Source organism: Pyrus communis, chromosome 14 (genome assembly GCF_041283825.1).
Source record: "Pyrus communis isolate YQ-2024b chromosome 14, ASM4128382v1, whole genome shotgun sequence".
Lineage (NCBI taxonomy): Eukaryota > Viridiplantae > Streptophyta > Magnoliopsida > Rosales > Rosaceae > Pyrus > Pyrus communis.
The window spans coordinates 4,884,485-4,942,500 of NC_142578.1; the positions used below are offsets into that span (position 1 = coordinate 4,884,485).

The following is a 58,016-nucleotide window of genomic DNA, read 5'->3' on the forward strand; positions in this document are numbered from 1 at the left end:
GTCCGTCTGTGGATGATATGCCGTACTGTAAAGTAGTCTCGTACCTAAAGCTTCCTGAAAAGCTACCCAAAACTTCGATGTGAATCGTGGATCACGATCTGAGACAATACTTACAGGGACACCATGGTACTTCACAACCTTTGAGATAAACAATTCCGCTAACCGGCTCAAAGAGTACTTCTCTCTCACTGGAACGAAATGTGCCGATTTAGTGAGCCGATCAACGATCACCCAAATGCCATCAAAGCCATTATGTGTACGCGGGAGCTTGTACACAAAATCCATAGTAATATTTTCCCATTTCCACTCTGGAACGGGAAGCGGCTGCAACAATCCAAACGACTTCTTTCTTTCTGCTTTAACCTGCTGACAAACAGCACAACTGCTCACATACTCAGCTATCTCCCTTTTCATACCCGGCCAATAGTAAAATGGTCGAATGGTATGATACATTTTAGTTGCCCCTGGGTGCATGGCATAAGCCGAGATATGTGCTTCATCAAGAATTTCCTTCTTCAACTCCACATTACTAGGCACGAACATTCTACCCTCTAACATCAACATGCCATCAGAATCACGAATTCTGAGATCTCGCCTCCTTCCTTGATCTCGAGCTCGAATTAGTTCTTGAATCTGTTCATCAGCTACCTGAGCTTCAAGCACCCGATCCACCAAGATTGGCCTAACTTGAAAATTAGCAAGCAATGCCACTTCTCGATCTTCTGCTTCTAACCTTACTCCCGTAGCACGCAAGTCCACCAAAAGAGGAATACGACTAGCGTACAACGCATTGATACGGCCATGTGACTTCCTGCTAAGTGCATCGGCTACTACGTTCGGACGACCAGGATGATAATCAATCGTGCAATCGTAATCGCTGAGCAACTCCAACCACCTCCGTTGACGAAGATTAAGTTCCTTCTGGGTGAAAAGATACTGAAGACTCTTGTGATCTGTGAAGATCCTACACTTCTCTCCGTAAAGATAGCGTCTCCACAACTTCAACGCAAAGATGATAGCAGCCAACTCCAAATCATGTGTAGGGTAATTCATCTCATGGGGTTTCAACTGCCGCGAAGCATAAGCAATCACCCTACCATGCTGCATCAATACACATCCCAGACCATTCAAGGAAGCATCGCTATAAACCTCGAAATCACCACTATCGTCCGGGAGTGCCAAAACAGGTGCATGAGTGAGACAATGCTTCAATTGCTGGAAACTTTGCTCACACTTATCATTCCACTCAAACTTAACGTCTTTCCTTGTTAACCTCGTCAGTGGCAAGGCAATCACCGAAAAATCCTTAACGAATCTCCGATAATATCCTGCCAAACCAATGAAACTTCTCACCTCAGTGACGGTTCGTGGTTGCTCCCAACTCTCCACAGCTGCAACCTTTTGAGGATCAACAAGAATACCTTGAGCAGAAATGATGTGCCCCAAAAATGCAACTTGATCTAACCAGAATTGGCACTTGCTAAACTTAGCATACAATTGGTGTTCCCTTAATCTTTTCAACACCAAAGTAAGATGTCGGACATGTTCCGCTTTGGACTTAGAATACACCAGAATATCGTCAATGAAGACAATGACAAATCTATCCAGGTAAGGCTGGAATACCCGGTTCATTAAATCCATAAAAGCTGCTGGTGCATTCGTCAACCCAAACGGCATAACTAGAAACTCGTAATGACCGTAACGAGTCCTGAACGCCGTCTTAGGAACATCATCCCTACTAATTTTCAGCTGATAGTACCCAGACCTCAAGTCTATCTTGGAAAATACACAAGCACCTCTCAGCTGATCAAACAAATCGTCGATACGAGGCAATGGATAACGGTTTTTAATCGTCACCCGATTCAATTGTCTGTAGTCGATACACAGCCTCAAAGTTCCATCTTTCTTTTTCACAAATAACACTGGAGCGCCCCAAGGTGAAATACTAGGCTGAATAAATCCCTTATCCACTAATTCCCGTAACTGCACTTTCAATTCCCTTAACTCAGCAGGAGCCATACGATAAAGAGTTAAAGAAATAGGATTGGTACCTGGAAGCAACTCAATAGTGAAATCCACATCTCGATCTGGGGGTAAACCAGGTAAATCTTCAGGAAAAACATCAGGGAAGTGTCTAACCACTCTCACATCCTCAATTCTGCTAGGAACGGTCTCCTCTAGCACCACATGAGCTAGATACCCCTGACAACCTTTAGACAACAACTTCTTTGCTCGCAAAGCCGAAATAACACCATGCCTTACTCCACTCTGCTCACCCACAAAAGTAACCTCAGGTAATCCAGGACGGTGAAATGTAACTACTTTCCCGTAACAATCAATGTTGGCACGATAGAAGTGCAACCAATCGTTGCCCAAAATCACATCAAAATCGACAATATCTAACGGGATAAGATCCGCGGGCATAACAACACCCTCTACTATCACTGGACATCCTGGGTACATACGATCTACAACATATCTCTCTCCTCTAGGCATAGCGAACTCTAAATCGTACCCTAGATGTGTGGGGCGAGGTTGCGTTACTTGAGCAAATGTATGAGAAATAACGGAATGTGTAGCTCCACAATCAATTAAGACTCTAGCAAAATAACCAATAATGTTTAACGTACCCATAATCAAGTCCGGGTTGTTCTGAGCATCCTGCAGGGAAATATTGTGAATACGCCCCTGGCCCTGCTGTCGTCCGCCGCGACCTCTGCTCATTTGAACACCGCGACCTTAAGCTCCACGCCCCTGACTGGGCTGACCCATCTGTCTCGAAGACCCTGCACTACTAGTGGCAATCTCACCCTGCTGATACTGTCCTCCTTGGTACCATTGAGAACCACCCGTTGGAGCTGGAGGATACGGCATGTAGTTGTTGGAATACGGGGGATAACCACCTTGTGAATACGGGTCCTGGGGGTACTGATACGGTCCCGGGGCATAGGGAACAACATCACCCTGATAGTGATAGGCACCACCTCTACCTGTTTGACCATAATTACTCGGACCTTGGATTTGTCGAATTGGTGCAGGTGGCGGCATAAAGGTCTGCTGCGGCTTCTGCTGCTGACCCTGGGGACAATTCACCGCTCTATGTCCCACCTGTCCACACGTGAAACAACTACCGCTAATCTGCCTGCATTCGCCGAAGTGTCGATTATTACACCTACGGCAAAATGGGACTCGGTTTCGACCACCATCACCTTGTCTCTGGCCTCGAGCACCTCCATAAAACCTACCTCCACGTCCTTGTCCAGAGGTACTGAAACCACCACTAGACGAACTTGAACTAGCACCACCCCTTTTAAAGTTCTGAGTTTGGCGAGGCCCAAGCGACACTTGACTTTTCCCTTTGTCATCTTTCTTTTCATCACTGTCACTCGACATATTCTCTGAGTCCTCTACCCTCAACAGTATCTCATAGAACTCCTGGTAGGACTCACAGTGAGTAGTAGTGGCCATATAACGCCATCTCTTCCTAGTGCCCAAGCGAAAACGACGAAGCATCTCCGCCTGAGTACCAGCGACATCAGGATAGTAACGAGACAAATCAGTGAACTTACGATAATACTCGTTAGCCGTCATCTTTCGCTGTTTCAATTCAGTGAATTCCTGTTTCTTACGATCGATATACTCAGGGGGTACAAATCTCCTTTGAAATACATCCTTGAAAACATTCCAATCGGTTCTCTGAGCTGGAGTCAACCTACGAAGTTCTTGCTCCTACCAAGCTGCAGACTCCATCTCCAGAAACCAAGAGGTTGTCTCAACCCATCGCTCCATAGGAAGGTTCCCCTGGTTATGTAACACACGGAAAGTCTTCTCTATGTGTTCCAACCAACGTTCTGCGCCTTCGTGACCCTCATTACCTTTAAACTTTTCCAACTTCAGATTATACATCGTCTCCAGAGGAGTCATCTGGGGAGGGCGCATCACTGTTTGAAGGGCTGTGGCAATCACTTCCCCCAACTGAGTAAGATCAGGGAAACTAGACTCATCTGAGCGACGTGGTTCCCGACGAGGCGGCATGATTCTGACAGAAGACACCAACTATTAGAATACTCACAGAGACACAGGACTGCCAAACCTAGGCTCTGATACCAAGCTGACACACCCCGACCGAGATCAGGGCGTGTTGGCCGTCACTCGAAGGCGACGTAGCCATGTGCGCGTGCGGAAGCTAATTAAGAAGGTAATATAAAAGTACTAATAATTAAAACCTATAGCGTACAAAGTACTAGTGTATGTGAGACACAATTCAGAGCAAGTCTACAGCAGTCGAAAAGGAAAGATACGACATATGTACACCCGAAGGTGACCCTACAATGGTGAATGTCTGTCAGAAATGCCGGGACGCCCTCTGGGATAAACCACCGAACCTTCTAGACCACTAGAACCTGGAGGGGCGCAAAAACAAAAGCGTGAGTGGGCAAAAACAAAGTTCTTTGAAAACTCTTTAGCAAAACACATTCTAACCCCTCGCCGTAAAACCTGTATACTTCCCAGAAAAATGAACATATATACGTATGTATAGATATGTCAATCATGCTCTATGATATGCCATTCATGCTCCACAATATGCCATTTATGCTCGAGAATATGCCACAACAGAATATCATAAACAAATATAAATGCTCAAGCGTAATTCACATCAATAACATATAATTTGGCAGCCGGGAGTCACCTACGTGACCTGTACGGCTGAATCTAGAGCTCCACTCTCAATTCAATAACTGAATCTGCACACGAGTCGGAACCACCTAACGTGGTCTGTACGACAAGCTGGGTGTATTATATATGTATGCTCTAGTGCTACGATCACGTGAAGCTGTGCGATAATCGCGGGTCACCTACAAGTCGGAACCACCTAATGTGGTCTGTACGACAGGCTTGCACCTAACTTGGATCCAAGGTGAGCATGCGGTGCTGGTGAACATACACGTGAAGGCTGTGCCCTGGCCCTGGACGGGAGCACTAACACCGGGGGTGCAGATTATGAGCTCTCTAAGCATCTCAAACTACTATTGCATAATAAACAGGAATGCATAACCACATGAATACCGCTTACCTGACACTTACCTGTGCGTCCACAGCACCAAATACACATTTATATATATGTATGCCAATTACCAATGCACGTGATGATGCGTAAACAATATTCAAATGATGCATGGCATAACACATATAACCTTTTCTATTCTATTTCTGGGAATTTAGAGGTATATAGGTATATACGGAAAACAAAAGCCCACTCACGGATAATTAGAAGGGTCGTAGTCCCCCTGCCTCGAGTGTGTACGCTCGTCCTCGGAAAACGAATCACCTAAACGCGACAAAGTTACGAAAACATTAATTTAAAAGCACCTAAGCAACTTCTCGTAATAACTTCTCATACATTGCTCAAATTGGACAAATGAATATACCAACGTGATCTACACAACCTCAGGATCACACCCATATTTTTAGAAAAAATTTTGGACCACGCACGCGCCCCCACGCGCCTGAACAGGCACGGACCTACGCGCCTCCCACGCGCGGCCACGTGACCTGCACACTGACGGTGTCAACAGACGCCGTCAGGAATATTCCGTTAACTGACGGAATATTCCGTCAAATCTAACCGGATTCCGTCACTGCCGTTAGGAATATTCCGTTAGACTTAACGGAATATTCCCCTTTCTTCTCCGGCGAACCTCCGGCGCCGGCGACGGCGCCGGAAAACTGGGTAATTTTCAAACTAAGTTTTCTCCTTCGTTTTTCAACCATTTTTCACGATCTTTATACCAAAATGAAGCTTAGGACTAGTAGAATCACGTTAGACTACTTTTAAGGCCTAAAAATCACACGATCATACCTGCAACAACGATCAAAGTTCGGCCAACTTTGAACCTAGCCTTCCCAACGTCCAAATTCACCCAACGAACCACTCCGAGACTCCTTGGGACCTCACAAACACATCTACAAGCTTAGAAATTCCAAAAACACACTAGTTTAGGTTTGCATGAACAGTGTTTCAAATCGGCCATTGTTGAAACGACGTGAAAACGTTAGATTTCTTACCTGGAATTGGTATGGTTGTGCTCCTCACAACCTCACGAGTTCAATGGTATAATTGGTTTCTTGTTTGGTGAAGAATTGATTGGGTTTGTGTGTAGTCCGTGCGTTTGTATGAAGAAGAAGAAGAAGATGGCTCGGGGAGGAAGAGAGAGAGAGAGACAGAGAAGAGACAGGAATGAGGGAAAAGAGGGAGGGAATCCCGGGAGAGTGAAACGAGGTGTATGAGTGTGTGTGTGGTCCTACTACACCACACAACACAAAACTACACGTAGAAACAACTAGGGGGATAAAATTGTAAATTCACACGTACGTTTTAATAATCCCGGGACGGGATGTTACAAAATGAGTTGGACAATCACATCATCTAAATTAATTAGCATTTAATCAATAATTAATAAAAATATTGTTAATTAAATGATGATTGTGGTATACGAGGAGTCTTATTCTTACACCTAGATCATTTAAGTATTTTAATTAATAAAAAGATTGAAATTAAATGACTTAACTTGTTCAACTCATCTTCCATCTAAGATGGTAAAGAAATGTGGTATAAAATTGTGGTAAGAATAACATTACTCTTTAAAATGACTTAAATCACTTTTGTGAGAGTGCTTTTGGAACTAATCTTCAATAAAAATTCTGTGAATTCCAAAAAACCACTTAAATGCTTTATGCAAGAATGCAAGTGCTTATGGAACTAAAAAAAATTCATCAAAAACGCTTTCAATCATTTCAAAATCACTTTTGAACGAGTCATAGATTAGATTTAAAGCATAATTTTTTGTTGTGGGATCATTCTCTTCGAGATCAAGGCCTAAATTTGAGTCATGTTGTCTACAATCACTCTTGACGAATGATCTGTTAAAAAAAAAAAAAAAAAAAAAAAGAAAAGAAAAGGCTAAAACCCACCAAAAATCCTCAAAAAGGCTTATGGCCTCACCTAAGATAGGGTAGGCTCCCCTCCTTTAAACTTTTGAGAAATTATGATTTCAAAAAAAAAAAAGTGAGTATATCAAATAAATTGGTAAAATGTAATTGTTTAGGAAATTTTAGAAATTTAAAACGAAATTAGGAGCTATTTATTATTGGGCATATTTTAGCATCACTTGTGATATTTTTAGCTTCATCCTTTGGAACTCGATTTTAATCTCACTTTGTTCTCTGTAACTCAAAAGTCGCAATTTTACTCTCTGAAACTCAAAATTCACTTTACTTTGCCTCCTGAAACTCGATTTTGAACCTAATTTGCCCCTTAAAACTTGAAAGTCGTCTCTATAAAACTTAAAATCGCTCCACATTGTCTTAGATCTGTTAATTTCTTATATGAGTTGGATTTGGGTGAGCCAGGCTAATCAATTTTTTTTTTATTTTTTTTTTCATCTCTTCAATTTCTTTTAAACTTAATATTCTCTGATTGTTGAATGTTTACACATAATGGAGATTTATAACAAAATTTATTGCACGTGTAACATAATCTTATTGGGAGTTGGATCCCACATATGTTTTAGGAGGCGATCTATAAGTTTATGGGAGAAGAGAGAACCCACAAGTCAAGTAGAACAAATTTTGAGCTTAGAGAAGTAAAGTAATGAATTTTGAGTTAACAGAGAGCAAAGTGAGATTAAAATGAAGTTCTAGGGGGCGTAGCTATAAATAAGGGTTAGTTTGGGGTTACTGTGCTGTAAAAAAAAACGTTGTTTTTAGAAGTAAAGGTACAACTACTTCTGCTTTCTACTGTTTTAGACCCACGATTTTGACAAAAAACAATTTTTTTTTTTCCATTTGCCAAATACAATTTTAACCTCAACTTTTTAAAAAATTACTTTTAAAATAATTTCAGCAACTTAAAAACTATTCTCCCACTAGTGTTTTATTATAAACGTGTCAAACTTTTATTAAATTTTTAAATGCTTGTTAGAAAAATATTTGGAGGAAACATTTTCTCGTTTCTTGTAAAGCACATATGAAACACTTTTTTATAGTCTGAAAAATGCTTTTATCCATTTCAGAAACAATATCAAACAAGACTTTTTGATACTGGATCACATGGCTCATATTGTTGCATATCTTCATCACAATAATTGGGAAAATAGTAGGCCTAGAGTCCTTGACGATTTGAGAATGGAACCCATAAGCCCGCCTCAAATGTTTATTAGAACTCAGAGGATTTTGCTAGAAACAGTCGCTCAAGCGCATATAGCAACCGAAAGTCATGAGCGCGTGAGCTACCATATGAAGTACGTTTCTTACTTGAAATACAAAGAATCATGGTCTACAACTTCACACTCTAATGTTGACATACCTGGAAAATGGTCATTGTTCTGACGGCTATACAGTTTCAAAGTAAAAATCCAATATTTTCAGTAAACCTCAGCATCAATTAATAAAGAATGTCATTGTTCTGACGGCTATACAGTTTCAACGTAAAAATCGATGTTAATATAACTTTCATTTCTATAGATCTCTAAACACTAAACTATGCGTGTAATTAAACGAGTTAAACTGCATGATCGTCGTGTGTGATAAAAGAAATTGAAGAAATGCCACTACAAAGTTCTGGAAATTCATGATTCGGAATCTGCTTGCAATGAAGGTTGATCTTATGTAGGCTTAAGCTTTCACTTTATTTAACAACACCGAGTTTCCGTCACCAGAAGGATGAGTGATCTAGGAAATAAGCTTCTCCGGCAGCTTTTTAGAGGCCTGCAAAAGATATCAACATAGAGGTGAATCGAAAAACTCATTAAGCTCCTTATATGTAGTGTAATATATTTACTGACCTGAGAAACTAACCTGGAAGTGCCTCATGTGCAGTGTTGGTTCGCACCCAACATCCGCTACTGACTTCCCATTGGGAGTTTGAAGTTTGAATTGGCTGGCCTCATATGCGGAAAGGGTATTATTCGTCCCGGCAGGCAGGTGGTGGCAAACTTTCAGGAGGGAGGTGAGAGAATTCATCTGACAGTTTACACGAAAGGCTATGTGAGAAACCTTAGCTCAAGCATGTCCTAATCATCAAATTTAATTTATTTCTTTATCTATACTGATTTAATTTGTAATAAGAATTGCCATGACAAACTGTTACAGAAGAGAACCCAGTATTAACTATTCTTGCAACCATACTTTCTGAGAATGTCCTTGACTCCTACCAATACTTGTAAAAAAAATTTTCAGTTGTCTTCCAGGATTTCATCATCCAATTACACGGTTATGTAACAATACAACAAGCATGCATCATAAAAAGAAGACCCTGCGTTGAACATTGCCGCTGTTATGAGGGACCTGAATACTACGCCAGGGCTAGTGTTTGTTTTGAGATACATTGCAGCCTGCAGATGCTACAACCACTGTAACACACATTGCATGTACCATATTTAGACATGCGTTAGACTGGATAATTTTGTAGGAGTTTGGTTACCTCAGACATATAGCATGCTAGAATATTTAAGAACATATTAACCTTTGTAAACTTATCGAAGTCAAACTCAAAATAGGAATGCTAACCTTCATGTATGGGCAGGATGCACAGCTGCCGTTAATGGAACATCTCTCCCCACTGGAAACTCCAGGTATAACAGGTAGTATGACATCGCCTAGTTTTACAGAGTTAAGGCCTGGGGAAGAACTTGATGCTGTTACTGAGTCTGATGAAACTGGAAATACAATTTCTACATTAATTTCTGCTCCTCCAGATCTTGCAGCACCTAACAAACTACGAACTGCTGCAACAATTGAAGTCACCATTCCGGATTCTGTTCCCAACACAAACTGAAGCTGCTCATTGGCATTTCTATCCAAAGCCTCTTGAATCCTCTGTTTTATAAAATCTAGTATGTTCTTGGTAGAACCCACAACCCCCATTCCTCTTCTCTTTGCTTCCATTGCCAATGAGAACATCTCTCCTGGGACCTCAAAATGGGGAGTTAGATATGCATCACGGTACATTTCTTTTATCCTGTCGACAACTTCATTTCCAAATAAATGATGCACTATGCATCTCCCGTCCTGATACAGTAGAGATAAATAAGTAGTGAGAGGACCATCATCAGAAAATGCAAGGAAAACTGATTTCCGACGCTATGAAATGAATTTATGAATAGCACTAAAACAAGCCATGAAAGTACACGTACCTGAAAATAATGTAGGCGAGGTAGCAAAGATCTGATTGAGTCTCTATTATGTTCTGGATGTATCTCAGCAATTGCTTCATCAGTCATCTTAGTCATCTGCTGGAGTAATTCTCTAATATTTGCACCCATGTAGGAAGCAGGCCCGTACCATATGTTTGCATCTGGCACTTGAACAAAAGCCTGCAGAAGACAAGGAACTCCACGTTAGCGAAAGTACAATAGCCATGAGAAAAAAAAATGAGTGCCAGTTGCATTTGGAAAGAGACATTGGGGAATTCCAAAACAATTAAGATAAATGGTTCTGATCCCACCAACCTGCAAAATGGTTTGGACAAGATTTGAAGAGGCACTTCCGCATCGGCATCTTCGAGTCCTCTCGGTGTAGGACCCATTCTTTTAATCATTCAATTTATATTATTCCCTTTAGTGTTCTAGTTAGTTGTATACTCTGAACACGTTCCTCGTTTGCATAATTAATTATATTTAAATTTATAAGTCTTATTTATTTCTTGTTCTCATGCATTATAATATGGCTTCATCACTTTCAGGTGTCAGCTAGCACTTTCCTACCCTGGTGTTCGGGGAATATCAGGGTTGGGCATGTCACCTGCCCTTGTTTTTCTTGACGTTGGTAGTGAGTTTTAAGTGTCTTGTTTTGCATCCTTGTCATGTTTTGGGTTGTTTTCTGATGTAGCATAGAAATGTCATCGCCTATGCTCCCGAACATCTCAAAACTCATAGAAAGACTTATCCTATTGTTGATCTAGAGCTGGTAACCATTTCCCCTTGCTGTAAAATTTGGTGACTTTTTCTCCACAGCAAAAAGTGTGCATCATTTCTGACCAAAGAAGTTGTAGTGTGTTTTCACACGGAAATAGTTGAGTTTAAGACAGAAAAGGTGGATGGAACTCATTGGTGATTTTGATTGCAATTTTTAGTATAATCTTGGTCAGGCAAATGTCATGGCTGATGCTCTTAGTCAGAAATCCCATGGACAACTTACCTCAATTCGAGCTATCCATGTCCCACTATCGTTTCCTTGTCAAGGAATTGGCTTTACTTTGGCATTCGTTCCACAATGAGTATTGTCGGCTCACTTCTAAGACAAACTTGTATAAATAGATTTCGGGTAAGAAGCCCAAGAGTTTGATCAATAATGCATGAGTTTGATGGAGCAAGTGTCAGATGACACGAGATGGGATTTGAAAGTCCAAGGAGTGGGAACTCTGTTGATAAGAAACAAGTTGTTTTTGCCTAAGGTAATGAAGCTGTGAAAAAGAAAGATTCTTGATGAGGCTCACATTTTAGCATATGCCATGCATGCTGGTAGTACTAAATTGTACCACTGTTTTCGTCCATTTTATTACCGGTGTTGTATGAATGAGATATCACTGAATATGTGAGGAAATGTCTAATTTACTGGTAAGTGGAAGCAGTGAGGTGGAAGTCGTCGGGCTTATCTTAATTTCTTTTTATTCCTGTTTGGAAGTGGGATGAATTTCCATGGTTATCCTTTGTAGGTTATTGAGGACCCACTAGGGGATGCGAATGGAAATGGGCTAATGTCACTATAGATTTCCTGTACAAACCACTTTGTACATGTGGAGACTATGATGATGTCTCGGTAATTGTTATCAACTCACTCAACATATTATCTACCAGTCCGTGAGGATTATACTTTTGACCACTTGGCATAATTCTTCATTCAAAATTTCGTTGGACTGACATCTCAATTAACATTGATTCTGATTGTAATCCCAGATTCACCTTATGGTACCGGAAGACATTCTTATCAACCTTAGGTTCGTGTTTACCCTACAACAAATACACCCCGATCCTAGTGTCCGAAAGACAATGGGATGGCCACGTGTTGACCGATACCTAAGGGTGATGCAAGCCATTTCATGAGTCCATATGCTGAGAACATGTAAAACATGAATATAAATTTTGCGTGTAACTACGGGCGAAAGATATTTATATATGGCTTCGGTCGAGTAATGTAGTGCTTTTGGTCGGAAGATATTTATATATGGCTTCGATCGAATGATGTAGTGGCTTCAGTTGGGTGATGTAGTGGCTTCGGTCGGGTGATGTAGTGGCTTTGATCGGAAAATATTTATATTTGGCTTCGGTCGGGTGATGTAGTGGCTTCGGTTGGAAGATATTTATATATTTGGCTTCGATCGGGTGATGTAGTGGCTTCGGTCAGAAGATATTTATATATTTGGCTTCGATCGGGTGATGTAGTGGCTTCGGTCGATTATGATAACACTAATAAGCACAATATATAAGATATATGTTTTATGAAGGTTTTATGGCATGCTAGGATTTTTGGAATACCTATTACTTATTATGCTATATGAGTTTTCTAAATTGGGGGTTAGTACGTTTAATGAATAAATGTTTTAGTACTACTTATATATAAACTTGGTCCACTCATGTTTTGTTTTGTGCTCCCTCAGGACTTAGAATTAAGGCGTTCAATCCCGGCATCAAGGCACTCCCACATCAGTATCTTGGAGTCTTCTCGATGTAGGAACTTTTCCTTTGTTTGTACATTTTTATAATATTCCTTCTAAAATGTTCTGGATTAGTTGTATGCTTTAAACACGTTCTATAATTGCATATTCATTATAGTTAAATTTACAAGTTTTATTTATATTCATTCTTTCTTTATGGTTATCATGCATGTTAGTATGGCTTCATCATCTTCGAGTGTCGGCTATCATTTGCCTACCCTGGTGTTTGGAGGATATCAGAGTCGAGCATGTCACAACCCTCCATTACAAAGATTATTCACGACCCACCTAAATTTCTTCAAATGATTTAAGGGGATATTTGTGGACCTATCGAACCAACGTGTTGACCATTTAGATATTTTATTGCGTTGGTTGATGCATTAACACAACGGTCACATGTATGCTTATTGTCCACACACAATGCTGCATTTGTGAAACTCCTAGCACAAATGATTAAGCTTAGGGTTTACCACCTTAATTATCTGATCAAGTCGATTTAACTGGATAATGTTGGAAAGTTTAAGTCACAGCCTTTTGACTATTATTGCATGTCTGTTGGGATTGAAGTTGAACATTATGTACCCTATGTTCATACCCAAAATGGCCTCGTAGAAGCTTTCATAAAGCGCATTCAATGATAGCTCGGACTTTAGTTATGAGAACCAATTTGCCGGTATCTGCCTAGGGTCACGCAATATTGCACGCGACTATGTTGGTCCGTTTGTTGCCCACCGCTACCTAACCTTATTCACCATTACAGTTGGTTGATTTATACGAGCCTGACGTCTTACATTTACATGTGTTTGAGTGTGCAGTCTATGTGCCAATAACACCGCCACTACGTACCAAAATGGGTCATTAAAGAAAAATGGGAATCTATGTCGGTTATGATTCACCATAAATTATACGCTACTTAGAGCCATTGACAGTAGATCTCTTTACCACACGTTTTACGGATTGTCACTTTGATGAGACAGTCTTCTCGTTGTTAGGAGGAGATAAGATCACTAACGTTCCTGTAGAACGCTGCAAATTATTGTGAATTACTCCCACTATGTCTCATTTAGATCCCCGTACACCTTAGTCTAAAACTAAAATGCGACGCATTCTAGATCTTTAGAGCTCAAAGCATACCAGATGATTTTACTGATCTAGCAAAGGTGACGAGATCACATATACCCGCTGCAAACGCACTTGCAAGGATGGACGTACCGACCGTACGCAGTAACACCGCCATGGAAGGACGAACTGTTCCCTAGGGTGGGGCAGCCGCACCTCCCACATGGTATGGCACACTGGTGGCTAGCTAATCACTGGCGGTTATCCAATCACCTACTCATACCCTGAAGCATGGCAGACCTCCTGGTTCAAAGGATTCACAAGCCCGGAATAGGAAAACGGCAAAAATTAGTGAACCTAGTATGAATTCGACCATTCCTTACTTATTTATTCCAACACATGAGGTTATTCTAGATTACAGTGATGTTTTAGATGAAACATACTGGCCTCCTGAGAATCGCGAGATTTCAATCCATTACTTCGTATTGGATGAGGTTTAGAATCAGAATGAGATGATAGGCGATGATGCATTCGTGTATACCCTTGCTTTTGACATCATGCTTAGCGATGACATTGAACCATGCTTCGTTGATGAATGTCGACGTAGAACGGATTGGTCAAATTGGAAACAAGCAATCCAGGTCGAACTCGATTCGCTTGCGAAATGAAAGGTGTTTGGGCTTGTAGCTCTTACCCTACCACATGTGAAGCCTGTGGATTACAAGTGGGTTTTCGTGAGGAAGCGTAATGAGAATAATGAAATAATGCGGTACAAAGAACACCTCGTAGTGCAAGGCTTCTCTCAAAGCCTTGGGATTGATTACGAAGAGACGTATTCCCCTGTAATGGACATCATAACATTTTGCTACCTTATCAGTTTGGTAGTTTCTGAAAAACTAAATATACAGCTTATGAATGTGGTAACTGTGTATCTTTATAGGGATCTAGATACGGAAATGTATATGAAAGTTCTAGAAGGACTTCCATAGACTGGTTCAAATAGTTCTAGACCATGGAACACTCTCTTGATTAGGTTGAAGAGGTCACTCTATGGATTGAAACAATCCGGGCAGATGTGGTATAACCATCTGAGTGAATATTTGACAAGTTAGGGTTATGTGAACAACGAACTATGCCCATGCGTGTTCATTAAGAAGTCACATTCCGGATTTGCAATCGTTGCAGTTTATGTCGATGACATGAACCTTATCTGAACTCCCGCAAAGCTTAAGGAAATTGTCACGCACTTGAAATTGGAATTTGAGATGAAAGATCTTGGGAAAACTTGATATTGTCTCGGCCTGGAGATCGAGCATTGTTTGGATGAAATCCTAGTACATCAATCGAACTACACCCAGAAGGTGTTGCGACATTTTAATAAGGATAAAACGAAGCCTTTGAGTACTCTTATGGTCGTTCAGACTCTAGATGCTAAACGAGATCCTTTCCGTCCGAAGAAAGATGAGGATGATATTTGGAGCCTGAAGTTCCATACCTAAGTGCAATTGGTGCTTTATTGTACTTGTCTCAATGCACTAGACCTGACATCTCCTTCACCGTTAATCTTTTGGCTAGATACAACAAAACGCTTACACGCAGACACTGGAATGGTGTTAAAGAAATTTTCTTCTACCTCAAAGGTATGACGGATTTGGGCTTGTTCTGCACCCATGAATCCTCGAGATGAGTCGCCACCTCCTCTATCCTCGAGTTAATTCATGCCTCGTTGGTTATGCAGATGTTGGTTATCTGTCTGACCCATATAGGGCACGTTTTAAAACGGGTTATGTCTTTACCGTTGGAGACACAGTTATATCTTGGAGGTCTATAAAGTAAACGCTAGTTGCGTCTTCTTCGAACCATGTTGAGATTCTCGCCCTGCATGATGCCTCGATAGAATGCTTTTGGCTGAGAGCAGTTATGAAACATATTCGAAGCACTAGTGGTCTTTCTTCCATTGTTGACCTTCATACGACGATCTTTGAAGACAATGCAGCATATATCAAGCAGTTAAAAAAGGGATACATCAAAGGAGACAACACCAAGCACATAATGCCGAAGTTCTTTTATTCTCACCAGCAACAACAACATCAGAACATTGATGTCAAGCAAATCCTTTCCCATGATAACTTGTCCAACCTCTTCATGAAGTCATTGCCTAAGTCTACTTTTCAGAAGTTCGTCCAAGGAATCGGTATGCATAAATGATCTGAATTGAATCGCTTGTAATTCTCTTATTTGTAAGTTATGTCTAACTCATGGGGAGTAACCTGAAGCATACTCACTTAATCTTAATGTACTTTTTTTCCTACGATTAGGAACATTTTTCTTACTGGGTTTTTGCTACCTAATGAGGTTTTAATGAGGCACCCATCCTGGGATGATCATACTCCATTAAGTTCACTATTTTCATCCTGTATGACGTTTTTATTAGACATTATGCATACTTCTCACTTTTCTCCTTAGTCCATGAGGTTTCTCCATGCCTTGAGTTTTACCATAGTGAGGTTTTGTGAGTTTTTACTACCAATGCATAATTACTTGTATTTGAGACTCACGTTCACCCGTTATCCAGACGGATTCAACAACTGTTCTACCTCATCTGTTGAAGACCTGATACAACGTTTTGTTTGAGTATTTACACACTCAAAAGGGAGTGTTGCAGTCCTATCAGATTAGGAATGTGATTTTGTAAATCCTAGTATATCTAGGAGTATCTAGTTTATTCCTATTAGGAGTTGATTACCTATTAAGAGATGTAATCCTAAAAAGGTAAGGATTCTACCTATCATTCTACTGTAAATAAAGGCATAAAGGCGTGATACAATACACACCTTATAATTAAATCTCTATCTCTTTCTCTTTTGTTGCCGCCGGCACCCCCTCTCTCTATTCCTTAGATAGCTCGTTATATAGGCCTACAACAATATTCAATTTTTGTTATTTAATGTGTATTTTTATTTAATCTCTCCACATTAAATTTTAATTTTATTAATATGCACATATTTAGTTCTTTAATTATAAATGAACATAAATGAGAAAATATTAAAACAAATTTATGATACAGAAATATATAAATACATAGGTGTACAAAAATGACAGTACCGAAATACATAAAATTGACTTTTTTTGTACTGAAATATTTGTACCTACATGATTGTACCGAAATATATTATAATGAACCTAAATGTAAGTACCAAAATGTATTATATTGAATTAATGTACCTAAATGTCAATATCAAAATGTATGTACCAAAATGTACGTACCGAAATGTGACATCCCACATCGCCCAGTGGAGTGATCCTTATATGTATATTCTCATCCCTACCTAGCACGAGGCCTTTTGGGAGCTCACAGGCTTCGGGTTCTGTTGGAACTCCGAAATTAAGCGAGTAGCGCGCGAGAGCACTCCCATGATGGGTGACCCATTGGGAAGTTCTTATGTGAGTTCCCATAAACAAAACCATGAGGGCGTGGTCGGTAAGCCCAAAGCGGACAATATCGTGCTACGGTGGTGGAGCGGGCCCGGGAAGTGATCCGTCCCGGGTCGGGATGTGACAGAAATGTATGTACCGAAATATAGTATATTGAATTAATGTACTTAAAAATCAATACTCAAATGTGTGTATCAAAATGCTTTATATTGAATTAATGTACCTATATGTTTGTATCAATGGATATACCGAAATATTCAAATGTATTAATGTACCTAAATGAAGAATATACAAAATTGTTATCGGAATATATATTATAAAAAAAATTAGTTGCCTAAATGTAGACATTAAAATATATTTTGATGAATGAAATAAAAATTAAATTTAAATGTAATTAATACATTAAAATAAAAATAAAAAGATAAATAAAACATCAAAATATAACTAATAAATGAGATCATTAAATGTACTAAGGACTAAAATTGAATTTTAATCTTACACAAGGTTATAGTCTAAAACTCATCTTTTAAAGAATTAAAATGAAGTTTTCTATCAAATGAATAATCATTGCTTAGAAGTAGTTGGATTTTGATTTGCTTCCATTTCTTTTCCATATATGGATTATATGGATGGATCATATGGATCCTAAAATCCATTAAAAATAAAATAAAAAAGGAAATCACACATGATTCACACCCAACAACTCCTCACTAAAAAAAATTCTCCAATTAAAAGCATCTCAACATGTGCACATAATCTCTAGAAACGGCACAAAAAAGCAAAGAACCTGAAGAACTGTTGAGAAAAACACTAAATCCACAAGCAAAACATGCACAACTGCATTAGAAAGCCGGCTCGCTCCATATGTTTGTCATGTTTCATGCAGTGATTCAATAAAGTATTATCATGGAGCATGATGTTGATTAAATAAAAATAAAAATAGGGAATTGTTATTAGCACTAAAATTCTCATTCTACGCTCATAACTTTTTATATTTGGAAAAAAAAAATACATTTGTGAGGAATGTAGAATGAGATTTTTAGAGTGCCAATAACATTTTCCTAAAAATATTATGCAATTGTAATTGCATTATTGTCTGCTAGGATTAAATTTGCATTAATGTTTGTCTGACTTGGTAAAGGGTGAATCCCAGCTACCATTCCAATTGGATTCTACTTCCTTGATTTCCTCTGTTCATATTATTATATAAAGATAATAAGAAATAGTTTTAGTGAAATTCATTTGATATTTGGCTATTCAAATATGAGTATAAACTTTTACTCAAAATTTTAATATTTTAATCACAGAGTTTTGTGTTAGAATCGTTTATTTAATATTTGGCTATTCAACTTAACGACCTTAGTTTTACTACAAAACTAAGTGATTAATAGTATAAACGATTCTAACACAAAATTCTGTGATTAAAATATTAAAAATTTTGAGTAGAAGTCTATACTCATATTTGAATAGCTAAATATTAAATGAATTTCTCTAAAAATATTTCTTATTATCTTTATATAAGAATATGAACAGAGGAAATCAAGGAAGTACAATCCAATTGGAATGGTATTCACCCTTTACCAAGTCAGACAAACATTAATGCAAATTTAATCCTAGCAGACAATAATGCAATTACAATCACATAATATTTTTAGGAAAATGTTATTAGCACTCTAAAAATCTCATTCTACATTCCTCACAAATGTATTTTTCTTTCCAAATATAGAAAGTTAGAAGTGTAAAATGAGAATTTTAGTGCTAATAACAATTCCCTATTTATTTTTATTTAATCAACATCATGCTGCATGATGATACTTTATTGAATCACCGCATTAAACATGACAAACATATGGAGCGAGATAGCTTTCAAATGCAGTTGTGCATGCTTTGCGTGTGGATTTAGTGTCACATCCTGGCCAGTGGGATGTCACAATCTACCCCCTTTAGGGGCCCGACGTTCTCGTCGGCACACCACGGTCAGGGTTAGGCTCTGATACCAAATTGTCACATCCCGGCCCGGGCGGGACCACTTCTCGGGCCCGACTCCACCGTAGCACGATATTGTCCGCTTTGGGCCCCAACACACCCTCACAGTTTTGTTTTTGGGAACTCACACGAGAACTTCTCAGTGGGTCACCCATCATGGGAGTGCTCTTGTGCGCTACTCGCTTAACTTCGGGGTTCCATGGGAACTCCGAAGCCAATGAGCTCCCAAAAGGCCTCGTGCTAGGTAGGGATGAGAATATACATATAAGGATCACTCCCCTGGACGATGTGGGATGTCACATATTTTGCACATAGATATGGGTAAATTACTTTACACAAACATACATATGGTAACAATAAAATGTGCCTAACATATGTACATTTTTTTTATCCAAGGCTAACATATGTACTAATACATGCAAATTAATTTACCTATATATTACATATAAATATAGGTAAATTATGTTACACACCATAGTAATAATGTGACGAATATATATATATGTATGTATGAATGTATATATAATGGTTTACCTACAAAATATAAAAATATTACTTTATTTTAAATACATATAATTATAAGTGGCTAAAAAAACGTCAAGAGGAGTAATTAGAATTTAATGCCCGTATTATGTGGGCATGATTGAAGCCAAATTGGAGGGTTGTGTGTGACAAAACGTTAGAAGGGTTGTGGCATATGTTGTAAATTATCTGAAGTAATAGGTCATTTAATTTCTCATGTGGCGACATATTTAAATTTTAGGTTTATATTGGATGATTAAAGATAGGTGGGTTTTAAACTAAAAATTACAAGTTGTATAGACCTATATCTAAATAACCATATAATACATTTTGGTACATACATTTAAGTTCATTATAATATATTTCGGTACAATCATGTAGGTACAAATATTTCGGTACAAAAAAAATCAATTTTATGTATTCTGGCATATTTATTTTTGTACACTTATGTATTTATATATTTTCTATCATAAATTTCTTTTAATATTTTCTCATTTATGTTCATTTATAATTAAAGAACTAAATATGTGCATATTAATAAAATTAAAATTTTATGTGGAGATATTAAATAAAAATACACATTAAATAACAAAAATTGAATATAAATTTTGATAAAAGTAGATTAAATTGAATATATAATTTAGCACCAAATTTTTTAAATTTTAATCTTTTGCAAGGATGTTAGAAAAAACCCTTGATTTGACCTGGAAATTCTAGAGATTTGTGTCCTATATAAACCCAGCAAAACCCAGAATTCTAAGTGTCCAGACAAAGCCAGCAACAAGAGCTAGAACAGCAATGGCTCTTCTAGCACTTGTGTTTGAGCAGCTGCAGAAGATTGTCTTTCTTCTTCCTCTTCTCGTCCTTTCTGCGTTCATTCTCTTTTCGTTTACTAGATCATCGTCCAATGGCGATGAGAAACGCAAACTCAAGTTACCACCTTCCCCGCCAAGGTTGCCATTGATCGGAAACCTTCACCAATTAGGCACATTCCCGCACCTTTCTCTCCATGCTCTCTCGAAAAAGTATGGCGATTTAATGCTAGTGCATTTCGGGAAAGTTCCGACTCTGATTGTTTCGTCTGCAGAGATGGCCAAGGAGGTGATGAAGACGCAGGACATTGCTTTCTGCAGCCGGCCGAAAGCCACTGCTCCAGGAATATTGTTCTATGACGCTCATGATGTGGGGTTTGCTCCTTACGGGGAGTACTGGAGGCAAGTTCGGAAAATCTGTGTTCTTGAGCTTCTCAATCTTAAGAAGGTGTCACAGTTTCAGTACGCAAGGGTGGAAGAAGTTTCCGAGTTGGTCGGAAAGATTCGCAAAGCGTCGAGTCTCAATGGCGGTGGTCCTATTGTTCTGAGTGATCTGCTGGTGGCAACCTCCAACAACATCATCTGCAGGTGTATTCTCGGACAAAAGTTTGAGGGCGAAGAGAACAAGTGGTTCGTTGATCTGACGAAAGGTTTGATCTGCCAACTCACGAGTTTCAGTTTTACGGATTACTTTGGTCCGAGGATGAGTTGGCTCGACCATGCTAGAGGCCACATTAAACATTTGACATCAATTTGGTCTGAATTTGATAAGTTTTTCGATAAGTTGATTGCCGAACATAAGGAGGCAGAGAAAGAAGGCAAGCCTCGCAAGAAGGATTTCGTGGATACTCTCCTCCAACTTCAAAAGGATGGCAATGAATTTGAGCTCAAAAGTGACCACCTCAAAGCACTTCTACTGGTCTGTATATATCCCCCTCCATAACTTACTCTCTTTAACAATAAAATTGATATATATATATATGTATATTTATATTTATGGCTGAAGATTGATTTGCCTTCTTAATTTACTATTTCAGGACATGTTTGTCGGAGGAAGTGATTCTAGTTGGACTGCCATGATATGGTTGATGACAGAGCTTGCGAAAAATCCGCGTGTGATGAAGAAAGCCCAAGAAGAGGTAAGAAGAGTGGTGGGGAAAAAGGGATTTGTAGATGAGAATGTTGACATCCCCCAAATGACCTACATGATATGTTGCATCAAAGAAAATATGAGAGTTCATCCTCCGGGACCTCTTTTACTTCCCCGTGAAACAAGAACAGATGTGAAATTGGGAGGTTACAATATCCCTGCGAAAACACAAGTGTTTGTCAGCGCATACTCGGTACAAAAGGACCCCAAAGTCTGGGACAAGCCCGATGAATTTTACCCGGAGAGGTTCGAGGAAAAGTCCGTTGGTTTCGTAGGTCAGGAGTTTGAACTCATCCCGTTCGGTGCCGGGAGAAGAGTGTGCCCTGGAGTCGGCTTTGCGGTTGCTTCAGCTGAATATGTGCTTTCCAACCTTCTATATTGGTTTGATTGGAAATTGCCTAGTGGTGGTAAAGCATTGGCCGAGACCATGGACACCGATGAAGTTTACGGACTCTCAGTCCATAAGAAGGCTCCTCTCAACCTTATCCCAATCCCATACAACCCTTGATCCCTCCATCGAGATCCGTCATACTTATATATGCTTTTAATTAATTGCGTTCGTTGTTTCTGTTTCACCTGAATTTGCATTAGCAATTATGCACTTTACAATGTTGTGATCCTCAACGAGACATTGTAATGTGACTGCGTAGATATTGTAACAGATACATAGTGTTTTATAATAATACATATTTTAGATTTCCTAATCCGCTTTGAGAATGCGTGTAATTAGTTTTAGTGTCTCTTTGTGGTAATTTTGGTTCAAAGCTTCCTTGTGTATTTCATAATAAATGTTCAATGTACAAGAGACCGGCTATATAAGAGGAGAGGAATGAGAGATGGGAGAGATAGCTGCTGCAAGCAGCCGACAAGAAGGAAGAAGGCATGGTGCCTACGTAATCTAAACCATACACAAAGACTTTAACACCAATCAGTCACCTCCCTTAATTCAAGGGAAAACTGATTTACAATAATACATTGAGCCTTACCCTAGAGATTTACCCTAGAGATCACCCTTGGTAACTGACTCTAGAGGCCGCGAAAGAACACTTCAACAACAGTCCCCTTCAAGCTGGATCGAGGAGATTAATTGAGCCAAGCTTGCCGAAAAAACGATGGAATGGAGCAGATGCTAGAGCCTTGGTGAAAAGATCTACCAAGTGATCTTGGCTTCGCGTGAAGATGGTCCTAATGACTTGACTTTGCACTTGAGCTCTAACGAAATGACAGTCCATTTCAATATGTTTCATTCTCTCATGGAACACTGGATTAGCAGCGATGTGCATGGCTGCTTGATTGTCACACATATGAGACAGGGGAGTAGTAATAGGCAAGCCTAAGTCTAAAAGAAGCTCTTTAAGCCAAATAAGTTCACAGGCAGTGGCTGCCATGGCTCGATATTCAGCCTCTGCACTGTGAGCGAGCAATTACATGTTGCTTTTGTTTCTAGAGAAGTATTAATGTAGACAACATGCAACGAATGTGGAGACCTAGAAGCTGCCTCAAGATAGCTCATGTACGAAGGACTAGATGCAGCATCTGCCAACGAACAACCAATACGTTCATTTGACATCCTGTACACACCAACCTGCAATCAAAGTATATGAAATGAATAATATTCATCAACTGTTTCACCGGTATGCGGCACCAAACCAAGATCCAGTAAACTTTACTATAATTAAGGCACATTACATCGTAAATAGCGGAGCCAAACCAACATAATAAGTAAAGTACATGTTTTACATTTCTTACTAATACAGGAATAGAAGCAAAGGAGCTACCTTTTCAAAGCCAGCCTGATCAAGTACAGCCCGGACATTTTCCGACATAAAATCAACACCCAAGACTGTAATGTATTCGCAACCAGCTTTCGCCATAGTCATAGCGGAATCCGCCATGACCAATGAATCAGATATATGGATGTGAGGCCAATGTTTCTGTGCAGCAGTTAAAATACCTTGAACCTCTGGGTGCATGTAAAAATGTGCAACAACCCCAATTTTCTTTTCCTTCAACGCATTAACAAGTTCCTCAACCTTCGATTCATCGGGAAACAAGTACCTCGCCTGCAATTTAATATGCAGTTCCAACTTAGGTTACAATTAAAAAATAATAATACATCCACTAATCTAATACAAATGTTAACGACAACTTTGGAACTGCTATTGAATGGCTAAAAGTGATTTATGACAAACAAAAGCACTTCTAACTACATTTAGCAAAACATAAACGGAACTGGGTCATAAAAGCATTTTCGGATAAGCACCTGGATAAGCACTTCGCAATGCACTTTAATTCTAAGAAAAGCACTTTTAATAGTACTTACGCGCTCTACGCAATATAATCATACAAATCAAGCAGAAACACAATCCATTAGCTAACCTGGGCCTCAGCGAAGCTGCCCTTTGCCCGAAACCCATCGGCGGTGACGACGAGCGATGGGAAAGGCTCGAGCGGCGGCGTACCCTGCCGCTGGGCTACCAAAGCCTTAGTCTTTTTCTGTATACTGACCTGCACATTATGCCAAGTGTTAACCCTAGACCTCTGCGCGGCCGGCAATCCCACATTGAGCGACGACAAGTCGTCTGTCTTGACGGTGAGAGGGTGAGGGCGGAGCAGGAGAAGGGGGAGGCGGAGCTAGAGTTTTGGGGAGGCGGCGGCGGATGCTTTAATGGGTTGGGATTGGAAGACGGCGGCGTTTGGATGCATTTGAGGGATTTGAAGAGGGTGGGCTGGGGAGGAGGCCGGAAAGTGGTGAACTTGAAAGGGAGTGACTTATTGGGCTTGAAAGAAGCGGAGGACGATGAGGAGGAGGAACACGAGGAGGAGAAGACTCTCAGCGCCATGGTTGGTGCAGAAGAAGCATCCATTGGGGAGGAGAGAGAGGGAGAGAGAGGGGGTTAAATGGATTTTGCTGCTTCCATGAACTTTGCCATAAAAAGTTTCAGGCCAAATTGGATTTATGGTCTCTATCATGGTGATAAGGTATTCGGAAAATGGTTCCTGTGATAAAAAAAATTTAAGATTTAAACTTTTGTGGCGAAGGTTATTAGCAAATTTAACTTAAATATGAGATTTCTGTTAAACCTCGGTTAAATGTAGGGATAAAAGTGTCTAACCACTCTTTCTTTTTAGCCTTCTCTCTCTTCCCTCTCTGTGTCTCTGTTAGCCATGTTCTTTCTGTCTCTGTAATCTTAAAAACGTAGGAATAACATTATTCGAATGCTGGGGTGAAGAATAGATAATCACAGAGGTCAGAGACCCAGATTTTGAACCCAGATTTAATCCAAGATGCTGCCTATACTCTTTGACCCGGTGCCTACACTCTTGGACCTCTACGGAAGTAGTAATTTCCCTCTCGACCTGCGTTTCGAGGTGCCACCTTGAGCAGTAATTTCCCTCCGCTTCCGGTGCCGCTGCCGCTTCCGCTTCCGTTGCCTTGTAGACTCCTTGACTCGAAGAAAAGTAGCAAATTTGGTGCCCAATTGCTGTCGCCCATTCCTAACTTTTGAGGTGCCTTGAGCATTATCACCATCACCATCACCGACAGCATTCAACCCCCTGAGTCTGGAACAGACAACACAAAATTATTTTCTTCAATCCCAAATTTGAGCAAGTTTAAATTCATATCCAATTGCCCATGCTGGGTGAAGACATTACTAGCAACAGATTACAAATAAACTAAGCTAATTTTACCTCAAATTTCAAAGGTTGTAGCTCGATTCCATTAGAGCAACTCTCACCGAGAACCGCTGCTTGGATTCTCCTACTTCCCATTACATAATTTAACATGCAATGGTACCATAGGGATCCCCAGGTTGCGCAGGTATTGTATTTGGTGGTTTGGGGTCTCAATTTAGTTGGAATTTGCGGTGATAGTGCCTGGAGGTCTCTTTGGCTATGGTGGTTTAGTGAGAAGGCAGAGAGTTCGAAAAGAGAGAGAGAGTCCGATAAACTGTTCAAATCAAGCACGTTGTAGTCGGAGCCATTGGCAGAATGCAGCCTCACCGACGAAAGGTTAAGGCGCTCGTCAATGTGAACGGTGCGGACGTTGTGGAATTGGCGGCGAGGAGGCCGACGATGAGGTCCGGGCTGCCGGTGGTGCCGATGCAGAGGGCGGTGCTGCTTAGGCGCTCGAGGGCGAGCTAGCGCTTGCAGACAAGGGAGCAGGCATCACGGCTGGGCTTGGAGTCAAGCAGCCGGAAGACCTCGACGATCAGCTCGCGTGGAGGTTACACGGACACAGAGAGGAAGAGAAGGCCAGCAGAAATAAAAGAGTAGTGGGACATTTTTATCCCTAGTTTAATAGAAATCTTACATTTGGGTTAAATTTGTTAATAACCTTCATCATAAGGGTTTAAATTCTAATTTTTTTTTTACTGTATAGGCAATTCTTCGCATACCTTCTCATTACAGAGACTATTAATCCGATTTGGCCAAAGTTGTATGTAAAAAGAGGAATTTAGCTAACCAAGAAGGCAAGAACCAACCAATATATATGAAACTAGGCGCCAATTTATTAAAATAAGGAAAATAATAGGATATGACCAATCAGGGTATCCCACTAGTGGAGGAGCTACTAATGGAAGGGTTTCTTGCGAATAACACGGTGTCGCATGTAATTTCTTTTAATGTGACATTGTATAATTTGCATGACACATTACGTAACAATAAATTTAAAAACGATATTTGGGAATAGTTTTAGATTGAGTTTATAAAAACAAAATCGAATGACAGAAATAAGAAGAAACCATGGCCATAAAAAAATGAGAAAAATTGAAATAGAAAAAGAAGATAATAAATATAAGAAGGGCGATTCACTTTTTCACAATTGTAGTGGTGTAAGTGATGCAACTTTTGCTATCATTGACCACGAAATCATGAATAATTTCCACCAAACAATTTAGACTTGAAATTTTGTTGTGACAAGTATTCTTCCTTCCACTACAAAATGGAAGAAATGTGTGGCTTGTAAGCAATTTCTTGGCTCTTTCCACACAAGACAAGGAAAGTGTAGTGTCCAAGTGGCCATGTAGCCAAAGGTGGAAGAAGTATAAAAGTTGATAGACAAGTAACTAAAGTCTCATTGTGCCCCACATTAAATGCACTTTTCTTACCCCTTCCATACGGAAGAGGATCCTCTCCTGAGTATAGGATGAGGATCCTCCTGATTACGAAATCCGGACCGTTTAATTTTAATCCAACGGTTGCAATTATTATAATTTTTAAGAGACCTCCTGTTTAGAGCCGTTGGATTAAAATTAAACGGTCCGGATTTCGTAATCAGGAGAGGATCCTCTTCCCTTCCATACAAGTAAGCGGTGACGGAGGTCCATTTGGGTTCTTCCATCTTTAGTCTAAAGGACAAAATAGAGAGAAGCAAAAATGGTAGGAGAAATTCTTCTATACGATGTCTTGTAAGCGACTGCGGCGGTTCTCCCACAATAGGGCTAGGCTACGGCGTACCGTGTACGACAGTGATATGTGATATGTAACCATGTTTGTGTGCAAGTATGGAGATAGCCAAGTCCAGGTGATTTCTTCTTGTGCATGATTTAATTTGGTTATGAATTATGGAATGCTTCGTCCGCGGTCCATCGATATATAATTTGCCAGTCTTCCAATGACAAATCTCGTTGATGAGTTGAGTGAAAGGAACATTGTCATATAGTAGGGATTCATGAGCTTTATTTTATCTGAAGTGTTGAAAATTTTATCATGTTTCGGTACATGACATGCATTGAACAACGAAGAGTTTGATGTACAGATAAGAATCTAGTGACAAAAATCCAAAAATCAAAGATCCCGATGCATACTATTCTTTGATGCGTACCAGAAAATCTATGAAGTGTAATATCATTATGTAATTTAGTGAAAAGAATGAGAAACCAGATTCAGTTAGAATTGTTGTCACTGTGTTGTTTTGTAATCTTGACGTTTGTTTTGTATGTGTGTGGCTTTGTCTGTCTTTGTCAATATCAGGCCTCGTACAAAATATATGGAAAATTCAAATGCAGAATCTGCATCTTCCACAGACCAGTATAAGAGGTTGGCAAATGGCAATCACATATCCACAGTAACAATCCCAAAAGTGATTCCTTGTACTGATAGTGTTGGCTTTTGAAATCAATCAGGCTGTCCACAAGCCTCTCTGCCAGAAACTCCTCTGGCCTCTCCCAAATTTTTGCGGTCTCTGTGGATTTCCCATGCATTCACATACACTCTGTTTTCGGAACAATGTCGTAGCCTTGCAGAGACGGATGACTGTCTAGGGATCAAGAGAGGAGCTAGTGGATGTGGTCTTGCAGTCTCTTCAAGGACACATTCGGCTTTCTCGCCAACACCAGTCCTGCATTTGTTGTTTTGTCAACATAATATGTTGTTAGAATGTGAATCTAGATGATTGATTGTGTGAATTTTTGTTCGTATTTAGTCTAAATTGACAATCTGACTGTTGGTATTCACAAGAGTTTACTAACTCAATAACAAAATATGTGGGTGATAAGTTTACAAACTCTATCACACCTCTCACTTTCACTCTCAATAAAATTGGACAAAGAAATAGAGAAAGGAGGGAAGCAACAAGCTTTGGTAAAACACTTGGACTTTGATATATGAAAGAAGTAGCAAGCTTGGTGATAACAAACACTTTGAAATATTAGAAGAGTTTACAACTCTTAAAGCTTACAAGCTGAAAATGAGAATGGAAATGGGATTTGGATGGGATGCTATAAAGCTTAGCAAGATGGCCTATTTATACAAAACAGAAATTGATAAACAATGCAACAACACATGCAATGAATGGGGTGTTTAACATCTTTACACTCTTTAAAACACATGCAAGAACTTTGGACAGTCTAGCACACATATGCAGCTATCTTTCCAGCTTGCAATCAACACTCTTTCGGCTAATACACAGCAGCACACTGCTGTCTTCCTGCTAGCACATCACATGGCAGCACACTTGCTGTCTTTCATCACCATTTCAGCTAGCACATGGAGGAAACTTTAGTCTTTGTAGTTGCAGCATGTGTGGATACAACCTGTAAAGAAACTAACAGCTAGAAGCAACCTTTTACAGCCTATTTTTATTTGAATTTCCAACACGCCCCCTCAAATCAAAACGCCTTCATGCCTAGCATTTCACGCAATAACCGGAATGATTCAACTGGTAGTGGCTTAGTGAAGATGTCAGCCACTTGTTCCTTTGTGTGACAATAGACAAGCTCAATTGTCTTTTGCTTCACATGGTCCCTTAGAAAATGGAACCTGGTATCAATGTGCTTGCTCCTTCCATGTTGAACAGGATTCTTTGCAAGTTTGATTGCAGACACGTTATCCACATGAATCACAGTCGATTCCACTTGTGGATGACACACTGACTTCAACAGATTTCTTAACCAAATTGCCTCACACACGGTTGAGGCTACAGTAACATACTCGGCTTCACATGATGACAAAGCAACAATTGATTGCTTCTTTGAAGTCCATGAGAAAGCTGTTGATCCTAGAAAAAACACATAGCCAGTTGTGCTTTTCCTTTCATCTTGGTCACTTCCCCAATCACTATCTGAATAACCAAATAATTTTGCATCTTCACCAAAATTATAAAATAGACCATAGTTTAGAGTACCTCTTATGTACCTCAAAATTCTCTTGGCGGCCAGCCAATGAGACTCCATTGGTGTTTCTATGTATCGACTCACGAGTCCAACACCATAAACTATATCAGGTCTTGTGATTGTAAGGTACCTTAGGCTTCCAACCAAGCTTTTGTACACGGTTGAGTTTACAAACTCACCTTCTCCTTCCTTGGACAACTTCAATCCAGTTGCAACTGGAGTGTTGACAATATTGCACTTGTCCATATTGAATTTCTCCAATATATCTTTCATGTACTTTTGTTGAGAGATGTAGATACCGTCACTTCCTTGCTTCACTTCTATGCCAAGAAAGTATGACATTAATCCATTGTCAGTCATCTCGAATTCACTGAACATGGATTGCTTGAACTCACAGAACATTGCTTCATTGTTTCCTGTAAACAACAAGTCATCTACATAGAGACAAATAATTAAGAACTCCCATTTTGCACCATTCTTCATGTAAACTGAATGCTCGTATGGACATTTCTGAAATCCATTTTGGTGAAGGTAGTTATTAATCCTTGAGTTCCAAGCTCGTGGTGCTTGCTTGAGGCCGTACAAAGCCTTCTTCAAACGATACACCTTTTCTTCTTCTCCTTGTACTTGGAAGCCTTCCGGTTGTTCCACGTACACTTCTTCCTCAAGAACTCCATTAAGGAAGGCTGACTTGACATCTAATTGATAAATTTTCCACTTATGCTGAGCGGCAAGAGAGATTAGTAATCTTACCGTGTCAAGTCTTGCAACTGGAGCATAGACTTCATCATAGTCCACTCCATACTTCTGTTTGTAGCCCTTTGCTACAAGCCTTGATTTGTACCGATCTACACTCCCATCTGCAGTGCGTTTGATCTTGTACACCCACTTAACACCAATAGCCTTCTGATTTGGTGGAAGCTTTGTCAACTCCCAAGTGTCATTCTTCTCGATGGCATGGATCTCTTCTTCCATGGCTTTCTTCCAACAATTTTCTTCCACAGCTTCATTGAATGAGAGAGGCTCATGGTCTGCATAGAAGCAGAAAAAATTGGTTTCTTCTTCTTCTTGTCCATAAATCTCTGTGAGACTCCTTAACCTCACTGGAGTTGAGGAGCTGCTTTCCTCACTAGATGTAGGACCACTCCTTGCAATTCTGTGCACTGGAGTTGTTGTGATTGTTTGAGCAGGCTGTTGCTCAATAGGTGGTACAACTTCTGGTTCTTCAAAATCAGTGGAGACGATCTTCTCTTTACTGACTTCTTTGTTGTTCCACTTCCATGTCTCTTCCTCACTGAAGATGACATCTCTACTAACCACTAGTTTGCCAGTTAGTGGGTTGTAGAGCTTGTATGCCTTGGACTCTTCACTATAGCCCACAAACACACACTTCTCACCTCTATCATCAAGTTTTCTCCTCTTGGCTTCTGGAACTTGAGCATATGCAACACACCCAAAAATTCTTAGGTGTGTAACATTCGGCTTGTATCCACTCCAAGCCTCTTATGGTGTCATCCTCTTGACACTCCTTGTTGGACATCGATTCAACAAATAAATCGAACAAGCTACAACTTCTGCCCATAACTCTTTTGGCAAATTCTTCTCCTTAAGCATGAACCTTGTCATGTCAAGGATGGTTCGATTCTTTCTTTTGGCTATCCCATTTTGCTGTGGGGTATAGGCAGCAGTAAGTTGATGCCTAATTCCTTGCTCCTTGCAGTATGATTGGAAAGCATTGGAGGTGTACTCTCCACCTCTATCTGATCTCACAGCCACAAGCTTGTGGTTACTTTCAGCTTCTGTGAGTGCCTTGAACTCCTTGAAAATTTTTAGGGCGGCTGACTTCTCCTTGAGAAAATAGACCCAAGTCTTTCTACTGAAATCATCAATGAAGGTAATAAAATACCTATTACCTCCATAAGACATGGGATCCAATGGACCACATATATCTGTGTGCACCAACTGCAGTGGTGCCTTTGCTCTCCATGTATCACCAACAGGGAACGATAGTCGTGCTTGCTTGCCAAGCACACAACCTTCACATACTTGGCGTGTGGCTTCAATCTGGGGTAAACCACGAACCATTCCTCCACTTGACAACAACTTTAGGCTATTGAAATGAAGATGGCCAAATCGAAGATGCCATTTCCATGACTCATCTTCCATCACACCGATGTTGCAACTCCCAATATTTGTGTTCAACTTCAACGGGAACATTCGGTTCTTTGACATTTGAACACGTGCAATAAGTTTTCTCCTTGCATTTCTGAGAGTGAGAAACATATTCTCCATATGTATAATGTACCCTTTCTGGAGTAGTTGACCAATGCTTAGAATGTTGCTCTTCATACCTGGTATGTAGTAGGTATCATAGATGTATTCTTCTTTACCATCCTTCTGGATGATCTTGATCTTCCCTTTGCCTTCAACTGGCAACTTTGAGGAGTCACCAAGACTTACAGATCCATAGGCCCCATCTTTTAGTTCGGCAAAAAACTCCTTCTTTCCACACATGTGATTGCTTGCACCAGAGTCCAAATACCAAACATCTTGTTGGCTACTGGAATCATGGTGTGCTAGCAAGACTGTAAGTTCTTCATCAGTATTTCCACTTGATTCTGCCATGTTGACATGCTCACCATTTTTATGTGAACATTCATTGGCATAATTTCCATATTGTTTGCAATTGTGACATTGGATATGCGCCTTTCCTCGAGTAGATCTCCACTCTTGAGACTGACCTCGATTTTGTGCATAGCCTCGACCTCTTCCTCGAGCTCGTCCTCGGCTACGGTTAGATGAACTCCCACGACGTGAGTTCCACTGCCCATGACCTCCATTTGGTTTGTCAATATTCAACTTTGACTCCAAAGCTTGCTCTAGCGTTGTGGGGTTTGCATTCTTCTGAATGCATTGCTCGTGAACTAGGAGGGATCCTAGTAGCTCATCTGCGCTCATCACCTCCAAATCCTTGGATTCCTCAATGGCAGTCACCACATGCTCAAACTTAGATGTGAGTGACCGGAGTATCTTCTCCACAACTCGTACTTCATCGAGTCTCTCGCCATTTCTCCTCATCTGATTTACTATCACAATGAGCCTTGAGTGATAGTCGGAGATGCTCTCCCCTTCATTCATGTGAGCAGTTTCAAAATCTGCTCGAAGTGACTGTAACCTCACTTTCTTGACTCGATCTACTCCTTTGTAGATTGTACTGAGTGTATCCCATACTTGCTTGCTCGTTGTTGCTTCTGCAACCTTCTCGAACGTTGAATCTTCCAAACCCTGGTATAGAAGATACAGCGCCTTTTGGTCATTCTTTCGTAAGTCCTTGAGAGTGTTCCTTTGATCCGCAGTATATATGGCTTCTTGCTCGGCAGTGGGTACAACATACCCACTACTGACAACTTCCCATAGCTCCTGTGATCCAAACAATGCTTTGAATTGGATGCACCATCTTTCATAATTTTCTTTCTTCAATGTGGGAACTTGGAGTTGCACTAAATTGGACGCCATAGCTACTGCACTTGCCAGAATGGTATTCTGGCTCTGATACCAATTGTTGGTATTCACAAGAGTTTACTAACTCAATACCAAAATATGTGGGTGATAAGTTTACAAACTCTATCACACCTCTCACTTTCACTCTCAATAAAATTGGACAAAGAGATAGAGAAAGAAGGGAAGCAACAAGCTTTGGTAAAACACTTGGACTTTGATATATGAAAGAAGTAGCAAGCTTGGTGATAACAAACACTTTGAAATATTAGAAGAGTTTACAACTCTTAAAGCTTACAAGCTGAAAATGAGAATGGAAATGGGATTTGGATGGGATGTTATAAAGCTTAGCAAGATGGCCTATTTATACAAAACAGAAATTGATAAACAATGCAACAACACATGCAATGAATGGGGTGTTTAACATCTTTACACCCTTTAAAACACATGCAAGAACTTTGGACAGTCTAGCACACATATGCAGCTATCTTTCCAGCTTGCAATCAACACTCTTTCGGCTAATACACAGCAGCACACTGCTGTCTTCCTGCTAGCACATCACATGGCAGCACACTTGTTGTCTTTCATCACCATTTCAGCTAGCACATGGAGGAAACTTTAGTCTTTGTAGTTGCAGCATGTGTGGATACAACCTGTAAAGAAACTAACAGCTAGAAGCAACCTTTTACAGCCTGTTTTTATTTGAATTTCCAACACTGACAACTCATGTGCTAGATATGAGACAAGAGAACATTGTTATATGGAGAAAGAGAGACCATTAGGATTGCATTGAGGTTTACCTGAGCAAGTTCAAATTCTTGAAAGACTCTCATTGCTGACTTTCTATGTGTCCTTCAAGCACCTGATTCAAAAGAGAATCGACTGCTCCAAAGGTTGCTTTCCAGCACAAAACTAATGCTGTAAGGAGGTCAATCTATCCCAGATAAATAATCTCCAAAACTGAAAGCTGAAAGTTATTTCATCACCCTTCCTCAAGAGTTCTCCGTACTCCCAAGATTACAATTTTTCTCCTCGAACTTTTCACCACATGAATGAAAAATTAGGAAGAACTTGAGAGTACATGAAGACAAGAGATGCATCGGGAGAGGTGTATTTAGACTTGAACCTACCCTAGTGAATACTTATCGGATTTACTTGATATGATACAGTGAATGTGGAAGATCTTGAACTATTTACCACAACAGTAAATCGAGATAATAAGCAACATACATCGCTAATCCTTATATATTACGATTCATACGGTTGTATTCATTTGGGTCTTGAACAAATCCCAAATTTATGAGAGCTTTAGAGAATTTAGTCATCTCATTTTCATTGAAGCGCAGACAACACACTTTTTTCACCATAAGAATGAGGTATATAGTGTGTTAACTTCTTTGAATCATGTCCAACCAATTTGCCTATTGCACTTAGACCATGGGATCTCCAATCAACTAAATTAGGTTTCCGCCTGACTGATTCATTAGTTATGTTGGTTTTAGCCTCATTCCCCTTGATATCATGTTCTCTCTAGTCTAACTTTTAATAATTGGATCCACTACTAGGTTGACTATCTTTAATGGTGTGCGCAATCCATTTTATGAAATTTTATTTCATATGAGAGTAGTTGTTCTCCAATGTTAAATCCTCGAAACATATGTTAGGACTTAAACAATAATTTGCTAATACTAGGAAGTAGACTTCCCCCACATTTAAGGTATTTGTAAGCATGTCTCTATTCTTGATATACCTTAAATAATCAGTCATTACAAGAGATGACATCTTGATTGTCTCCTTCATTTAGCAAATTCCTTTTAATCTACCCCAACAATTCTTTCAAAATTATGGTTGCTTTTAATGTTATCGCTCAATCGATCATTTTTCATACTTTAAATAGGAAGCAATGCAGACTATATACTCTACAATGTGACTTGTGAATCTCACTTGCAACCCTTAAAATTGCAAAGTATTCTCCATACCTTTAGTGTCTTTTAAATTTGGTTCAACATAAGTTTTGGACCTATGTTGAGAATGAGTCTCATATTGATAGGAAGAGGGACCTTGCATGGGCTTAGAATAGGTTGGGCTACTCCCCCATATTGCTAATTGGTTTTATGATGAAACATTAACTTCTCCATAATATCATAGTCAAGGAGTGAATCTGTATTGTCACGTGATGGGTGGGTACCCTTGACACCAGTTGTAGATGTGTGGGTCTCCACGTGTGACCCATAAAAATGGGGTCTCAAGTGCAGGAAGTGTTGAATCCCACATCGGCTAGAAGGAAAAGAGAAAAACAATTTAAATAGAATTACCTCACTCAAACTAACACCACCTGATGGATTGTGCATGTGGTAATTACCAAGTTGGGGACAATATTAGTGTTGTTGGAAATGGGCCAAGGGCCCGTCTCTCTGATAATTCTACCCCTATAATTAAATGAGTGTCATTCGGTGTTGATATTTAACTCATCTAAAATGAGTTCAGTTTATCATTTTATTTTTGTTGCTTCTCAAAGCCAAATTCATCCACTTTCTGGATTCTTATCATGACTGACCATGACTTAAGGCTCGACCCAATTTTGCGTGTGTTCACATATATATGCCTGAGTAATTGTTCAATTTTCATCATACGTATTCCATTCTTTCCATGAATGGACACTTAAATATGAATAATCTGCACTCCTCTTATACTCATGATACCACAGAAGTTGGGTTCATATCTTCTACTAGAGTTTTCCAACTGTTTCAATACAAATTTAAAACAACCCCATTTTATTTGGGCATTCACTCTTCATCAAGAGCTTTTGTTGACATCTTTATAAATATAAGGGTTTTCTCAACAAAACCTATTAATCATCCTCACGCCCAATCAAAATATTGGTCTTCTTTTTCCAAGAAAGAAACATTGCATCAGTCCTCGAACCAGTACACTATGGCCCCTTTAGATTTGCAGATAATGAAAAATTTTATATGACTATTTAAGAAAGATGGGATTTTAACATATAACCAATTGGTAATCTAAAGAACAACTCAATTCCTTATAAGCTTTATTATGTTTCTCCTTTCACCGATCTAGAGCTCTTTTTATCTTCATATTCTCACAATTATTACTATTTCGCTTGGCCTTCATCGACACCTTTCTTCATATAAGGGAGACAAACACTGAACATGGTCTTCAAACGGATCTCATAATAATTACAGCAGCCATATAATCAAACTTATTATCACTGTATCTTAATGGAAACTAGAATCTCCATCTTTTCAATAAAAGAAGCAGTTAATAGAAACATGCACATAAAATAACATCCAAGTACTTGATTTCTATATACCATAGAATTTATATAATTAACAACAACAATACCAATTAGGCGGCATGAATAATAATTTTATCAGACCTCAAACTTTAAAACATTGCTTAAGCGACATGCCCAGAATGCCAAAAGAAGTTAAATTCAAACTAACATTAATTTAAAGCAGTTAAAGACTAATTTCTAATATATATATATAAAACAAATAATCTTCTATCTTAATCAGTGGCTGATTCAGGATTTCAAGATCGGGGGATCCCAAGATAAAAGTTCAAAAAAAAAAAAAAATATTAGACTAGTTTGGTTCCATAGCACTATTTTTTATATTGAATTTAGTTCATTGAATAATCAAAATTAACCAACCACATCAAGTGGTCAAGTGGTAAGGGCACGGATTTTGGCTCTTAAAATACAAAAAACAGGGAGGTCCCGGGTTCGAGGCTCCAAGCTAGTGAGTCTGCTTGACTGTGACCATGAGAAAGCTAAAATGCCTCTGTGAGTCTTATAGGCCCCTAGAAGGGGTGGATAACTGTGGCTTACCACTAGTTGTCCCACTTTAAAAAAATAATAATAATAATAATAGTCAAGATTAATCTCAAAGGTAATAAAACCAACAAATTCTCCTCAGCAACATAACACATCAATTAATGACTTTACAAAGATGAAATTTGTTAATGTAACATATATATTACAATTGGGAGTTGAGACTAGAGTCTAGGATTAAAAAACTTAAATAAATTTGGAAGAAATAAAATTAGGCAGCTAGAGGTGGTGGAACGGCAAATGGTGCTGGGGGATGGGATAACTTGAGTTTAAAGTTGGGAGGTTGCGACGATTTAGAGGATTAAAACAAAAATTAGAAACCTCTTCTTCTTCTTTGTAAGCACTGCTGCATACACATCCATGGAAGCAACAAGCCTCTCCGCTGCACCTGCCCAAATTGTTGGAGGGTTCCAAAAGTCGATCACAAGTGTTTCTTCGGACTTCCGAAGGGTCCTGGGACCTCCCAGGTCCCTATATGGATCCGTCCATGATCTTAATCATCATCATCAATAATTTAAAAGCAGTTAAAAGATTCATGTCATAGTTGCATGAATGAAATATACAGCCTTCTTCTTTATTTCTTCAAGAGGGCTAGGCTCAACGTAAATTACAATATTTTATTGCCAATCTCTAAAGCCCTAGGCTTTGCTCATAATTTCTAATTGTTCAATAAAAGAGTTTCTGTCTTTAGATTATTGGTGCAATATTAAAAAATATGAATATAAATAATGAAGAAATTCAACAATACTAATTGTAGAAGATCACAATATCAATTGTATACAAGATTAATATAAACAACTAGAGAGAAAGTAAGAAATACTGACAAACTTGGACATTAAGACTTGCATAAATGCACATAAGACAAAATTTTGCCCTAACCTTGTGCTTGTAGTTCGGTAAGCGTCTGTCTCTCAGGATTCAACACTCTATAATCCGAAGTCGAAGCACTGCAATCTTCAGACTCTAACGAACTTTATATATTGTGTACTCTCAAGATACGACTAGGAGTTGGACGAACAAAGAATAAGAGAAACAAAGTGAGGAAACCCTATTTCTCAAGAGGAAGAATTAACTCTAATTTTCTACCCTTTAATGAAAATAATCATAGGATTATGTAGAACCCAAATACTTCTTATTAAAAAGATGTAACTTTTCATCTATAAGTAAACACCATTTTACTAACAGGCACCTATTGAATTCAAACTAACTCACGGTTACAATTTTCCATTCAAATGTTAAATTACATATTATAATAATTAATATTAAATACATAATTTCCAATACTCTCGTGGCTCAAAAGTTCTAGAACACATATTTTCCTAGCTTGTCTGCAGTAATCACCATAGGAGCAAAACCAATGTCTGTGCATCCGTAGTACAGTATATCTTCGGCCGTGGTTTTGGGACTGTTGGAGAAAACAATGTCATGAGTCCTCATAATCCCTTTGGAAAATTCTGCAGATGAAACCACAAGAGTCGGAGCATGGCCTAAGTGCATGGGCAGCAGAGGGCTATACTTTCCAGATACAGCTCGAAGAGAGCGGTTTGGTAGGGTGCCTAGCTGGTGAAGTTTCCCAATTATCGGAAGCTTGGGGATGATGGTGGCAATTGAAGTTTTCCACCTGATTTATTGAATGTGAGAAAAACAAAAAATGACAGGAGAGGAGCAGGGAAGATGGAGGTGTTGACGGTTAAGCTTCTGCGTATCAGCTCTAGCCAGAATTGGTGCAAATGTGGTACGAATACACTCATTCCCTCCGCTTGGGATTAAGAACATGAAATTAACAACACAGTCTGCTCTGCAGTCCTTTATAGCAGCAACTTTTGATGCATAAAAGTACATTAATTTGACCTTTAAACAGCTAGAGGTACTTATACTGTTTATCTGCATATAAAAATGCTTAAAACTCCTGCATACGATAATTAAACTCAAGGCATCACAGCCAATCCGAAAACTTACATCATGTAATAGTTTTAACAAAATTTACAAAAAAGAACAATTCAGTTCATTGCCGCTGAATTCGACACTTTTTAGGATGTAAAAATCATGCTCACTGTAATCCTAGTGTGCAACTTCGTAGCAAATTTGGAGAGGTGAGCAAAGATGATGCAAAAAATTGACAAAGAGAATACGAAATCACATTAGAACTATCCATCAAGTCGAGAACATGAGTTAGTTTATGGATCAACCTAGCCGCCTAAGGTGAAACGAATTAGCCTCGGTTATCTAGTTTATCCCTGCTAAAGCATATACTTATTCCTATGTTTATTCTGGTAGTACAACTTAGCTTAGCTATACATGTTTCTAGTTAGGTTTGGTTGGTAAGGTTCTTCATCTACCCTTTGTACCGCTTGATCGCTCCTTCCGTTTCTCCATACCTATCCATCTTTTTTTTCCTGATGATGTTTCGAAAGACACTAAAACTATGTACACGCATTCTCAAATGTTCAAAGCGGATTAGGAAATCTGAAATATGTATTACTATCAAAAACTACGTATCTGTTACAAGTTCTACGCAGTCACATTACAACGTCTCGTTGAGGATCACAACATTGTAAAGTGCAGAATTGCTAATGCAAATTCAGGTGAAACAGAAACAAAGAACACAATTAATTAAACGCATATATAAGTATGATGGACCTCGATGGAGGGATCAAGGGTTGTATGGGATTGGGATAAGGTTGAGAGGAGCTTTCTTATGGACTGTGAGTCCATAAACTTCATCGGTGTCCATGGTCTCGGCCAATGCTTTACCACCACTAGGCAATTTCCAATCAAACCAATATAGAAGGTTGGAAAGCACATATTCAGCTGAAGCAACCCCAAAGCCGAGTCCAGGGCACACTCTTCTCCCAGCACCGAACGGGATGAGTTCAAACTCCTGACCTACGAAACCAACGGACTTTTCCTCAAACCTCTCCGGGTAAAACTCATCGGGCTTGTCCCAGACTTTGGGGTCCCTGTGTACCGAGTATGCGCTGACAAACACTTGTGTTTTCGCAGGGATGTTGTAACCTCCCAATTTCACATCCGTACTTGTTTCACGGGGAAGTAAAAGAGGTGCCGGAGGATGAACTCTCATATTTTCTTTGATGCAACATATCATGTAGGTCATTTGGGGGATGTCAACATTCTCATCTACAAATCCCTTTTTCCCCACCACTCTTCTTACCTCTTCTTGGGCTTTCTTCATCACACGCGGATTTTTCGCAAGCTCTGTCATCAACCATATCATGGCAGTCCAACTAGTATCACTTCCTCCGACAAACATGTCCTGAAATCGTAAATTAAAAAGCCAAATCAATCTTCAGCCATAAATATATATATATATATATATATATATATATATATATATATATATATATATATTATATCAATGTTATTGTTATAGAGAGTAAGTTATGTTGGAAATTCAAATCAAAACAGGATGTTGCTGCTAGCTATTGTTGAAAATCAATGTCAAAGTTAGGCATGGAAAGTTAGGCAATGTTAGGTATGGTTGAATAAAAATTATTAGGTGCAATTAATGTGTTTTGTGTGGTAATAAATAATCTTAGTTTAATTATTTGGTTTGCTATAAATACCCAAGTTCTCAAGCATTGTAAATCATCCCATCCGAATCCCACTTCCAATTGTGAAGAAGCTTGTAAGCTTTCTTATTCCAACAGTTTGTAAACCTTTTTCATATATCAAAGTCCAAGTGTTTTGCCAAAGCTTGTTGCTTCCCTCCTTTCTCTATTTCTTTCTTTGTCCAATTTTATTTGAGAGTGCAAAGTGAAAGAGGTGTGATAGAGTTTGTAAACTTATCACCCACATATTTTGGTATTGAGTTAGTAAACTGTAAATACCAACAATTGGTATCAGAGCCAGAATACCATTCTGGCAGGTGCAGCAGTTATGGCATCCAACTTAGTGCAACTCCAAGTTCCCACATTGAAGAAAGAAAATTATGAAAGATGGTGCATCCAATTCAAAGCATTGTTTGGATCACAGGAGCTATGAGAAGTTGTCAGTAGTGGGTATGTTGTACCCACTGCCGAGCAAGAAGCCGTATATACTGCGGATCAAAGGAACACTCTCAAGGACTTACGAAAGAAGGACCAAAAGGCGCTGTATCTTCTATACTAGGGTTTGGAAGATTCAACGTTCGAGAAGGTTGCAGAAGCAACAACGAGCAAGCAAGTATGGGATACACTCAGTACAATCTACAAAGGAGTAGATCGAGTCAAGAAAATGAGGTTACAATCACTTCGAGCAGATTTTGAAACTGCTTATATGAATGAAGGGGAGAGCATCTCCGACTATCACTCAAGGCTCATTGTGATAGTAAATCAGATGAGGAGAAATGGCGAGAGACTCGATGAAGTACGAGTTGTGGAGAAGATACTCCGGTCACTCACATCTAAGTTTGAGCATGTGGTGACTGCCATTGAGGAATCCAAGGATTTGGAGGTGATGAGCGCAGAAGAGCTACTAGGATCCCTCCTAGTTCACGAGCAACGCATTCAGAAGAATGCAAGCCCCACAACGCTAGAGCAAGCTTTGGAGTCAAAGTTGAATATTGACAAACCAAATAAAGGTCGTGGGCAGTGGAACTCACGTCGTGGGAGCTCATCCAACCGTAGCCGAGGACGAGCCCGAGGAAGAGGTCGAGGCTATGCACAAAATCAAGGTCAGTCTCAGGAGTGGAGATCTACTCGAGGAAAGGCGCATATCCAGTGTCACAACTGTAAGCAATATGGACATTATGCCAATGAATGTTCACATAAAAATGGTGAGCATGTCAACATGGCAGAATCAAGTGGAAATACTGATGAAGAACTTACAGTCTTACTAGCACACCATGATTCCAGTAGCCAACAAGATGTTTGGTATTTGGACTCTGGTGCAAGCAATCACATGTGTGGAAAGAAGGAGTTTTTTGCCGAACTCAAAAAAGGGGCCTATGTATCTGTAAGTCTCGGTGACTCCTCAAAGTTGCCAGTTGAAGGCAAAGGGAAGATCAAGATCATCCAGAAGGATGGAAGAGAAGAATACATCTCCGATACCTACTACATACCAGGTATGAAGAGCAACATTCTGAGCATTGGTCAACTGCTCCAGAAAGGGTACATTATACATATGGAGAACATGCTTCTCACTCTCAGGAATGCAAGGAGAAAACTTATTGCACGTGTTCGAATGTCAAAGAACCGGATGTTTCCGTTGAATTTGAACACAAAGATTGGAAGCTGCAACATCGGTGTAATGGAAGATGAGTCATGGAAATGGCATCTTCGATTTGGCCATCTTAATTTCAATGGCCTAAAGTTGCTGTCAAGTGGAGGAATGGTTCGTGGTCTACCCTAGATTGAAGCCACACGCCAAGTATGTGAAGGATGTGTGCTTGGCAAGCAAGCACGACTATCGTTCCCTGTTGGTGATACATGGAGAGCAAAGGCACCACTGCAGTTGGTGCACACAGATATATGTGGTCCATTGGATCCCATGTCTTATGGAGGTAATAGGTATTTTATTACCTTCATTGATGATTTCAGTAGAAAGACTTGGGTCTATTTTCTCAAGGAGAAGTCAGCTGCCCTAAAAATTTTCAAGGAGTTCAAGGCACTCACAGAGGCAGAAAGTAACCACAAGCTTGTGGCTGTGAGATCAGATAGAGGTGGAGAGTACACCTCCAATGCTTTCCAAGCATACTGCAAGGAGCAAGGAATTAGGCATCAACTTACTGCTGCCTATACCCCACAGCAAAATGGGATAGCCGAAAGAAAGAATCGAACCATCATTGACATGACAAGGTCCATGCTTAAGGAGAAGAATTTGCCAAAAGAGTTATGGGCAGAAGCTGTAGCTTGTTCGATTTATTTGTTGAATCGATGTCCAACAAAGAGTGTCAAGAGGATGACACCACAAGAGGCTTGGAGTGGATACAAGCCGAATGTTACACACCTAAGAATTTTTGGGTGTGTTGCATATGCTCAAGTTCCAGAAGCCAAGAGGAGGAAACTTGATGATAGAGGTGAGAAGTGTGTGTTTGTGGGCTATAGTGAAGAGTCCAAGGCATACAAGCTCTACAACCCACTAACTGGCAAACTAGTGGTTAGTAGAGATGTCATCTTCAGTGAGGAAGAGACATGGACGTGGAACAACAAAGAAGTCAGTAAAGAGAAGATCGTCTCCACTGATTTTGAAGAACCAGAAGTTGTACCACCGATTGAGCAACAGCCTGCTCAAACAATCACAACAACTCCAGTGCACAGAATTGCAAGGAGTGGTCCTACATCTAGTGAGGAAAGCAGCTCCTCAACTCCAGTGAGGTTAAGGAGTCTCACAGAGATTTATGGACAAGAAGAAGAAGAAGAAACCAACTTTTTCTGCTTGTATGCAGACCACGAGCCTTTCTCATTCAATGAAGCTGTGGAAGAAGATTGTTGGAAGAAAGCCATGGAAGAAGAGATCCATGCCATCGAGAAGAATGACACTTGGGAGCTGACAAAGCTCCCACCAAATCAGAAGGCTATTGGTGTCAAGTGGGTTTACAAGATCAAACGCACAGCAGATGGGAGTGTGGATCGATACAAATCAAGGCTTGTAGCAAAGGGCTACAAACAGAAGTATGGAGTGGACTATGATGAAGTCTATGCTCCAGTTGCGAGACTTGACACGGTAAGATTGCTAATCTCTCTTGCCGCACATCATAAATGGAAAATTTATCAACTAGATGTCAAGTCAGCCTTCCTTAATGGAGTACTTGAGGAAGAAGTGTACGTGGAACAACCGGAAGGCTTCCAAGTACAAGGAGAAGAAGATAAGGTGTATCGTTTGAAGAAGGCTTTGTACGGCCTCAAGCAAGCACCACGAGCTTGGAACTCAAGGATCGACAACTACCTTCACCAAAATGGATTTCAGAAATGTCCATACGAGCATTCAGTTTACATGAAGAATGGTGAAAAAGGGGAGTTCTTAATTATTTGTCTCTATGTAGATGATTTATTGTTTACAGGAAACAATGAGGCAATGTTCCATGAGTTCAAGCAATCCATGTTCAGTGAATTCGAGATGACTGACAATGGATTAATGTCATACTTTCTTGGCATAGAAGTGAAGCAAGAAAGTGATGGTATCTACATCTCTCAACAAAGGTACATGAGAGACATATTGAAGAAGTTCAATATGGACAAGTGCAACACTGTCAATACCCCAGTCGCAACTGGATTGAAGCTGTCCAAAGGAGGAGAGGGTGAGTTTGTAAACTCAACAGTGTACAAAAGCCTCGTTGGAAGCCTAAGGTACCTTACAATCACAAGACCTGATATAGTTTATGGTGTTGGACTCGTGAGTCGATACATGGAAACACCAAGGGAGTCTCATTGGCTGGCCGCCAAGAGAATTTTGAGGTACATAAGAGGTACTCTAAACTATGGTCTATTTTATAATTTTGGTGAAGATGCAAAATTATTTGGTTATTCAGATAGTGATTGGGGAGGTGACCAAGATGAAAGGAAAAACACAACTGGATATGTGTTTTTTCTAGGATCAACAGCTTTCTCATGGACTTCAAAGAAGCAATCAATTGTTGCTTTGTCATCATGTGAAGCCGAGTATGTTGCTGTAGCCTCAACCGTGTGTGAGGCAATTTGGTTAAGAAATCTGTTGAAGTCAGTGTGTCATCCACAAGTGGAATCGACTGTGATTCATGTAGATAACGTGTCTGCAATCAAACTTGCAAAGAATCCTGTTCAACATGGAAGGAGCAAGCACATTGATACCAGGTTCCATTTTCTAAGGGACCATGTGAAGCAAAAGACAATTGAACTTGTCTACTGTCACACCAAGGAACAAGTGGCAGACATCTTCACAAAGCCATTGCCAATTGAAACATTCCGGCTACTGCGTGAAATGCTAGGAATGAAGGCGTTTTGATTTGAGGAGGTGTGTTGGAAATTCAAATCAAAACAGGATGTTGCTGCTAGCTATTGTTGAAAATCAATGTCAAAGTTAGGCATGGAAAGTTAGGCAATGTTAGGTATGGTTGAATAAAAATTATTAGGTGCAATTAATGTGTTTTGTGTGGTAATAAATAATCTTAGTTTAATCATTTGGTTTGCTATAAATACCCAAGTTCTCAAGTATTGTAAATCATCCCATCCGAATCCCACTTCCAATTGTGAAGAAGCTTGTAAGCTTTCTTATTCCAACAGTTTGTAAACCTTTTTCATATATCAAAGTCCAAGTGTTTTGCCAAAGCTTGTTGCTTCCCTCCTTTCTCTATTTCTTTCTTTGTCCAATTTTATTTGAGAGTGCAAAGTGAAAGAGGTGTGATAGAGTTTGTAAACTTATCACCCACATATTTTGGTATTGAGTTAGTAAACTGTAAATACCAACAAGTTATGGAGGGGGATATATACAGACCTGTAGAAGTGCTTTGAGGTGGTCACTTTTGAGCTCAAAGTCATTGCCATTGCCATCCTTTTGAACTTGGAGGAGAATATCCACGAAATCCTTCTTGCGAGACTTGCCTTCTTTCTCTGCCTCCTTATGTTCAGCAATCAACTTATCGAAAAACTTATCAAATTTGGACCAAATTGATGTCAAATGTTTAATGTGGCCTCTAGCACGGTCGAGCCAACTCATCCTCGGACCAAAGTAATCCGTAAAACTGAAACTCATGAGTTGGCACATCAAATCTTTCGTCACATCTCCGAACCACTTGTTCTCTTCGCCCTCAAACTTTTGTCCGATAATACACCTGCAGATGATGTTGTTGGAGGTTGCCACCAGCAGATCACTCAGAACAATAGGACCACCGCCATTGAGACTCAACGCTTTGCGAATCTTTCCGACCAACTCGGAAACTTCTTCCACCCTTGCGTACTGAAACTGTGAAACCCTCTTAAGACTGAGAAGCTCAAGAACACAGATTTTCCGAACTTGCCTCCAGTACTCCCCGTAAGGAGCAAACGCCACATCATGAGCGTCATAGAACAATATTCCTGGAGCAGTGGCTTTCGGCCGGCTGCAGAAAGCAATGTCCTGTGTCTTCATCACCTCCTTTGCCATCTCTGCAGACGAAACAATCAGAGTCGGAACTTTCCCGAAATGCACTAGCATTAAATCGCCATACTTTTTCGAGAGAGCATGGAGAGAGAGGTGGGGGAATGTGCCTAACTGGTGAAGGTTTCCGATCAATGGCAACCTTGGCGGGGAAGGTGGTAACTTGAGTTTGCGTTTCTCGTCGCCATTGGACGATGATCTAGTAAATGAAAAGAGAATGAACGCAGAAAGGACGAGAAGAATAAGAAGAAAGACATTCTTCTGCAGCTGCTCAAACGCTAGTGCTAGAATAGCCATTGCTGTTCTGGCTCTTGTTGCTGGGTTTGTTTGGATACTTAAGGCTTGTTTGGTATTTATTAAAAAAAAAAAATCATAATTTCTCAAAACATTTCTTAAGAACATATTTTAAAAATAAATTTTTTTAAGATTAAAAATAATTTATTTGGTATTAGATTCAAAATTGTTTTCAAATTTTAATAATGAAAAGAAAAGAAAAAAAATATCTTACAACAACTCTCCGTTGATTTAGGAATTACCATATTTATTTTAAATCAAAGGTATATTTGTTAAATTATATGTTAGATTAAAAAACCGACATAATTTGAATCGATATCGTAATGCAATTGCAAAACTCATCTCTACCGGTGTAACAGACGGCGACTTGCGTTCTAATGATAACATTTGAAAAGGATATGTTAACTTTTTATTTTATGTTCGCATTATTATTGCAAGTACTAGAATAAGAAAAGCATTGATGATGTGCATCTACAAAAATGGGCCACGTTGTGTCTCTTAAATTTTTATAATTCAGATTCTATAAGGTAGTGAGATTTTCTAGCATCTGATTTCATACATCGTATAATAATTCAGAAATTACAATAGAAAAGAAAAAAGGGAGAGCGATCAAATTTATTCTTATCTTTTAGTGTATGTATCTTATTATTCATTTATTACTATTATTATTATTTAATATTTTTAACTTTGAATTCATTGCATCGAGTTGTTGGATCATAATCTCTTACCATAAAATGGCTGCATGCGCATTCCTATTTCCTATCAGCTTTTCCATTCCTTTATTTTATATCTAACTAGCATTTGTCTATATATTTTATGTGTATGAACATATTTTTTTAGAAAATAAGAAGAAGAGAGGAAAAGAGAAAGAGAGAACGTGGGGGAAGTGGGAGGTTTTTGCTTTTGGTTTTTTTTTTTTTTTTTTTTTTTAATATTAGATGTATTTTAACATCACATGTAGGTGAGGCTTCAATAAAAAACAGTAAAATTTGGACTTGTGAAATTACATTATTACCCATCATTTTTTGTGTGTGATAGAAGACTAAGTAGTCTTTTCACCATTTTTTATTGACAAAAAGAGTTTCATTAATTAATAGAGATATATCTAACAAATATAAAAAATAAATAAAATAATAGTAAGAAGCAGTTTGTGCAAAACTTGAGTACGAAGAGACAGATATTTTTGACAAAGTCATCAACTCATTTTAATCTTGGAATCAAGGAGCCACTTAGTACTATATATAGTGATATTTCTCTTCACTTGTAAGTGAGAGATTTTGAGTTCGATTTTCGCTAAAAATGAATTAGAACTCACATTATTACTAATTCATTGAGAGGCTAAGCTCATCATCTTTCCTCTTAGTGTAGATAATATTGTTTGTTAAAAAAAATAAAAAATAAAAAAAGGAGTCACAATAACGTCATCTTTCTAAAGGGAAATGTTTATGTATAAAAGTGATACTGCCATATGCAATTGCTTATCCTAATACAAGGTCATATAAGGCCATATTCTACCGAAAAGGGACCAAAAGATCATGCTTAGCCTTATAGACCTGCAAGAATTATTTTTTAATGAAGGCCATGCCATATTTTGTGCGCATTCCTATTTCCTATCAACTTTTCACATGCAAGAATTATTTTTTAATGAAGGCCATGCCATATTTTGTGCGCATTCCTATTTCCTATCAACTTTTCACATGTGGACCGCATTCAACTTAAAGAAATAATATTCTGAAAAGGACATTTTATTTCTTTTCCATCCCTTTATTTTATACCTAACTAATATTTGTTTACACACTTTGTGTGTATGAATAAATTTTGTTTTAAAATGAGAAGGAGAGAGAGGGAGAGAGAGAGAACGTGGGAGGGGGGGGGAGTGTGAGGTTTTTGTTTTTGGTTTTATTTTATTTTTATTTTTTAATATTGGAGGTATTTTAACATCAAATGTAGGTGAGACTTCAATAAAAAACAATAAAATTTAAACCTGTGAAATTACATTATTACCCATCATTTTTTGTGTGTGATAGAAGATTAAGTAATCTTTTTACCCTCTTTTAGTTAACAAAAAATATTTTATTAATTAATAGAGATATATCTAACAAATATAAAAAATAAATAAAATAATAGTAATACCGCATTTTGTAAGAAGCAGTTTGTGCTAAACTTGAGTACGAAGAGATAGATATTTTTGACAAAGTCATCAACTCATTTTAATCTTGGAATCAAGGAGCCACTTAGTACTATATATAGTGATATTTCTTTTCACTTGGAAGTGAGAGATTTTAAGTTCGATTTTTGCCAAAGGTGAATTAGAACTCACATTATTGCTAACTCATTGCGAGGCTAAACGCATCCTCTTTCCTCTTAGTGTAGATAATATTATTTGTTAAAAAAAAAAAAAAAAAAAAGGAGTCACAAGAACGTTATCTTTCTATAGGGAAAAATGTTTACGTATAAAAGTGATACCGCCATACACAATTGCTTATCCCAATACAAAGTCATATAAGGCCATATTATACGGAAAGGGGGCCTAAAGGTCATGTTTACCCCTATAGCCCTGTAATAATTATTTTTTAATGAACGTCATGCCATATTTTATACTATCTTCAATCGAGAGGGTCAAAAGATCATAGGACAAAACATAGCCCTTTGATAAAAAACTCATCTCCAACTAAAAGGGGCTATTTTTTAATATGTTCTATAATGAAAACAGCCTCCGAACAATAATCAACCAGTTGTACCTAAATCAACGTCACTAAATAGTTTAATGTTAGGTTAATCAAATAAATTAACTTTAATTACGTATATACGCAACATTTCACTGGACCAACCCCAACGATATTTTGGCTCTTGCATGGGTCCTGGTTGTATTATTACTTTTTTTAAGCCCAAATTAAGGTTTAATTATTAGTCCGTCCACATGCATGGTATAATTCTTTTTGCAAAAGTACATAAGATAATATACTAAAAGAGTACATAATATAAGGAAAATATATAAATAATATATTATGAATTTTTAATAGTCAATACCGGGATGAGATTACTTGCAAAATATGCAATTAAGATGTTTACTTTTGTGAAGAAGAGATAATTAATTAACTTTTTGCTCAAGCTGCTTTAATTAATTAAGTTGACCCATCACTTTTTTTTTTGGTCAAGGAAGAGATTTTATTTCAAACAAAACAAAAGCGCAACTACATCTATAAACAATCAAAAATGGTCTAAAAAAAACATAAACATAAAAAAGCCCATATGGCCCAAAAACAAAAGAACATCTGAGAAGCATCCACCACTTTCTCCATCGCCGATCTGAGGAGCTTCCAGCCAGCCACTTCTCCCACCACCATTGATCATCTTATTCTCAGATGCCTCATGTGCACAACCATAAGCAAGAGGTAATCGGCACCCAAACGAAAGAGGCCAACCACCTATGTGAACCTGTTGACCTTAAAAACTACCAAACCTATGTGGCGCGTAGGTCGAGTAATTAATAAGCTAACTACGTCCTCCAATTGTATGCGGGGCATGTTAACTCATCGCCCGAGCTCAGCTGATGAGTAAAATGTGTTGATGTTGTGTTGAACGTGTTGCTAACTTTTTGATCTGGCGACTGCGACGGAGGAAGGAACATGCCTTGGCCTTCGGGTTCTAAAGCCTGAAGACAAGACTGCTAGTTCTGCGAAGTTCAATATCAAATTCGGCTTTCAATGTGCCGAACATATTAACCTGTAACACCTCACTTCGCCGAGATGGCTAATGAGATGACCTTTGCCAATAAGGATTCAAAAATCCTTCTCGACCGAGACTAGAATAAATAACTAGTCGACCTCGACGCAGTGCTGTTTATCCAAACTGAAGGTGCTTTGGGAACAACTAATTCTACGGCAACAGTGCTGTTTATCCAAACTGAAGATGTCACCGGTTGCCTTCACATTGCTGTTTATCCAAACTGAAGGTGTATTAGCGGAAAAAGAAAATAAAAAAAATCTCAAGATGTTTGAGAGGTTTGTGCAGGGTAATTTGTGTGTTGAATTGGGGACCCTTAATGTTGTCCGTGACTTTGTATTTATAGTGGCTGTATTTTGCTTAGCACAGCCTGATAACTTTGTAAAGTCCAATCGCCTCTCTAACTTTGTAGAATATCACTTGCTACGTTGACTCTGAACCATTAGATTGTGTGGAACCGCCTTAGCTATCCAATACCCCCCAATTTTCCTTGAAAAGATAAATATATCTTTTCCACATGCATGGCTTAACCAAACGAATGCATCATATTCCAACTAAAACTTCTCTTTTTCCACCATGTTGGTCCAGGTACAACCATGCATGCAAAATAAATTACCTTTAATCGCAATATAATCTGATACTTTAAAGACCATCTTCCATCAAACTTATCATTTGACAGACTTCATGATAAGACAAAAGCAATGCCATCCAACTCTTGCACGACATCAGTCAAACACCCATTCAATCTCATATGTACCTCTTTGTTCTCTTATCTGACCAACATTTAATTTGCATGCAAATTGTTGTTTAACCAGATAAGAGTCCCAAAGCTTGAGATATAGTTTGCATCTCATCTATCTTGTATCAAGATAATTCACCATCAAAAGATAATATCATGATTCAAACCACAATATATCATTCAATAATAATTATCTTAACTATTCTGCCATCCAATGGTTGAGAGTTAGGTTCATCAATGACCTTGATTACACAAGTCGATAGTGTAAAATCGGGTCCAAACAGAAGCTTAGAAAATTCCTGAGCAACATTGCTGGAAACAGCAGACACCAAGGAGAACGTGATGGTGTTGGAAACACCCAAGCCAGTGAGAGCACCAGAACTCTACACACAAACTCCACAGAGAACATGCCTGAAAATTGAAGTAAGGAAGGGCCAGGAAGAGGAAAACACACAAAGGTTGAGGAATTGGATATGCCGAATTGAAAATTTGGGAGAACCAACAGTAGATGCAGGGAGAGCAAAAAAAGAAGAGGGAGAAGATGACCCAGCAACCGACCTTAGTCAAAGCTAGAGCCGGTGCTACCGGAAGTGCTTAAAACTGAAGATCTCATAGAATAAGTGAGGAAGACTCTCACTCTAGAGAGAAGAACTCTCACTTCGGAGAGAACACATGAATTGCTTAATTGTTGATGCATCACTTAAGAAGAGGTTCTGCTGCAATATTGTTTCTTTCAATCGACATGTGATTAAGCATGGAACTTATCTAGTTTATGGGACCAGAAAGTGCTGGTTAGCTCATTTTAGCCAACCCACTGGCCTGGTGTCTTATTTATGGTCTGGTGGGGCCCACAAGCCTTTTAGCCTAACCTAGCCTTCAGCTAGAGATGGTTTTTGTGTCAAAATGGGCTATATTTTGGCCTATGAGCTTTTGACCAGGTTGGTTGGAGATGGCCTATAAGTTTCATAATTCGTCACGAAACATCTGATACTCTGGTTTTAAACCATAGAAAAGTTTCATAAGTCACGAAATGTACAATATTTTGGATCACTATAGAATTTTGACATCCACAACTTGCCAATCTATTAAATTTGAAGTCAAAGATGAAATCTTGGGAAACCCCACAAAACAAATAATTTTAAACCATTCAGGCAATCAGGTAAAGTGGTAAAAATAATGTAAAACTAAAGGGTAAGTATAGAGAATTACATTTACATTATGTCAGTCAATTACCTGATGGGCAATAGCAACGAGTGGATTATGGAGTTCAGAATGCAAGAAGCTGCCCTCTCCTGTAGAAACGCAGTTGTGATCAGTGCCATCGGAGTTGGGGGGCGGCAGGGGTTGCCAAAGGAGGTAGTGATAAGACTAGAGGTTGGGGAAGCGTAGAAAAGTAGGTGGCCTTAAATTATCTCATGTTATTTATTTATTTATTTATTATTTTACTATCCTATGTTTTTTATTTTACTTTATTTGTTAGTTTTAAGGGTACAACGGTAACGAAGAATTTGTGGTTCAGATTGGGTTAATGTCCAAATGGTCTAATTAAATGTTCCCAATATTAAGAGAAACCAGTATCTGTCCTAAGAAGGTAACTAACATTTCTCTTTCAATATTTCATATTTCTTGCTTACATGTATAGTAAAAAGTAGACTTGGGTATGGTTCTAAAATGGAGTGGGTGGAACCGAAACGGAGCTGAGCCTCTAAAAGGCCAACTCCAGCCCCGGCTAGACCTTTGCTTTTTGATCTCATTGTATGTGTTTATTGTGAATTTTCATATTTTTTTAGAACTATTCATAAAATTAAGCCAAGTCAAACATTATTTTTTTTAAAGTTAGCGAAAAGGAAAAAAACAAAGCTGAAGTGATATATAACAACTTTTTGGCCTAAAATTTACACACCATTGGAGGAATAAACTCAATTTCTGACCAAAGGCCAAATAAATTTATTTTCACCTTAAGTCAAAGATGGGAGTTGGTCTCATTAGGCAAAGTCGACATCAACCACATCACTATAATCTATCGACGATAATATATTAAATACATAACCAATTTGGCTCGGTGTGGTCAGTTTTCCGTGCTATTTGCCAAATCCATCGACATCTGAAGATAGTAGTTGTATTATTTATGCTGAATGGTGAAACGTATGTTGAGAGAATGAGAGTGAGAGAGGCGTGGGATGGGAGATTGCTACATTTGTGAAATGAGTGTGTTAGTCTAGACTAGGTCATTGCGAAATACCATTAGTCAAATTTATTTAAATTGATTCGACAAAAAATTTTATTTAAATTGATTCTTTAGTCGAATTATAACCGGTTTGAAAAATATATGAAGGTCGGGTCGAATTTACCCAATTTTTCGGTTTTAAAAATATTTAGTACTTAGAGGAATATACGAATTCTTAAACTACTAATGACGTGGCAATAATGTAAATAAACAAAACTTTAATTTAATTAAAAATATATCTAGAGAGAATATTAAATTAGAATTAGATGCCTCATTTTAGATTTTTCTAAATTAAACATCTGTTATTTTTCAACTTTTGATTAAAACGCTTTTACTTTTAATTAAACTTTATATTCCAGGTATATTCTGAATTTAAGTATTTTATAAATTCTTTTAAATCCATTTCCATGTAAAAAAGAATGCATTCAATAATATTCATTAATTTACTGCTATTTTTATGGAATCTCATCCCTTCCTCAATTTAAGGATTCAATTATATCTACTAGGGTTCAAGATTAATTGGATGAAATATAGTTTTTCCAATTTCCAACTCAACGTTTTATATAGATTATAAAAAAACAAGAGTTGTTTATAATTAAAATTGAGATGTAGACTAGACTGCCTAATTTCATGCAACTGAAAATAAATTTGAATTTTTTAACAACTACTTATAGTAGAAACGTGAACTAAGAGTTTTCACATTTTTATTTTTATTTAAAATGAGTTCTTATTCCAATAATTAATTATTAAGAGTTGACAAAATATTTTTTAGTGCAATGTTTTAATGTGAAAAGTTATCTTTTTTTTTTTTTTTTTGGGTTACACAACTTACACATAACGTACCATAAGTTTTGTACGTACCAAAATAAGGATAATACAACGTACTAATAACTTGGTACGTACTAAATAAAGAATTGCATAACGTAACAAAAACAATATTTTATAACGTACTAAAATACTAATACGTACCCAGATTAAATTTATATAACGTACCAAATGATTGGTACGTTATATTTAATATATGTGTATGTTATATTTCATAATTGTATGTTAATAGGATGTTTATGTGTTTTTAAAATTTAAAACGACAAATTATTTGAATAAGAAAAATTCATTTTGAACGAATTATGATAAGATAAGATAGGATGTTTGTGGTGATTTTAGAATATTTGTGATATTATTTTTTGAACTAGTTGGTTAATTAAATACAATAAAAATCATAATTTTTAATTAAAAATTAGTAGAAGAATGTTTGATCAAAAGTTTAAAAATTATAGTTGTTTGATTAAAAAAAAAATCAAATTTGAGGCATCTATATCAAAATGTCTTTTTTTTTTTTTTTTGTTGGAATTGAAGGAGCATTAGGTTAAAAAGGTGAAAAACCTTCAGCCGACGTCCTCATCTTCTCGATGTGGTTGTTACTCTGCATACTTGTCCACATCCAGTAAAAGAAGAGAAATCAGGAAGAAGAAATAAAGATCTTGAAATTACGAGAGAGACGTGGAATAATAATATATCTTGAGAAATTAGGACGAAGAAAGAAAGATCGTGAAAAATATGAGAGAGATGTGGAACAATAGTACCACTTGAGAAATCAGGACGAAAAAAAAGATCTTGAAAAAATACGAGAGAAATGTGGAATAGTAAGACTCCTTGAGAAATCAGGACGAAGAACAAAAGATCTCGAAAAATATGAGAGAGACACGGAACAATAATACTACTTGAGAAATCAGGACGAAAAAAAGATCTTGAAAAAATACGAGAGAAACGTGGAATAGTAAGACTCCTTGAGAAATTAGGACGAAGAACGAAAGATCTTGAAAAATACGAGAGCGACACGGACCAATAATACTCCTTGAGAAATCATGACAAAGAAAAAAGATTTTGATAAATATGAGAGACAAACAGAATAATAATAATAATACTTCTTGAGAAATCAGGACGAAGAAAAAAAGATCTTGAAAAAAACAAGAGAGACGTAGAATAATGATATTTCTTTTATAATATTTGTCAAATGGTAATGCAAAAGAGATGAGAGATGATTTATATTAGGAATTCAACCATGGTCTCCTTGAGGTTCAATATGGTCTATCACCAACATCAACGATATTATCTAAACTTAATCATCAGTAGAGGTTGAGTTTTATTATAAAAGACCTCGTTGATAATATAAGTAGAATATCTCATAAATTATATAGATATTTCTATATGCTCGACGTCCTATTCTCTAACACCTAAAATTTTTATTGCCAACAAAATATATGAAAAGGATGGGAGAGATGAAAATTATAATATTGCCAATATTGTATGAAAGTTACCTGAGAGACATATTGACAGATGACAATTGGTGGTAAAATATGGTGTAGAGGAGAAAAATAAAAAAATAAACTGATATCAAACTTGTTATTCATTTAAACTTCTCACTTCCAAGAACATAAGAATATGGGTTGTTTAGATATAGGCCCTTAAAACTCCTAATTTTCAAATAAAAACCCACCTAAAACATTCAAATAAAATCCAAATCTCAAATAGACTGCCATGTAGACAAATATATAACAAACTATTACAATACATTTACAACTTATGCCACAAACCCTAATTTAGTCAATAAATGTTATTACTTATCCTAATTATGATGAGCAATTAAATCCATATGGATATTTTACATACACATTAATTTACCTACTTATCTTGTACGGAAATAAATAATATTATTTGAATCATGTAATTACTCACGTACAAATTAATTTACCTACTTATAAAATATTATACTAATTTACCTACATTTAAATTAATTTATCTACTTATAAAATATTATACTAATTTACCTATTCCAAAAAAAGAATTAGTGATATTAGATAATGTTCGAATGTTGTGGGTTTGTGCTTGTAGGCAATTAAATAAACCTTTAACCTAATGAACATAAATCATGTAGGTAAATTAGACCATTTTGGAGGTAAATTAGACCTTTTAAATTTTGGTTTGATGGAATAGGTAAATTAGACTATTTTGTGGGTAAAAATTAGTGATACATATAGCTTTTGTTTTGTGCATTAGGAATTGGAGTAATAGCCGAATGTGCTTTAGGTTTGTTGTTATTTTGGTAGGTAAATTAACTTGTATATTTAATGCACAAAATTATGAAATTAGTATTATTATTTTTCAATCGGCACATGATAACAATTTGAAAGTTAATACATTGAATATACAATATGAATTATTTTGTAAAATATATAAAATTAATTAAATGGATATAACAAGTAACTGATCTAAAAATCCTATCCTAGTATTAATAGGGGTAGTTTAGGCATTCAAAAAATATACAATTTGAAAAGTCAAACTTAATTAAAGAATTTGCTTGGTTGGAGGCTAGTCAATGAGCTTTATTCAACAAACAAAAGGAGATGGGTTTTTTATTTTTTATTTTATGAAGAAAGTTCAATATTTATTATTATTTTTTTGAAGAAAATACGATATTTATTAAGCAACAAATAAATCGTACATACTGAGGATAGTATGCTCAATAGGCCTCGATAAAAACCTTGCCAGGGCTTTCAACCCGGTCTAAGGAGAAGAACGTCCCGCACAAACCGTAAACCTATCCTCACATGAACAATAAACAAACAAGATTACAAAACCTCCTCGACTAAAATATCTTGTATCAAATCTGGAGGCTCCTCAAACCATACACTCCCGAAAGCAACTAAGTCTCATCCGAGCAAGCTGATACGCTGACTCATTTCCTTCCCGCTAAACATGACTGACCCTCGAGTTCGGCATACCTGCAAAGAAGCACCTCAGATTGTTGACCATAAGCCCTAGGGGGAAGAATCATCCTCTTGTCCCCTCATCATAGCCACCACTAAGCTAGCATCACCTTCAAAAATAATTTGGCAATCCTCTGACCAACCATGTTGTACTAGTTGCACCGCCTCTACACTCCATCAAAATTACAATTGAGCCAACCTTCCCCAGGTTTGCACCACTTCTGAATCTCTCGACTAACCTTCCGCCTCGCAATCTTATGCCATTTGTGGAACTCGTGCATCCAACCCTCGGTTCTAATCACAATCTCATACGGTGGTAACAAAGTACCATTTCATAACACATCATTCCTATGCTTCCAAAGAGACCAGATCAACATCAAACAGAACTCGAACCCATTTGAAGTGAATTGTACAGAAATATCCTCCAACCACTGAAGGAAAGACATTCGGTGATCCGTATCCACTCTAATGCCCAAACTACGAAACCACACCACATTTGACAAGTTGCACTTTCGAAACACATGTTCCGTTGATTTGATTTGCCCACCACAAACCACACATCTCATCGCTCGTCACACGCCGTTTACTAAGGTTCAATCGAGTAGGCAAATAGTCCAAACATGAACACCAACTACAAATCTTCACTTTCCCAAGAACACAAGCACTCTATAGCTTCTTCCATAATTTCCCCCCTACACCACTAGATAAGGAAGATGAACCCATGACACCCTCACCACTTGTTAAATTCAAGCCCCGAGCAACATGATATGCACTTCGCACTGTAAATTTACTGCTCCGCTCATAATGCCACAGCCGATGATCCTTAATATCCCGAATGCTAAGAGGCAAACTTTAAATGAAATCTACCTCCTCTGGGGAAAGTAGTTCATAAAATAAAAGAACATTCCATTGTTTTGGCTCCATCCAAAAGAGGCTATCCACTGTAGCCTCAAGATCATAATGCTCCGATATGGGAGTCAAGATTCGAAAAAAGGACTCACGTGGTTCCCAACTATCACTCCAAATACGAACACTTCGCCCATTACCCAGCTGCCATAGATGTCCTTTATGGATCACCGGTCTCGAAACTGCAATACTTTTTCAAACGTAAGAGTTGTTGACTTTAAGCCTCGCGTCCAAAAAATTGGATGTAGGAAAATAACGGGCTTTAAAAACCCTAAAGACAAAGGACTCAGGATTCGGAACAAACCTCCATGCTTGTTTCGCCAATAACGCAAGGTTAAAAGCATATAAATCTCTAAAATCGAGCCATCCCTCATTCTTAGGTTTACACTGTTGAATAAGAAGAGTATCCAAGATAACTCTAATGATCCCAAGAAGAAGAAAATAGAACACACTCTTAAAGAAAGCTCACAAAACAAACTAATTAGCAAAGCTTTTCTTATTTAGCTCTAGGCTTTGTTTTTCCTTGGATGATTTACAATGCTTGAGAACTTGGGTATTTATAGCAAACCAAATGATTAAACTAAGATTATTTATTACCACACAAAACACATTAATTGCACCTAGTAATTTTTATTCAACCATACCTAACATTGCCTAACT

The 58,016-nt window shown here is 38.3% G+C and overlaps 4 protein-coding genes across 5 annotated transcripts; 1 reads left to right on the forward strand and 3 right to left on the reverse strand.

The window, feature by feature from the left end:
• Positions 1-8,474: 8,474 nt before the first annotated feature.
• LOC148691112 (quinolinate synthase, chloroplastic-like) lies at positions 8,475-10,412 on the reverse strand. The gene is made up of 4 exons (XM_088684658.1): positions 10,194-10,412; positions 9,568-10,068; positions 8,857-9,021; positions 8,475-8,766 (listed from the first exon to the last, which is right to left on the reverse strand). The coding sequence occupies exons 1-4, from the start codon at positions 10,320-10,322 to the stop codon at positions 8,731-8,733; spliced, it is 831 nt and encodes a 276-aa protein (XP_088540784.1). The 5' UTR covers positions 10,323-10,412; the 3' UTR covers positions 8,475-8,730.
• Positions 10,413-20,460: 10,048 nt separating this feature from the next.
• Positions 20,461-22,380, forward strand: LOC137713238 (phenylacetaldehyde oxime monooxygenase CYP71AN24). The gene is made up of 2 exons (XM_068452522.2): positions 20,461-21,445; positions 21,564-22,380. The coding sequence occupies exons 1-2, from the start codon at positions 20,513-20,515 to the stop codon at positions 22,182-22,184; spliced, it is 1,554 nt and encodes a 517-aa protein (XP_068308623.2). The 5' UTR covers positions 20,461-20,512; the 3' UTR covers positions 22,185-22,380.
• Positions 22,381-22,428: 48 nt separating this feature from the next.
• LOC137713239 (quinolinate synthase, chloroplastic) lies at positions 22,429-26,595 on the reverse strand. Of its 2 annotated transcripts, XM_068452523.2 has the most exons (5): positions 25,370-26,595; positions 24,793-25,240; positions 24,056-24,184; positions 23,455-23,739; positions 22,429-23,261 (listed from the first exon to the last, which is right to left on the reverse strand). In XM_068452523.2, exons 4-5 carry the CDS (start codon positions 23,647-23,649, stop codon positions 23,016-23,018), a joined length of 441 nt encoding a protein of 146 aa, XP_068308624.2. In that variant the 5' UTR covers positions 23,650-23,739; positions 24,056-24,184; positions 24,793-25,240; positions 25,370-26,595; the 3' UTR covers positions 22,429-23,015. The 2 variants fall into 2 exon arrangements, with proteins under 2 accessions (XP_068308624.2, XP_088540785.1); XM_088684659.1 differs by lacking the exons at positions 24,793-25,240; positions 25,370-26,595 and having other exon boundaries at positions 24,056-24,673.
• Positions 26,596-39,103: 12,508 nt separating this feature from the next.
• Positions 39,104-46,006, reverse strand: LOC148691113 (phenylacetaldehyde oxime monooxygenase CYP71AN24-like). Its single transcript, XM_088683728.1, has 2 exons — positions 45,056-46,006; positions 39,104-39,920 (listed from the first exon to the last, which is right to left on the reverse strand). The coding sequence occupies exons 1-2, from the start codon at positions 45,992-45,994 to the stop codon at positions 39,300-39,302; spliced, it is 1,560 nt and encodes a 519-aa protein (XP_088539854.1). The 5' UTR covers positions 45,995-46,006; the 3' UTR covers positions 39,104-39,299.
• Positions 46,007-58,016: the final 12,010 nt, after the last annotated feature.

What these genes read in the sequence shown, in the direction of transcription:
- LOC137713238 (XM_068452522.2), top strand. Translation starts at nt 20,513, where the DNA reads ATGGCTCTTCTAGCACTTGTGTTTGAGCAGCTGCAGAAGATTGTCTTT. An exon ending in ACCTCAAAGCACTTCTACTG is followed by an intron (nt 21,446 to 21,563) that starts GTCTGTATATAT and finishes TTACTATTTCAG; the next exon opens with GACATGTTTGTCGGAGGAAG.
- LOC148691113 (XM_088683728.1), bottom strand. Translation starts at nt 45,994, where the DNA reads ATGGCTATTCTAGCACTAGCGTTTGAGCAGCTGCAGAAGAATGTCTTT. An exon ending in ACCTCAAAGCACTTCTACAG is followed by an intron (nt 39,921 to 45,055) that starts GTCTGTATATAT and finishes TTACGATTTCAG; the next exon opens with GACATGTTTGTCGGAGGAAG.
- LOC137713239 (XM_068452523.2), bottom strand. Translation starts at nt 23,649, where the DNA reads ATGCACCCAGAGGTTCAAGGTATTTTAACTGCTGCACAGAAACATTGG. An exon ending in ATCAGGCTGGCTTTGAAAAG is followed by an intron (nt 23,262 to 23,454) that starts GTAGCTCCTTTG and finishes CTTTGATTGCAG; the next exon opens with GTTGGTGTGTACAGGATGTC.
- LOC148691112 (XM_088684658.1), bottom strand. Translation starts at nt 10,322, where the DNA reads ATGGGTGCAAATATTAGAGAATTACTCCAGCAGATGACTAAGATGACT. An exon ending in CTCGCCTACATTATTTTCAG is followed by an intron (nt 10,069 to 10,193) that starts GTACGTGTACTT and finishes CTACTGTATCAG; the next exon opens with GACGGGAGATGCATAGTGCA. An exon ending in CATCCTGCCCATACATGAAG is followed by an intron (nt 9,022 to 9,567) that starts GTTAGCATTCCT and finishes GTAAACTGTCAG; the next exon opens with ATGAATTCTCTCACCTCCCT.